The 72,089-nt window shown below is 35.7% G+C and overlaps 2 protein-coding genes across 5 annotated transcripts; both read left to right on the forward strand.

The window, feature by feature from the left end:
• The first annotated feature begins 27,798 nt into the window (after window positions 1-27,798).
• On the forward strand, window positions 27,799-38,243 carry LOC110458611. 3 transcript variants are annotated; one of them, XM_021510389.1, is made up of 8 exons: window positions 27,799-27,964; window positions 29,689-29,877; window positions 32,755-32,957; window positions 33,201-33,322; window positions 33,521-33,628; window positions 33,875-33,911; window positions 34,298-34,854; window positions 35,037-38,243. In XM_021510389.1, exons 2-8 carry the CDS (start codon window positions 29,701-29,703, stop codon window positions 35,321-35,323), a joined length of 1,491 nt encoding a protein of 496 aa, XP_021366064.1. In that variant the 5' UTR covers window positions 27,799-27,964; window positions 29,689-29,700; the 3' UTR covers window positions 35,324-38,243. The 3 variants fall into 3 exon arrangements, with proteins under 3 accessions (XP_021366064.1, XP_021366063.1, XP_021366065.1); XM_021510388.1 differs by having other exon boundaries at window positions 27,827-27,964; window positions 33,512-33,628; XM_021510390.1 differs by having other exon boundaries at window positions 27,828-27,964; window positions 33,512-33,628; window positions 34,298-34,776.
• Window positions 38,244-43,136: 4,893 nt separating this feature from the next.
• LOC110458613 lies at window positions 43,137-48,565 on the forward strand. 2 transcript variants are annotated; one of them, XM_021510395.1, is made up of 7 exons: window positions 43,137-43,210; window positions 43,786-43,979; window positions 44,803-45,049; window positions 45,274-45,350; window positions 46,099-46,218; window positions 47,145-47,195; window positions 47,404-48,565. In XM_021510395.1, exons 3-7 carry the CDS (start codon window positions 44,955-44,957, stop codon window positions 47,745-47,747), a joined length of 687 nt encoding a protein of 228 aa, XP_021366070.1. In that variant the 5' UTR covers window positions 43,137-43,210; window positions 43,786-43,979; window positions 44,803-44,954; the 3' UTR covers window positions 47,748-48,565. The 2 variants fall into 2 exon arrangements, with proteins under 2 accessions (XP_021366070.1, XP_021366069.1); XM_021510394.1 differs by having other exon boundaries at window positions 44,851-45,049.
• The last annotated feature ends 23,524 nt before the right edge of the window (window positions 48,566-72,089 follow it).

Raw genomic sequence — 72,089 nt, forward strand, 5'->3', positions numbered from 1 at the left:
TATGCTAACATTAAACTTATAAATGGAAGTAGTGAATAATGCAGTAGAATTAATTAATTTCATTTTAAGGTACCAACGTTATAATGTTACGCATACAAACGTTATTTTGTTTCATATAAAAAGAGCGCTAGTTTAAAACAAAGCAAAATAAAATCCTATATTGCAAGCATTTCAAGCATTGTTCAATTGAATATTTCGCAAAGGGCATTTCCCATGGAATGATATCTGGTAGTGTGTGACGTGTGTGTGTATTCCCAGTGATGGTGCAGAGTTCCTGCAATAGGGTATCCCAGAGTAATGGGCATCAAAAATGTTAGTTGTGTGTGGACATTGCGACGGCATATCGTGTGAAATGATCCGTCATGACATGTATGTGGCCCATTCGTCTTTTAGATATTTCTTAAGTCAGAAAATCTAGGCACATCATCTCGAGTGGTTCAGGGATCTTTGTGCTGATTACTGGTACTTTTCCTAGAGTTTTTTCCTAAGAACACATTCGCTTTAATTTGTAATCCACATACCATGACATCCCACACCTGTAAACCCTGTCTTTTAGTAGACGTAGTTTTTTATTTATGTTCATCAGGCCCAACTGGTCATTTACAATCTCCATGATAGAGTATGCTAGACACCCAAAGAGAACGAGATCTTCTGACAATTTCTGCTGCAAGTTCCTGGAAGAAATACTTTCTTATAGATGGAATAGTTCATACTTGGTTTGGAGGGAACTTGACGTCATTACATCTGCTGACGTCTGGGGTGCATGGATAAAAATTGGTAATATTGATAGTGTTAAGTAAGCCTATCTCCAGGTCGTTTCCGTTCCTTTAAAAACCCTTACATTGATCTAGTGGTTGATGTAATATTTGAACTAAACAAAAGGAACGCCTGTAGGGAGCACTATAGACCCGTAGTCTCGGGTTTCGTTTAAACCTCATACAAATTCAAAATATTATTAAAAATGGGGACAAAAAAATAAAATACAATTGAAGTGAAAACAACCAAACATTCCAATCATCTAAAATCCATTTACATCAATTATTTCATGTACTAGATCACGTGGCCTGATATATGTACACGGGTGCATCGGCTTTCCAATTTGTTGTCTGACGTCCAACAGTATACCCCCTCATAGTGACATCCACCTGGCATTTCACAAAGAACATAGCTGTTTATTGTGACTTATGGTTCCTACTTGGAATGTTTATGTATAAAGTTTCAATTTTGAAACGGAAATCGCATCGTAAGTTGGCATGTCCTTTCGATCATGTAAGTAAAAATATTTTATTAATTAAATATTACGATGAATGCAATATTTACATGTTTTCGTCCGATCCTAACGCAAGTGGAATTATTCGTAATTCAGTATTTTTACTCGTGCTTGTCATGCTTTTCAAGAATTAATAACTTCTTTAATATGTATTAACATTGGTATTTAGTACACAATAAAGCCTATAGCATAGACATGGGCAGTCTTCAACGAAATCAGAGTTCGGTGACAACCAAAAACATAATCAATGAATAATTCTCTGTTGAGTTAAAAGATGTTTTGTTTGTATCTTTTTCTTGTCTCTCTGTCTGTTCGTTTGTTTGTTTGTTTGTTTGTTTGTTTATTGTTTTAAATGTGCTCTGTATTGATTATGATAATGGCCGACCACCGAAACGAACGGGGAATACCCTTTTCCTGTTTTGTAGGGAACACCCGTCCTGTACACAGCTAACGATACGCACACTTAACGCGTTCAATTAGCCGGTATCTGACATGTAATTCCCTTACTCATTGTTAACTGAAATAGGACAACGCTCGCCACAATGTTAATAATTAATTTATGAATGGAATCCTATCCTAGTTTATGTAAATAGTACAGAAACTTGAAATGCCAACGTTAAAATTTAACCGTTTATTTATTTTTATGAAAAAAATCCTTGTGTGTTTAAACTATTTATCATTGGAATCCCAAATTTGTGTAAGAAATGAACATCTTAATAATTTCCTAGATGCATGCCAGCGAGTTTAGAATCCTTATACACGTTTGATTACTTATGTTATTTAACTCTTCAATGTGTTGTGTTATTATATTATTCAATGTTGTACTTGACACATTTTACACTTTACATTTGTAAAATAGTGTGTTATAGATTCACAGGAAAATTAATCACCTAATTGAAACTTTCAAACGAAACAAACTATCAAATCTACGCTAACAACAACATTTCCATTTTCCAATTTTCCAACTTTTATGACTATTAAAAGTACCCGTAGGATGAGGGTAACATATACAAAAGGTGTCCAAAAATCTTCCTTAAAATTATTGAACCACTCATCACTAGCAAGCTACACATATTTTCATTATAACGTTTGCTACTCATTCTGCTTGCTCACACTGTACACTTTCTCTTATCCTTCGGAAGGGACGTAAAACGGGGCCATGCGTAATGAGTGTCAGCTTGTACTCTGCTGGATTAAACACAGGGTAGGTTACTTGATTGCCACCATAAAGTATAGGAACTACCCTCTGCTCTACTCTCCTACAAACAACTTAACTGTCTCCTTTTTTAATCTTATCATTTATTACATTCGTTTGATTTTTTGAGGGGGGAGGGAGTACTGCTTTTTGGACGAGATTATTTGTTGAGGACGACATTGTCTGCGCAAATTTTGAACACAGTTCTCGCGAACTTGACCATTGATAACATAAACGTTTAAAAAATTCACATTGATAGCCGTTATACTGGCATTTCTAGTGACCCCGTCCGTAATGAAACCCTGCTGTTCTTGTAGGATTTTCACATCTTGCGACATGCCGATAATACAACTTCGTTGATAAATTATGTTTCTTCTTTAATTGGCAACTTTTATCTATCAATTGACTCGGGTACACAGTCGCACTATTTCTAGGTGCCCTACCTATCTGACGAAAGAGTAACGTATTACATGCCATCACTAGTAACTGGTTTTCTGTTTGTATGTTGTGACGTAGAGTTCCTTCATTTTGACTGATTATCTCTGTATTATGTATAATAAAGGGGCAGATGGCATCAAAAATTAGACATATTCCTTAGGCTGCTGTTACTTCCTTGCTTATACATCTATTTTAGAAATATCCAACAAAGCATGTCAATATTGGACAATCCTGTCGTAATTACGTATGATACATGTACCATGTATGGAGTATACAACGGAGAAAACACTAACTGCATTCTACATTCTGCCAGTATCCTGAACATGAATCCTCTACTCGACATAGAAAAATAGAGCTGACCACAATTTAAAAGATCCTCTTATAAACGGGGTAGACACATTGATTGCTAGTTTATACCAGTCAATAGATATTAATTTCATTTTATCTTAGATGCCAACACCTTAATATTTAACTTACATGTACCACACTACCTGAACCATATTTTGATGCATTGTGTTTGAAATGTGCAGCTAATAGATTTGCTTGATGCATGCAAACAAATTAAGATCCCTATTTATGCATATCCGATTGTTATTTCTACATTGTAAAGTATTTCTGTCAAGTTCCAATCCCACTCGTGCTTTTTTTGGCCTCTTCAGAATTGGGGGCTTCCTCTGTGTCTTCTGCTGAGTTCTGCTGGGGGAACAAGGGACCACAAAATTGTTCTGCTGCTCCATAACCTCACTTAGGATCTCTATCGTCTTGTTACTTACTTCTCTACTTCTTTGTCTTCATATGACCTTAGGCCAAAAACAAACAAACTCAAGTTATAAACACTATTTCCACTGTACATCTACATGTGCTTGTTCCATTGTTGCAATATTATGTTGAACAGTATACGTATGTACCGTGTGAAATATATGTACTGGGATCTACGATCACTAGCCTTCTACCACTTGGTCGCGGGTTCGAGGTTACATTGGTCAGTAGCAAGGTACTGGCCGCATGTCGGTGGTTTTCTCCTGACACTCCATTTTCCCCTCCACCACCAAATCCTGTCATGGTCACAGCAGTGTATAGGCCTTAAAACACAAACATACCAAACGATGACTTACTTCTTAAAAGAACGTGTTCTGTGTCACGAAGTTCACACTGACAATACTACAGTGAAGTTTGGTAGGAAACCTGAGTACATTATGGCCCTCATTATTGTTATATCTTTACACACACACAACCACTAGGTCCATTCAGCTGACTTTTAAATGTAGATAACAATGGTGTCGCTCAGGTAAATATATCTAATGCACCTAACTGTCTTGTTTCTTGCGTACATGCTATTCAATGTTTATTGTAGTTATAATTTTGAGTGGGTGTCCTCGGATGTAAAACATAGTAAGAACCATGAATAGTAGCTATTAATGTATAAATGCATTGTAATGATATAATCGAGAGGGCATATTTTATTTTAATTATAAGTATAATATATGAAAACGAAAATAGTACAAGACATTATAAACCTTACTTGTCATCCTCATTTTCAGTTACTTATATTTTTCCTGTAACACGAATGGATTCCAGTCAAATTTTCATAAACAGTGTAATATATACTATAAAACCGTAGTGTAAAAGTAGGAAATTTAATTACCATTTGGATAAAATTTGGGATAATATTTTTTCCACACATGTGTCCGTTTCACACCTTGTATAATATCGCCTTGCGTTTACTATGCTAACATAATAGTTTTGTATGTGTTTGAAGTATTTCATTATAGAATTATTTTTTTTTCGAGACATCACATAATTGAATCTTCAATTTCATCATATCAGTTGTGAACACATTTTTTATACAGTTTTCTATCATCAACAACAAACGGTTAATTCTTCTACACGAGGAATCACTATAACAATCAGATTTTTGTTCAGTCAATTTTGTATCTGTCAGATGTGATAACAACAGACACCACAAATGATAAATTTTTGTCTTACTTAGCTTACATAAATAGAAATTGGTCAGAAATCAGAACGTCCTTGAGAAGATATGGTTGTACTCGGATCTAAATTAAATACAAACTTACCACACCTTCGCGAAGTTCCAAAATGTATTTTTTGCGAATGAAGCCTGTCATCGAACATGTTCCGCTTGGCGTAATATTGTCTGGAAATTTCTACATGTCATTTAATAGACTGACCAAATGTGTCGGTGATCTTTTTTCTTTTATTACCAGTTTTATCATTCACTGTTTATCCAAAACAATGCCAAGTATTAGTGTCTATAACAAAAATTAGGTAAGAGCAAAGCTTCTTTCAAACTAAATTAATATTTTCTTTTTCGGTTTTATGTACAAATATTATCTATCTACGTTTTTCTTTTTTTTAACATTTCTTCTTATTAAAGTGTCATTACTTTTTCTATGTAACGATATGCAGTTTATAACTGCTTGGCTTGAGGATCCCTGGTGTCAAGTCCTGTTACAAAGTGTCCTCTTCTGAAGTTACTTTTAATAGTTTTTATACTTTTTTCCACACACTTAGATTCATATCTTTCCCGATTTTACTCATAAATAAAATAACTGTATTTTCATTGTTCATGTTACTTATGAGAAACATTTCAATTTAGCTTCATTCATTTGAACAAACAATAATCCTTTATCTTTACTTCCTTTACAAACCAAATTATATTAGCATACTATAACTATAATAGCATTGCGTGTATATTTAAACATAATAAATAGTAAGTATTTATTATGTTAACACATAAGGATATTACTTTTGCACTTTGTCAAGTTAACTAGTATTCAACCTTATCTAATTATTTTACCGTATTGTTGATGTTAAAAAACGTTTACATAAAAAGGAATGCTTATCAAAGGTATAGCATCATTCCATATAAAATGCAAATGGGTTTATTTCAATAGGAATTGTGAGGTTAGAACTCTAACACCTTACTTCAAATAGATTAAATGAGAATGCAATGTCTTCCTCCCTAGTCGAGGACTCACACGCGGAGACAGTGACCGATTTAACAATGGCAATATCAGTAGGAGGATTTGTGGCACTCATTGCATATGATATATATCGCCAAAGAAGAAAACTACTTCAGAAATGCATGGGTTAGCTATATTAAAACTACAGTAATGTGTCTTATATACAACCTGTGAATATTGATGTGGTGTTCGAATTTTATTTCGATATAAATATGATAACTTCTATCAGCTTTAGTCAAAAAAGAAATAATTAAATAATGTGTTTTATATAACTATCAAATGTGCATTTCGAAATGATTACGTTCATTTTTGTTTGGTTATTTAGGTACCTCAAATACACCCGATACGGAGGAGAGCAATCCATTGAATACATGTACCATCGAAGTTGAACCAGATTGCCAAGCGCATGAACAGGCTTACTACACCTATTTGGAAAATGATGATGATCCTGACGAAGCAGACAACGAGCAGTTGTTGGACAAAAGTAATATATATATGAATTTAGGATAAATACGCATATATTATTCCATTAGTCATTTTTTTTATATCTGCATCATGTTTTTAATGCTTAATTATATCAATTACTTTTTGTCGTTTCAGGACGGCCGAACCAAAAATGTGTATGTTTTCTATCGAAACTTCTCGCCCCAGACAAAAAGTACAAGGATTTCGCTAAGGAAATGGGTCTTCCTCAGTACAAAACAAAACTCTTAGAAGAAGAACTCAAACAACGTAACCTAAACCCTGAAGACATTTCCTATGAATATACCAGCAGAACACTGCAAAGCATGCCCGCAGTCAGTTACAACGATATATATGATGCCCTTACTGACCTAGGACTAGACGACGAGAGGACAATATTGCGCGAGAAACGACACAAGTTTATCAGATAAGCCGTTACTGCATCTTTACCGCCAAAACCTAGCGTCATAGAAACAATATTTCAGTGAAGATTAAGTAAATGTGAAAAAAACATGATTTAATGTTATAAGTGAAGTTTACAATATGAAGATAAAATTATAGATGTAGCCATATTCAGCTGAACAATATCCTATAATATGAGAATATTTACGTATAGCTATGTTAAGTTTGGGGCTGTTTTTCATTTTATTTTTTTTATTTTTTATTTCATAACTTTTGTTCAGCGTTCAGTTACAATTCTATAAATAAATGAATACCCTTTTTTTTTCTTTTACAATAATTATGAAACAAATTGTTTCAGCTTCATTAATTACTAAGGTTACAATTTGCTGTGTTGCAATTCAAGACGTACATATCAAACACTTTCTAAGGATTATACTTCCAAGAAATTTTAGTAATTCTTACGTTTTCATGGCGATTTCATGTTTCACGATGAACGTAATATGATTTTATATTTATATTTTCAAAAGGTTTTGTGGGCTAATTTACCTGTCTTGACTACATACTTAGAATGAAGGTTTTATGGAGTTAAATACTTGTCTAAATTATAAAACCTTCCCCTTCTGTTTGATTTGGGGCAAATGAAATCAGGACGATGACAGAATGAACCTTTATAAGCATTGTAAATATAACTGAACTATGTGTTCAAGTACAATATATAGCCACGCATATTGAATCAGCTTGTATTTTTCTGATTTTGAATATAAAACGTTCTTATAAGCGAAATAAGTATTGTATACCGAGGACTTAAGCTTATTATATACTTTCGCCCTTCACTAGAATAATCCACATTCGTCCATCGTTAATATCGCCCTTCAAATGTGATTTGAATATGCAGCATGATGTGCTAATTTTCGCTTTTAGGATAAATTTTAAATTCTCATAATAAAAAGCGAAAGTGAAACTGTGGCGACAATTACCCGGTATACAGTGTACACATGAGGTACTACTACTTAATGAAGTCTCTGTTTTGCATGTGGATGTGGTAGTTGTGGTGTGATATAATGACGTTCTATTGTTGGCTGTGTATACAGTTATTGACTACTCTTCTATTGTACTTAAATGGATAGATAAATGTAGACTTGCACATGTTGAGTGTTACCGAAAAGATTGTTATTGAAATGACTTCAAATTAGTAATGATATACGAATATCTAGTAAAGGTAAGTCCCCGCGCAAACATCCGCGGTAAAGGTTTCACTTATTCGGAAAATTTAATCTAAATGTAAACTATATACTCTACCTTAATACATAGCAACACGTTTGGTTAGCCAATTTTGCTTAAATAGTAACGTACGATATTGTAATATGTGCGGTATGCGGTTAATATAGTATCTGTAAGACTTCTTTCACCGCAGAAATATGCTCAGTAAAAGGATGTTATATATGTTGAGTTAGGTATAGAATAAGTACAGTATATATATATTCCCCTGATGAACATCTAAAGAGGAGAAAGCGCTAGGCAAGGCGAAGAAACTCTTGTCTTTTACTTTTATATATATATGCGAAAACGATGGAAAGCATGTAGTTTACGACTTAACGAATAGTTCGACAAATATACAATTATAAAGTATTGTAACACTTAGAAATACAATTGGTTAAACGATGTTATCAATCCTAATGATTTCCGCGGGTTTTCGTTGTGTTTGTAATGCCTTTAATTGAGGTTTTAAGTGTAAAGTCAAACATTGACTTGACTCGAATCGCTTTAGTTTATCAGCCAGTGGTATGACAGGTAAGGTCAATGAAGCAATTTGTGTTATACACGTATAATCATGAATAGACAGTCAGTCTAAAAACCGATGTTGCTCTCAATGAGTACTGCACAAATATATAAATATGTGCGGTTAATATAGTGTGCGAAAAAAACTAAATCCATGACATGGAACCACTTTTGAAAACCGGAATTGCTCACATTGAGTATGGTTCAATAAGGTAATACGTTCGGTGAAGATGTCATGCAGAAATCGCAGTTTGGGACGTGGATATACATGATGCAACGTAGCGTTAGTTTGGACGTGAGAAACGTTCGAAAAACAAATGTAGCTCGTATTGAGTGCCATACAGCATACTAATATGTGTAGTTAATATGTTATGCGAAAATGCGATATTTAGGGCGTAAACATACGTTAAACATAACCGATGTTGCTCATATTGAGTATTTAAAAATCCGATTTTGCTCACATTGAGTACTGTGCGCCAAATCCAAAGGGACGTTTATAATAAACCGATGTTGCTGTAAATAAGGAAATATGTGTGGTTACGATTTTACGATATGAGCGTAATCAAGGCTGTTTTATTCAGCTTCCTATGTGGCTCATGTTGAGTTTTATGAATCAAAGATGTATGTGCGGTTATAGATAACCGGAATATATATCTGAGGTTGTGATATTGTTAATATTGTTACAATTACAGGGTTGACATGTATCTGTTAACCAAATTTTACCCATACCTTGTTGTTATGACATTCTTCTTCTTAAATCTATAACTGATTTTCATATTGTATCATGGACATTTACGATATTTGTATATGTTAAGTAAACTTGCAATAGAACCTTTTAATTGATGATGTCAATGAAGTTAGACTATATATAGACATAACACGTGATTTTCTTAAATATCATATATCTAATAACAAAGCGTTCATGCTAGCACTAAAATTAAAGACTGCTTTAAGTATTTGATTCGCAATTGCATGCTGACATATTGCAAACATGTGTGTAGAGTAACATACACCGTTAGGATGTTCACTTGTTAATGCCAAATGAGTTAAATGTTGACATAATGGACAGAGAGACCACACATGTTTGTATGTTCTATTGTTGCATATCCCTGAGTTCTTTGCAGAGTTATGTTTGACTCGCTGTCGATATAAATTGTTTTAGAATTCAGAGGTTCACTTTAATCCAGTCAAAAATGTATTTGATTTGATTTCATATTTTATTACATTACGATTTCATTTCATTTTTTATTACATTACGTATTTTGTTTTCAATAATCTACATGTTAATAGTTCATACAGCAACTAATTAGATTTTTAATGAGAATCGTATATATTAATATAGAATAACATATATTTGAGAAATTAAAAAACAAATCGAAAATGTTGTAGGGTGAAGTTTGAGAAGAAATGTTTCCGAAATTGTATTTTTTTCAGTTTTATTACCTTTGTATTTGAATTGATATTGTTATCCCAACCGTATACATTTATTCACCTTACATATCAGTTAGAAAGTTCTTTTTTCCTTATTTTATTATATTTGCGTATGAGATAATGCTTTAAGAACAATGAAACCCTTGTAAACAAATAAGATCAAGTGTCCCGAAAGTGTTGGCATCTACTAAATCCATGACCTTGCCATTGGTATCTAGGTCAAATCAGAGATATGTCATGACTCTATATGGAAATCAGATTAGTACCAATGAAACTACGAGGTTAGTTAAAGACCATGATTAAAAACCTCGATAGTCATAAAAGGAAATAGAGCATGATGCTCTTCGATACCCACCCCACTTCGGCATGTAGAAACCATAGTCGGGGATTAAGGAATGTTGCCATCGCAGTCAACATCGTCACGGTTATCCTATAATTGTATTGTAGGCCGTACACGATGATCACATTTACCATCCATTAGCAGTGCATCATTTTATATCAAGCAGATGACGTATAATGTTTTTGTATATAAAATATATCATAAAGAAATTTTATATATCATATGTAATATGCACTGTCTTAAGGATGTAGTAAATGATTTCATGTTAAACAGGATAGCCAAATGTTCCTTGAATAATTTGTTAGTTGTAAATGCAACAAGAGTTTTTTGATAATGGATAATGGCTTGGTTAAGCACAGACAACGATTAAACAATGTTTAGAAAGGTATTTCTGGATGTATAATGCAAAAGTGAATCCGGATGGTAAAAATATTAAATTAACAGGTAGGGTTAACATGAACCAGACGACACAATTCGTAGGGTTTATTTGCTGACGTAATGCTATTGTCGTCGTTACAAATGCACCTTGGACTCTACTCGAAGATTTGTGGTATACTTAGGTTACAGGTTAAGAAAAATTGGGAGAGGAAACCAGACTGCGATAACTTAACAGGCTATAGCGGTCAACGCCCTGTACCATACCCATTTGTGTACATACCTATGAAGAGTTTATGCTAAAGAAAATAAATTGCTTGTCCGGTCACATAAATGTGCTCTCTGAAATAATTGTACTTAATGCTTTTGCAGTAGCTTATCGGAAACGTCGCTCATTCATGATTTACTATTTTTTATATGATTATATATTGAGTTTTTATAGCTTGTACTTCGTACAAACATTTGTACTATTTCCAATGTAAATACGTTATATGCTTATGTCATTAACCAGCTCTTACTCACATTAAAGTACCTTACTACAAAAATAGTTTTCTGATTGTTTTTTCAATTGACTGATATATAAAGATAAGGTCCTGAAATGGCAGGCAGCCATTGGTTAAAGATAAACCAACCAACTCAGCTATTTGTGTCCTAATATAAATCGCTGACAATTCACATAAATTTCCTAAGTGGTATGCTGACGTGAAGGCCAGTGCGGTGTAGTAGATATACCAAAATCTTACATATACTGTATACAAATATTAAAAGCATTTTTGTAATGTTCGTGCTGTAAATCGATGTTGGGCTTCATAGAAAATATATCTGCAACCGATTCGATACTGAAACGTCTGTCGTCAGAGCAAACGAGGAGATCCCTTGAACAGCATAATGTCACCAAAATGTTTGATTCTAACTTTTCTCGCACATTTTTCAAGGCGGGAGGAGAATGTTCAAAATGACGACGGTTAATTTGCAATCATATCAATATGAACGCATTTTCTTCTGATAATGCTTTTAGAGGAACTTGCAGTTGAAATAAAAACCTATAAGATTTGAACTTTATTGTAGGAACATAAAAGGACACTGAACCTGCACAATCACATCGTTATGCTAAAACTTCAATATCGTTACGTTTATGGAGTAATCTACCATCAAACGTTAAAACACAGTTCATAGGATGATTTAACATGAGAGGTCTTGAGTGAAGTTCTCAGTGTTAACCAAACAAAGGTAAGGAAACCAGAGGAATTTACCTCTACCGTTCCTTCAGAATAAGATAATCTGTAGTGCTATTTATTTAAATGAATTTCTGCTAAAGGGGCCGTTAGTATAACATTATAACAGATGCTCTAAGAGAGAGACAAGAAATATCGTTTCCTTTAACATATTTGTCATGTCTTTTTTTAATCTGAGCTACGATTTTATCATTCCGAGCTATGGTATGGTACGTTGACTCCTGTGGGATTTCGTGTTTTGTTATATCAATACACATATTGTTTTTAATAAATTATATACATATATACTAATATATATCTATCACTGTGCAATCTGCGAAAGAAACTATATAACAAATGACATGAGTTCTCCTTCTTCATTACATTTTTGACATTTGTTTTTTTGATTTCTTGCTGATCGAGAGGGGTAGCTTTTCTTCATCAACATAGTGAGGTGAACAGTTTTCATAACCATGCTAAAAGTTTGGTCGGGAAACATTATTGGTTATCCAATGATGACAAAGATTGCTTTATAATTCATTTAGTTTCCTTCTTATATTCCGTCTTTGCGTATTGCAGAGTTATCTTCTCTTGGGAGCAGGTATTGATTGTTACGTCACTGGTTTGTGTGAGAAAATTACGTCGTTTTCTCCAAAATTGATGACGTTACTCTCACAAACAAGTGACGTAACAATCAATACCTGCTCCCAAGGGAAGATAACTCTGCAATATGCAAAGACGAAATAGACGACGTGTTGTTATATTTGCTTAGCAACAAGTACAATGTGGTCTCGTAAACAAATGCACACCAATCGACACTTGTGCCTCTCCATGCGTCTCCAGGCTTGTTTACCTTCACATTTTCAGAATTTTTTGAATGACAGTTGGTTTGATGTCATTGTCATGGCGATTTCCAATATCCGGATACCAATCAATGACAGCAACATGTTTCTATAATTCTTTTAGATTCATATAAACTACAGAGCTATCTTTTTTGACGAAGCAAAATCAAAGCCTTTCCTTATCATAACAAAGTAAATCACTGGATGGTTTGTGTAGATCGGGTGAATTTGATTGGGGGTCTGTCGTTACATGTCTACATATAATGCCAAACCTGAACCGGATGTACATTTTAACAGAAAGAAGAAACAATTAAACATATATCGATAGCATGCAGATGACAACGCACTTTGTATTGTGTTTATTTGATTGCGGCATTATATTGTACCCGTTACTAGTACACATAGGGCAATCCTTTGTTAAATTAGAATTCCTCATATAATTGGGTTACAGGTTAACAGATATTAGAGTAAGAAGCTAAGAGACAATTTTTAGACAGGCTATAGCGGTCATTTCCTTTTTTTGTTCCTCAATGCCATGTTTCTCCATAAATGCGTTCTCATCAATACTAACTGTTAATAACTTCTTATTGATCTGCGTTTATTTACATTTATTTATCATTAAAATATATTACTTTTACCGAAAATTGTACTCAGCATTTATTTAATTTATGTATATTTTGTACGCAGGTATATTGAGTGATATTAACGTTATAGTTATGTTGCTTTGATGGTGATGACCTAACGTGGATCATGGCATTTGAGCTTTATATGATTCTACCTGAATTATGTAGGTTTTTAAGCGACAAAACTATAGCACGGTATTTATATAGATATAGGTATGACTATCCATTGTAATGAGATTCACTCATCCTCGTGGATATGGTTATCCGTGAATTACAAGAATTTAAAGAGGTTTTTACATGTATTACCTACAACCACTTACCACAGACTCCTGCTCGTTTGGTTGACATTTATCTACAAAGTAATAACAATGTTCACATACCTACATTTTCCTGATATGTGTGAGTTTGGTAACACAACAAAGTTTCCTCTTGTTGTATTTTGTGTTCTGAATGACTGTAATGTTCTGTTTGTACAAGTTCTGTTGTTTTCAAATAATTGTATCAAGTATTGAACAACTGTCTATTAAATCGTATTAAACACCTCCGTGTTCATTTGATATTCATTTCATTTCCTGACGGACTGAGAAAGGATTGAATTGCTTTCATTTACACGCTCAGATCGGCAGTTTATGTTAGGAATACAAAGAGTTTTACAGAACGACAACGGGACGGGACATCATTGGTTACCCAACGATGACATGGATTACTATTATACTTCTACCATTTTTGTCTATAGACGATGTGTGATTATAGTTGCTCAGTAAAATTTACAATGGTGTACCTAATTAAATGTACATAAACAGACACCTGTGTCTACTCTTGTGTAACTATCTCTACCTTGATGGAATACCAGAAACTTACACTTTATTTTAATGCTATAATAAATGCAATATCCAATATTTCGAAAACCCTTATATTTCTTTATAAAGGAACAGTATAACATAAGTGCACGGCTGACTCATATCGTTTGATATCCAATTTCTTCGTATACGATATTTCATATCCGTACAGGTACATAGAGCTCCCACACAACCTATGCCAAGGTCGTCACTGACACGATCTATGATAAACAAATTACAACATGAGCTATCAGGAAGAGATAGCATGCCTATTAATTGGTTGGGTTTGGTCAGACGGTCAACCGATGGATCGATTGGTCGACCATACATGGGTACGAGTAATGCAACACCGAACTCGGATGAAATAGAAAGAAGACACAATTTAACATATAGCGATAACTCATAGCGTTAACATAGAGATGGCAATGTATTGTGTATAGTGTTCATTGCTGACGACAATATATTGTACCTGTTACTAGTACATATTAGCCAATCCCCTGTGAAAATGAAAATGAAAATCCCCGGTATAATTCGGCCAAAGGTAGGCAGAACTTAGAGTAAGGAACTGTAATACAATTGTAAAACAGGTTATAGCGGTCAAGATCGTGTACCTGGTAGGTCATTATTCCTCGAAACCCAGATTACCCCTTACAATGTTCCAATTGATACTATCTGTTTTCAAATTTTAGTTGATCTGCGTTTATTCACTTATACATCTATTTGCTATGGTAAAATATTTGTGGATTGTAATCGCTCAGTAAAATGTACAATGTGGGTACATGAAAACATTCACATAAACAGATACCTGTGTCTTCCCATATGAAACCAGATATGCATTATTGGAGTGTTACCTAGTTGTGTCAAAATAATAGTTTTTTTCTCAAATGTCTCCAAACCCCTATATTTTTCCTTTAAGGAACAGCATAACCTGAATCAGATGAAGTTTGTGTTATCTATCAGACTGCAGATCACGTTCTGTCTGACTGATCATACATTGGGATGTTATGATTCACTTGTCATTGTATATAGAAGTGCAAAGACAGTAACGACATACATGTATATTGATCAGTTATCTGTATCTTTCAGATATGGTGTGCATTATCTTTGGGTTTTTTGTATCGATCGATTGTTGCACGGCCGACCCATATCGTTTGATATCTACTTTGTTCATATACGATATTTTATATACGTTCTGGTACATATAGTCCTACACAACGTATGTCAAGGTTGTCAAACACACGATCTATGATAAATTAAATTTCCACATAAGTAATCATGAATAGGTAGCAAGCCTTTTAAAAAATGATACAAGCCGTCAACACATATTCTACAGTTCGCAATATTAAACATGGAACTGTAAATGAGTCAACAGTGTTAACATGTAGATTAAAACGTATTTCGTAATGTGTTTATTTGATGACGTGGTGTTACTATGCCCGTTACTAGTTAGTTCTTTGTTACATGGAAATCATCTGTATAATTCGGTCACAGGTAAAAGGAAATTAAAGTAAGGAACTGTAATGCAACTGTTCATCGGGCTGGATCGGTCAAAATGGAGTACCGGATAATTCATTGTTCCTTGAAAGCAAGTTTACCCCTTGCAATGTTTCAATAAATACTAGCCTTTTTCAATTTGTATTTAATCTGATTTTATTCACTTTTATTTACGGTTATAAAATATTTAGTAGATGACGTATGATTATACTTAATACCAAATTCACATAAACAAGATACCTATGTCCACTCTTTCGTGATATCGATTTCTAATATTTCCAATACTCTATATTTCTTCTAAACTGCAAAATATGTATATCGGATGAAGTTTGTGTTATCATTCAGACCACAGAACAGAAACTCTCTGACTGATTATACAAGAGGGTGTTATGATTCACTTGTCATTGTACATAGAAGTGCACAAATAGTAACGACAAATCAATCAGTAATATTCTTTTTAGATACGGGTGTACATTGTCTATACTTTTTATAGATGATTTGTTGCATAACCGACTCATGTCGTTTGATAACCACTTTCTACGTATACGATATTTATGAACGTGCAATATACGTACAGGTACATAGATTTCCAACACAACTTATATCAAGTTCGTCACTGACACGATCTATGATACTTTTAGATTATCACACGGTTTTCAGGGTTTGTCATGAGAACAATTTTCTCATCACGAGCACGTGGGTAAAATTGAGAGGGCACGGCAAATGGACGCGATATTTTATTCACGTAGAATTGCATTGGCTATTGTGTAGCCAGATAGTATTTTCAGTAACGGGCCATACATAGGTTTTCTATGCTTTTTTTCGACTGACAAGTTCATGTCATCCATGTCTTGGTCGGTTGGTAGGTCGATAGGTCGATCATACACAGCACGGATTATGCCAAATCGAACTCGGATGTAATAGAAAGAATACACACGATTTAACATATAGCGATAACATAAAGATGGCAACGTATCTTGTATATTTACTGACGACATTATAGTGTACGTATAAGCCAGTCCTCTGTCACATGAACATCCCAGGTATTATTCGGCCATAAGTAAGCAGAACTTAGAGTAAAGAACAGTAATGCAATTGCTAAACAGGTTATAGCGCTCAATATCGTGTATCTGGAAGGTCATTGTTCCCTGAAACCATATTTGCTCCTTACGATGTTTTAATATTATTTATATTTACCATTTTAAAAAGTTTGGTTGCGTAACAAATAATACGTATTTAAGTTAGCATTTTGATCCAAGTTACTATGTGCATATTGTTTTAAATGATTAGAACAGTCATCTCCAGGTAGAGTCAGTGGTATCTAAAATTGACGTGATAATTATGATAATGTTGATGTCCACAGGTGAACAATGACAATCATGATTTATATGAATACCAAATGAATTAGGTAGAGATATAAATCTATTTATGATATCTATATGTCGGGCCAGTGAAAAAAGGAAATTAACTTCACCTACTTTCAGATATATGTTTGTCCTTTAATGCTTTAAATGATAAGTATGAAGCATATCTGAGAGGGGGTCGGTTGCTTTCGATCACAAATATCTTCATTCACAGAGAGATAAGTGGATAGTTTTCATTATCACATAAAGGAGCAGTATACTGTAGAAATTGCCCGACTCTGATAAACAATGCACATGTCGAGGAAATGTAAACACAGCGGATTTACCCTACACAACACATGTATACATGTATATATATTTGTAAACTGCATTACATTTACAATACATATAAAGTACTGAGAAGTGTATAAACCTCTTTTTTCTATGTATGTCACTTGTGTGAAAACCATGGTACCACATCAAAACTTACCAAAAAATGCCAAAAATTGCTATTTTTGACCCAAAATTTGACCCCGCAACTAGTAATTTTTTCCCTAAGTTCTGTCTGAAATTAAAGATTACCTACTTAGTTGCAGAATTATCTAGGTTGCAGTAAAGTTATCAAACTTGATTTTTTGCAATTTTGCGTCGTGTGCTGTTGTCAAAATTTTACCTCCTGTAAAGCTAGCTTTTCATGTGTAGGCACCCTTTCGGATTATGGCCAAACTTTTCTTCTTTTTTTTTTTTACAAATGTGAAGCTCACATAGCCCACTTCATCATGCTTATACCAATTTTAGTACAGTTTTATTTTTATATTTTTTTAGATATCATTTTACAGGGATTAGCCATTTAACAAAATATCACCCATGGCCACAACCCTCTACTGTATACTGCTACATACCTAAAAGCTATGGAAACGAGTGATTGTACCACTACTGCACATATAGTATCGACATATGTTATTGAATAATATTTATATTGTTAAATATCAGTGAGCAATGTTTTTATTTTTCTGTTATGGAAATATATCAAATGTTGCACCGCTAGTTCATATCATATGATATGCACTTTCTGAATATACGTGTAGACATAATGAATTGGCACTTATGTCAAGGTCGTTAAAGGCACGATATATGATAAATAAAGTTTCCACAAGAGTAACTATGAAAAGATCGCTGACGTTGAAATAGTTTCATTGACACGATATTAAAAAACTATTTTCTGTAGGTTGACAAGTAAAAATTAAAAAAATGATCCAGAATACGTGAATGAAATTAAAAATAAAATTATTTAACTGCCACCAACTACTTGATTCCAAACCAGGTGTTCCGGAAGAGTGTACTTCCTGCACCACACACAGTAAGTTATGGTGTTATATACATGACCATTTACGTTAGGAAATATGCCATGATGGAGACCGTAACATTCGCCAGTGTAGAGTGAAGGATCTGCAGCAGATAACCTTGGTAAGTGAGCAGGAACTTGGGTCAGAATAAAAGACAGAGAGAATGAGCAGGAACTTACGTCAGAATAAAAGACAGAGAGAATGAGCAGGAACTAAAGTCATAATTAAAGAAAAACAGAATGAGCAGGAACTTAGGTCAGAATAAAAGACAGAGAGAATGAGCAGGAACTTAGGTCAGAATAAAAGACAGAGAGAATGAGCAGGAACTTAAGTCAGAATAAAAGACAGAGAATGAGCAGGAACTCAGGTCAGAATAAAAAATCAGAGAATGAGCAGGAACTAAGGTCAGAATAAAAGTCAGAGAGAATGAGCAGGAACTTAGGTCAGAATAAAAGTCAGAGAGAATGAGCAGGTACAAAGGTCAGATTAAAAGACAGAAAATGAGCAGGAACTTAGGTCAGAATAAAAGTCAGAGAGAATGAGCAGGAACTTAGGTCAGAATAAAAGTCAGAGAGAATGAGCAGGAACTCAGGTCAGAAAAAAAAAATCAGAGAGAATGAGCAGGAACTTAGGTCAGAATAAAAGACAGAGAATGAGCAGGAACTTAGGTCAGAATAAAAGTCAGAGAGAATGAGCAGGAACTAAGGTCAGAATAAAAGACAGAGAGAATGAGAGGGAACTTTGGTCAGAATAAAAGACAGAGAGAATGAGCCGGAACTTAGGTCAGAATAAAAGACAGAGAGAATGAGCAGGAACTAAGGTCAGAATAAAAGACAGAGAGAATGAGAGGGAACTTTGGTCAGAATAAAAGACAGAGAGAATGAGCCGGAACTTAGGTCAGAATAAAAGACAGAGAGAATGAGCAGGAACTCAGGTCAGAATAAAAGTCAGAGAGAATGAGCAGGAACTAAGGTCAGAATAAAAGACAGAGAGAATGAGCAGGAACTCAGGTCAGAATAAAAGACAGAGAGAATGAGCAGGAACTTAAGTCAGAATAAAAGACAGAGAGAATGAGCAGGAACTCAGGTCAGAATAAAAGACAGAGAGAATGAGCAGGAACTTAGGTCAGAATAAAAGACAGAGAGAATGAGAAGGAACTAAGGTCAGAATAAAAGACAGAGAGAATGAGAGGGAACTAAAGTCAGAATAAAAGACAGAGAGAATGAGCAGGAACTAAAGTCATAATTAAAGAAAAACAGAATGAGCAGGAACTAAACGGAATAAAAGAAATAGTGAAATAAAGAAACAATCTGATTGATATATTTTATATCCGGGTACGCATGCAAATACCCAATGACCTAAACGAGATTGCAAGATGATATCATCCTTACCATGTATGCTACAGCCAACGATTATCTGACTGTTAAATATAACCAGCTTAGATTGAATGATCAACAGCAGTAGTTTATTTGACAACAATATACACAATCAATAAAACCCGTATACTTAAAAAAATCAATAAAGGCAACTGTTATTGATTTATCATTATTTAGAGCACCAGTCATTCTTTAGTCAGAAATGTGATGCTCTACTCATTTAAATTCATAATTTAAAATTAAACATAAAAATGAATTATGAAAGTTTTACGATAATGTTCAAGTTTTAATTGGACGCGTCACGCTTCACATGACCTGCCTAGTTCTTAAATGGATGCGTTTACACAAGACTGTATCCAAAAGTTATAAAATATCCTTGTGCAGTTTTCGTTGTTTTTAATATGTATCGATGTTCTTTACAATAAAGAACAACAAGTTGTTTTTATTATTTCAACTGACATATCAGTTATGGTTCCTGTGTTGGTTGTCAACCGTTGGTTTAAAAAGTACCAATCAATTCGCCCAACTCCGTCTTTATCTTACATCCTTCACACAGAGCATGAATTACGTAAGGGGTATGCTGACTTGTAAAGCATGCTATCAGGTTATAGGTACATTGTATGTGCCTACTTGATTAGTCATATCGATACACACACAGGTATATGATATCACGTATGTGTGGACTGGTAAACATAAGATGTTTTTTACTTCCCGATTGGCTTATCTATACGGGGTGAGGGTGGAGGTGTAATTTATCTGTAAGGGCTAGCTACTTCACTCTGGTATGGAGTGTGGCTCAACACATATATCAACTATAGTCGTGGCCACAAATAAGAAATATGCCATTATTAAATAACTTTAAGAAATGTATATATCATGTGTATGGTGGGTTTTTTTCTTTATAATAATCCCTCAACCCCCATCCATGGAGAAAAAAGTTATATATCACTCTCATCTACGACATTGGACCAGGTTAATGTAACATATGTACCACTGTAAAATCCGTTGAAAATTTTTTTATACTGCTCTTCATTCCCTTCAGTTTGGAAGAAGATACTTTTTGGATGACTTGTTGTGGAGGATGGACCAACTCCAGTTACTGTCATGCTACAATCTACGTGCCAATTCATTTCATAGCCGGCCTAACCAATCGGTTTACCTTTAGATGCACTTCCGGGTTAAGGCGCATGAAGTGTATTTCACAATATTCAGAATTGGTGGTTGTTAAACAATGAGATATATAATGACAGTACTCACAGATTTTTTTGTGTGATATTGAACAATTTATGCTTGTAGGGAGTGGTGTGGCTCAACAAATGGTGTTTGAATTGTATTGTGTGGTGTCGCTCAATTAGTGGTGTTTGACTTGTGTGTTAGGATGATGAAACATGGATGTTGTTTGCTCGTGGCGACCGACAATTTCATATATTATTAATCATAAAATACTTTAACTACAGCCTTAGCAACAAATATGCCATAATTAAATAAATTTTGGAAATTTATATGACCTGCTTGTAAGTTTTTTCTTGTAATAAACATATATATAATATTGAGTGGATGAAAACTGGTTTACCTGACACGTTTTTTTATCTATCAAGTTTATAGTACGGCTGGGGGTGCGGGTAAACATTATCTGAATTGGCCAGCTATTTTCTTCTACATGTAACAGCTACCGTAAAACGTCTAAAAAAGCAGAAATCAAGTTAAAGACTCTATACAACTCACCCATAACGATATTAGAAACAAGATTTTCCTTTTTATGGCAGAGGCCCCCTTGTTTGGTTTTGGTTTAGTGTTGGGCATGATTCGGTGGTCAGTCAGTCCTACGGTTGGCTATCTTGCCATTATGAATCCGGTAAAATGATAACCTATGATCGTAGATTTACACATCTATGAAAGGAAATCAGGTCTAAATGCCTGATAGGTAAGCAGGACCTATTCATAAATGACATTTTGGAACAGGCTCCATAATAACAACACAACTGTACCATGTAAACACAAAGATCGAAATTAGCTGTTGCGAAACCAAATTCTTGTCTTTTGTCATATATCCTGGTATTGATAAAACATTAAAAATAATCGTCAAGGAGAGGGACTATTAGAAACTACTTTAAAATGTGTGCTTATCTACTCCTCCTTGGGAACGGAAAAACCGAACTTACTTATGTGGTGACTTTACCTGTTCTCCAAACATAACCAGGCTAAAGAAACATATTTCATTTATAGAAATGCATATTGTATGGACCAACAAAAGCACAACTTTTTAAATTTTGCATTAAATTTCGTTCGTAGATTATAGCTCTTTTATAAAGAATAGATCGTGGTTTAATTGAGTACATAATGTATCATATTGGGGATGTGTATTATTCGACATTTCTGAGTTACAATACATCTGGAGTCGGAGCATTTCCATATAGGAATAGAGACGTACAACACATTCTACAACATGTATTCTATATCAAAGCAGCACTGCGTTGAATCATGTTTTGTGATATCTACGGCACAGTTTGTATATGTAGTTATGTAGAAAGGGTATGCCATAGTACCATCGTGGAATGAACGTATAACACACATAAGTATCACAGATATAAGTATCACACACATAAGTATCACAGACATATGTGAATAAGTATCACAGACATATGTGAATAGGTATCACAGACATAAGTATCACAGACAAAAGTATCACACACATAAGTATCACACACATATGTGAATAAGTATCACAGACATATGTGAATAAGTATCACAGACATAAGTATCACACTCATAAGCATCACACACATAAGTGAGTTCCCCTTTTGGGAATAGATAAAGTATGTCTTAACCGAATTACACTGTACCGCACAGCTGTTTTGCCGTTCTAGGACTCATTGATGATTCCAGGGGACATAACCATTGATAATAATTTGTGAACCGCTTTGAGACGACCTGCGATACTGGTAAATTTCAAATTAAGTAATGAGTTAAGTATCTTTATTACCAACCGTGCTACTACTCAGAGGAGATTATAGCAGCTATCTAGGTAACGGTAAATTGCGGGGACTAAAATAATATCATAATTTCACCTGAGGCTCTGACGAAGAATATCTTACAGTTGTTCATCGTTTTCGAAACTGATGACAAGATAGCTTATTACAGAAAAGCATGTAATGGTTACCTTCTTTTCTTTCACAATCTCACACGAATCTACCGCGCGTCTTATTAGGTTTGAATAATTTAAATAATTTAAACGACAACGTCTTTCTGAAATGCAACCATTATATCGATTTAACAAACACAATACTTTCAGTTGAGTTATTACATTTCTAATAGATAAGGGATAAGGAAGTTTAACGGTGGGTTAGCTACAGGCGCTCTAACAAAGCATTTTGTTTAGGGAATGTTGTTTGCTTTGCATATGAATACTTCTATTTACGTCATAGATCGTTTAAAAATCAGTTACTAAAATCTGATTGACGTCATTACGGTTCAGATAGGGTTACGCCTCTTCAGATAGGTAGATACATCTCCTGTGGTTTACGGTTTGGCTGAATTGCGTTTACTGTACTTACACCTGAAGATGTTTAAATAGCTTACACAGGTGTCAGTTACAAGGTCGCCCCACGTGACCCTATGATACACGTCCAGTAATACTAGTCACTTTGGTTACCATGCTTACACCTTGATCACATAGTCCAGTAAAAAAGTTACATTAGGCCGCCATGTTTAGTGTTAACTAACTTAAAACTATATGTACTAAACTGACATGTAGATCTATTACGTATATTTGTTTATAAATGCAGTATCCATCACACTATAGACAAACGTATAAACATCCTTTTTCCCTTGACAAAAGTTAAGTGAACCGCCTTCACAAAATGGTAGTATTCTGCAATGTTGCGCTTTATAACGTAATATTTTCCCCTCGAAAAAGATACTTTTTTTTCTAAATTAAGGAAACTTCATCGGCAGTAGGTGCAAAATATTGCTCAATGTAATAAGCTCAAACTATAAGTCTTTTAGGCTTCAAATATTTAATATTTTTATTCTTGTGTTTACAAGCACCAATTATGCTCGGGTTAAACGTTTACGAAGGTTTTCATTTACTAAGCAGGGTCCATGTACCTGCTCAACTTTGATACGTAAAAAGAGTCATCAGTAGACGTTAGTAAGAGGACGTAAGATTAAATCTACCGTTACTGTATGCAGGAACGAACAGTCGTGGTAAAGCATCACACTTGTATTCAATTCCTTTTTATATCGAATAAAATATCGGTTAGAAAGTGTGCTGAAATTTACCAATAAAACTTAATTTTAGGTCACAAACAGTGGTCAAATTATATTTCAAAACGGATAACTGCAAGGATAAATGCATGTGTATTGATCAATTACTTTACAGAAAATCAAAAGATCATTTTTAAGTAAACAAATTAATGACTACAGAAACTACCGGACTGATTTATATAAAGTTTTGATACGTTTCTGCCTGCCCATATCGGCCATCGTAAAAACATGTCAAAAATGAAAATATGTCAATGGTCACGCACATTGAATCATACTGATTTTGGAAAGGTATTTGCTTATCATTAAATATGGAAAATTAAATGGGTTGGAATAATTTTTTTATTTTTTTTTTTTTAATATCAAATTCGAACTTTCTTTGTTGATATCGTAATATCACTGCATGGAACAGCCGAAGCAGGCGGGCGATCCTTCTCGCCGATGATAAGGGTCCACACGAAGCCCTCGACTCTAGGAAATAAGGTGGGAGCCCTCAGCGTCCACCTCATTCTCTGCCTTATGAGCTTCTCACCAGAGATCGTCGAACCAGACGACAGATCGAACGCCATTAACTGTAGAACCCAAACTCTCACAATCCATGGGCTCCGAGGAATACAACCAGACATTTGGCAGCAAAGACACAGGCTCGGTTAAAGGAGACATATTGAGCAGACGCTGAAATTATTTCGAATGGGAACGCTTCTTAGCCTAGCACATACCTACCTTGGCCTTGGAGCGTGGCGTGAAAGCAACACCAGACTGCGGTCTAGACACACCTAGCCCCTTGGAGTGCGTAGCGAACAGGGCTGCCTTGGAAGGGTAGCACTGGAGGTCTTGTGTCGCCCGCTAATGCGAACGGGAGGATTGTTTGGGAGGGGGAATCCAACAACACATCGTATCGCTGCTGCGATGGCGAGACCATGAGCGACGGATACCATGCATGGAAAACGTAAGGGGTCGTATCCAAACCGTGGTAAACGATACCAATATCAAATACGATTAAACAGCATCAAGGAGAGGCAGGCTGAAGGTTGGGGGTGTGGAGCTAGGGGTGGGGGTTTAAATGACTTGGAACATTTTTGCCATGAACCTTTAAGACTAATCAGCTGAATAACAGCATTCAAGTTAAACCAGAATCGATATTCATATGCAATTACTTTTGAGTGCTTAAAACACATTTTTACTTTTCCTACAAACCCGGTATAAGATAATTCATTCTGCTTATTATGATTAAGTGCCAAGGCGTAGCATTCATGCATATATGAGCTTGTATTATAAATACGAAATCAATTATATCTTATGGGCACATTTATATATGATCATTAGTGATATTTTTTTTTCAATATTTCTATATAAATTGATAAATTTTCAAATCATTAATGAGGATAAGGGATCAATATGGTCTTTTTTAAATGAATATTTTAACATGGTATTTATTAAATATGGTATATATACATGCAAAAGAGAAAACAAGTTTTTAGGTTGTTTTCGATATATCAGCAATATATCAGTTAGTGCCTGCATTTGTAAACACCAAACGCTATGCTAGTTCTTACAAGAGTTTCAATGACAGATAAACTAAGCTTTATGCATATCAATTTTCAAAAAATACGTATAAGAATGTATTCGTTTGTATTATGGCAGTTTAAGAAAATTCCATTTCGGTAAGGATTAATTAACCGCTAGAACACACAATAATATATCACCAATGAAATGCTATCACAGGTCCTGACTTGAGAGATAAAGATTCACCTCAAATGATACTGGTGGCCTGCATTTCCAAGTCTGACTCAAGGACCGCTTGCCCCTAGTTATCGCACAGATTATGTACTTATTACATAGACTCTACATTACAATATCGTACACACATGTCAAACACAACATTGACGTGATAATGTGTCTATGTTTGCACGTAATAGGTGAATCTCCTTTAATGTCGCGCTAGAGAAAGCATAGATTGAGGGGAAAATCTCTCCTGCTGTCAAGTCTGTAAATCACACTTTTGTGAAGTACACTACCGGAAGGAATCGTGTATATATTGAAGTACGTTATTTTTACCTGTACACTAGCCGAATCATATATAATAAGCATCCCGATAACTCTGATGTAAATAGGATACTGCAAGCATATGTAGGGGCGTTGGCTTTGTCCCCGTTGCTTACTGATACATGTACATGTAACGACTGCGAGGTATTGTATATATCGAGAAGTAAATAACATTATTACAAAAACAAAATGTTTCCTACCACCTTCTTAATCGCCATACTGTATTATATCACAAAACGTTAGCCATTTAAAAGCAGATGTCAAAAATATAAGCTCATAAGGGGGAGGTGAGCTTGGAAAGATCATTGAGGGGAACAGTACACGTGAAGATAGTTGGTTCGATAGTCCAGCCGCGTTTGTCAGTGTTTTATATATATATATATGTATTTCATTGTTTGTGAAGATGCATAAAAAGAAATAAATGTCATTGTTACATCTGTTAACGAGTTAATCTATTTTCAGTTTGTCATGCTTTTTACGATAGATTTCTTTAATTTAAGGGTGGTGTAAAATACGAAATCTGTATTAACTATGATATCGATCTTCAAAGCATACTGTATAATGTTATGAATATCTTCTAGATTTTCATATTTTTTAAAGGTATGAAATTGTATTTAACAAGTCTCACAGTATCACCTTGGTTGGACATATTAACTTGAGAATTGATATTATCTGAAACTGTCCTACCAAATAGCTACATAATCTTAATACAGCAACAGTTGACTGACTTTACATTTAGCTACCACAGCTCAATGCATTCTTCAAATATTTCATATGGTTTCTTTTAATGTAAGAAATGTTTAAATGCCGTTTGAACAGCTAGTTGTACCTAAATATGTAAATTTTGTCGATACGCAATCGACAACGCCCTGAAATGCAGCCTAACAGACAACGACGGCAATACCACAACGCTATTGTTGAATACAGAATATATTATGTCTTTATTTACGTGAAAAGAATATTACAGAACAGATGAGTTTGCCATACTGCACTTTATAAAACCCCGTCAAACGTTTGTTTGGGTTATAACGTCCTCCAAACAGCTAAGGTCAGGACCTGTGATTACAGATGGCTAGGGAGACACCGCCGTTATACAGTAGGTAAGTTAGAATAATCAAAAGCTGAGTAGTTTTCTTTGCTATGTAACTAGTAATCCATGTAAAGTATATGACACAGTGATAATCATGTAGACCATGCACATTTAAATAAAAGCATGTAATAACAGTTCCGGTGAAGATAGGTTAGAGAAAAATCCATTAATACTGTACATGAAGCTAACGTTACCGCACGCATGCCAGGCACTTCCAGGCTTGTGTAGGTAAGGTTAGGACTATGTGTTGGTTTGAGTAGATGTATGTGTATATCGTTTTTGTATATGTGTAGTCTTGTACGTTTGTTAGGTAGGGTGCTATATAATTTTGAACATCCTTAACACATTAAAAACTTCGGTTTTATATCTGCAGACGTCTAAGAGTACATTTCATAGTGTCATATTGCGATCTTTATCCGTCCTTTATAACAAATAACAGGTCCACTGTGACCTAGATATGATATAACACCCACGACTGAGCTACAGTAGGCTCCCTTATCCATACTAGAATGCAAAAAATGAATTTCTCGTTATTTAATTACCATTTGATTCGAAAAAAAAGAGTGTCCGTGTAAAGTTTTCTCTGTTTTACAACTACGATTATGTTTTCAGCTTATGGGAATTCCCTGATCTTTTCGTGTCTAAATTTATCCTAGTGTTGTGATGTTTTTAAGCCAATCAGAAGACAGTATCCTCATTTTCTATCGTGATCAGATGTTCACACAATTAGGTAATACAGAGGGGTCTGCTGTTTGGTAACACGAACACACATTAACTTCGTCAATGATATAATACCGGAAATCATCGATACAGTAAGTATTTACATGTATTAATTAGATATTATGATGTGCTGGTAATCTGTGCACAATTGTCTATCACCATGTAATACATTAATTAAGGCACGAAAAACTTTCAACCTTCCACTTTTCTTCATTTAGAACCATTCAGATAATTATGTTCTCGAAATATTTTGTGTATTTTTTTCCATATATGCTGCAAAATTATTAAATGTTAAAGATGACTAAAATATACCAAGGTTAATATATGGCAAGATAGAGTTGGATAAAAGTATTAGTTACTGAGAAAAAAAGAAAAAATTATACTTTATTCTAATTTCATTCATAATGTACAGATATAGACGTCGATGTAGATTAATTTCTGGACGCTAGCTGCATGTCTTGTTATGCGACTCCTTTATCGTTACTTTTAACACAAATAGTTTGTCACATTTCTATTTTTTAATTCATTTTCATGTTAACGGAATAAACTAGTGCTATAACAGATGATGGATTGTATCTTCGTTTGTTTATGCCTGTGTTAGTAATACCGATAATCTCCAATAGCGCCAGTAACTGTGTACATGTAGTATTTGTAGCAAAACCATGCCATACACATATCCAAATAATTTACTTATACCGTTATCGGGTGTGTCGTCCTAGCGTTCATTGAACCGTGTGTCATGACGTACACTGCCGACAAAGGTGTCTCTAAAAATAGATATGACAAAGCTCGATGATCACATGTTGCTTGGTTCGCTATGTCTGTGTTAGCCTGATCAGCTTACGACAGGTTTTCTGTGAGCGACATTTTGAAATGCTATAATTTAATACAGGAACTAAATCTCCATGTGAACGGTTCTTAATAATCAGTTGAATACACGGTGTGCAAGCATTATAATACTTAGATGTTTAACACCGTTGGTAAATAAAGACATAAAGTTTGTGTAAGCTAACAAATCTTGACATCTAACATTAGTGTATTACCAGGAACTGCTAGCGGTACGAATGTGCGCGAATTAAACCTAGTAAACTTTAAACTGTTTAAAAGACACAGTTCGTGCGACAATTCCAAGATGAAATTATTTTTGTTACCTTTTGTAATTTTATCATGTCCGTCGTAGCGTTGGGAAGCTTCAAGTCCTATTCACCTCAGTAATATAACTATAGGGAAACATATGTTAGGATTATTGCATCATGTTTCCAGTTATCTTTTATTCCCTTCCGGACGTTCTGGAAATATTTGTTCCCAAAAAAATATTTATAGGATGACATCACAACCATCATAGTATCCTAGCAACTGTAATACATAAACATTTGGTTTTATACTGCTACGATACCAGACAATATTACCTATGTTCTCTAACAAGAATTATGTGGTAATCAGTATCAAATATTCCGTATTGATTGGCTTATGAAACGAACCTTCTTATCCTGGTCTGGCACGTGACGTTCCTTCTTATAGCGGTAGTCGGTTATATATAAACATGTACATATTGTAATGTATGGATGAGAATATATTAGTTGTTAGTGTTAGTTTTCAATATGGTATGACTCTGACATCTGGAGAAGAATTACTGTAGCTTTTGCCATTCGTAAACGATCCTTGTAAATTTTGATTGCAATATATTGATATAAAGACAGAGGTTTCGAGTGTTTTTTAAGGCAACTTATATAATTTAAATAATTTAATAATTTTGATTGTGTGGATGGGTATAAATCAGAAACCGTGTTAACGCTTTCTCGTTTTCTTTATGCAGAACAAGCTGAAGATGGATATCAAAGGGACCATCGTCCTACTAAATGTTCTCGCCCTCGCCCTCGCCCTCGCCGACAATCCCGTTTACCGAAAGTTTCCCTGTTTGATGGCGAGGAATCGTTACTATCATAAACAACTAAATAGCTGCCGGCCCTGTGACAGATGCCTGCCTGGGGAAGGGATAGACTCGGTGAGTTAATATTATACAATTATGGACTTTTGTGCTGGTGAATATGATGTGATATGAACCTGAAAGAGTGATATTAACTGAGGCGAAGCCAAGGTCAATATCACTCTTTCAGGTTCATATCACATCATATTTACCAGCACAAAAGACCATAACTGTTTTATTATATGCTTCAACAATAAAATAAAACAAAACAAAACTCAAGGTTCTGATTTCTGTACGCGAGACTCCTTGTATAATTTAGCCAGGTTTGAATTCAACAGTTCATCATCGTAGCTTTCGAAGACATCGTCTACATTCTTTTTCTTAAGATAAGCATGGAGGACATGCACTGCGTGTTCAATGGCCTTTTTTATGTTAACATCATCTTTATCCTTGAATAGTTTTGGTTATTTTCTGATGTAACAGAGGAGAAACTTTCACCAGCAGCCATCTTCTAATGTCGTCTGACAGATCGCGTTCCAGTCTAACTGCGCATGCGCTACGACAGATTCCGGGGTATTTCCATATAGGCTATATTTAGAAATCGATATTCACCGGATAACCAGTCTACATGAGTTTTTGAGGACTGGTCACGTGTAAATGATCCGACCAATGTGATTGCGAGAAATTTTCATGCATTTAATAACGTGTCTTATGCTTAGATAGCAGGGTTATTGATTGTGGTCGATAACATGAATATGATTTCAGTTTCGATATGATGGCGACATATCTTATATCAATTATTAGTTCTGTATAGTCATTTATATTTAATAAAGTGTGTTAATTCACAATTATAATATTTAAGGTACATCGTACAGATTATATTCGGGATTTGGGCTACTAGTTGGGTACCAGGCCATGATGCTCAGAGATTGCTTAACTTTAACCAGTGGTTGGTGAAAAATTCACATTACTGCATTTTTAATATATTTTTATTTTGTTGAATTCATATTTTCAATATTCTCTAACCACTGGTTAACTTTAACCAACCTTTGAGCAACTGGGGAATGATTTCTATCCGACTCACACAGAAAGAAAAGAACTTTTACTTTCTCAAACAAAATAAATCGTTTGAAGTGTGTCGCTATCATGTATAGTGTAAATAACTAAATGTTATCAAAACGACCTACAATAAATTATCAAGGGTTTTGCAGATTTCAAAAATTAATACGGCAATGCCTCATTGTATTATCTAGTATTATAATATTATATCTTATATATATTAGATTAGGTTATTTTTTCTATTACAGAAATTTTCGGTTTTTTTTTAGGTCACCTGAGACAAAGTCTCAAGTGACCTATTGCGATCGCCTTTTGTCCGTCGTCGTCCGTCGTCCGTAGTCCGTCGTGCGTCCGTAAACATTTACATTTTCGACTTCTTCTCCAAAACCCCTGCCCCCAGGGGCCTGAGGGGCGGGGCCAAAAAGGGTCAAATTGACTAAAATTTCAAAAATCTTCTTCTCCAAAACCCCTGAACCAATTTCAATGAAATTTTACAGGGACCTTCCATGGACAATGGTCAACAAATTTGGTGGCCGGTTTAGTCCCAAGCCCCCAGGGGCCTGAGGGACGGGGCTAAAAGGGGTCAAGTTGACTAAAATTTCAAAATCTTCTTCTTAAGACCCAGATATGGTACAATCAAATACTCTTCATATATGGAAGGGTCTTAAGGTGCTTTACAAAAATTGTGAATTTCTTGACCCTGGGGTCTCACGTTTCCCCTTGGGGAGGGGGTAAACTTTACTATAGTTTATATAGGGAAATCACATTTTGGACCAACATTTGTTTAATTTCCATTGGAAGTAATTCAATTTGGGTTAGCATTATCAGTATTAGGTAGCAGTTTGATAGTATGCACATATGAGCCCTGACTGACCCCCAGGGGCTGATGGGTTGGGCCAAAAAGGGTTGAATTGACTGAAATTTCAAAAGTCTTCTCCTCAAGACCCAGATTTGGTAGAATCAAATACTCTTCATAGATGGAAGGGTCTTAAGGTGCTTTACCAAAATTGTGAATTTGTTGACCCTGGGGTCTCAAGTTAACCCCCTCCCCGGGGGTTAACTTACAATAGTTTATATAGGGAAATCACATTTTGAACCAACATTTGTTTAATTTACATTGGAAGTAATTCAATTTGGGTTAGCAATATCAGTATTAGGTAGCAGTTTGATAACAAGCACATATAAGCCCTGACTGACCCCCAGGGGCTGATGGGTGGGGCCAAAAAGGGTTGAATTTACTGAAATTTCCAAAATCTTCTTTTCAAGTCCCAGATACGGTAGAATCAAATACTCTTCATAGATGGAAGGGTTTTAAGGTTTATGACCCTAGGGTCTCACGTTTACCCCCTGGGGAAGGAGGGGGAGGCAAAATTTATTATGGTTTATAATGGCAAATGATACTTTGAATATTACATGTTAATAACTTGATACGAATTATAACCTTGAGTTGACAGTTTGTTACTTTGAAAATTTTGAGCCAGCCCTACCCCCAAGGACTGTAGGGTGGGGCTCAAAGTTTCAAATACTGATATCTGTATGCTAGATATTGAATAAGGTGGTTTTATTGTTTTTTGTCACTTTGAATAATATTTCCATTCATGTTAAAAACAAAATCAACTCTCTGTATAAATATATCAGGTGACCGTTAAGGCCCATGGGCCTCTTGTTTGTGTAGGGAACCATAAAAATAGCTCCTGTCATAACCAAAAAAGTAGAATAATATCGTTAGTGTTATGGTACTAATATCAATCCATATCAAATATAATTCCAAATAGTGATCCGCAGTTCATCACAGGCCTCGTCACAATAAGTCGGAATGCAATTTGTTAACATCGGTTGACCATGCATTCAAGAAGATAGAAGACATGTTGATATTATTGTGTGATACCTTTTCAGACAGCACAAGTGGAGGTTCATGAAAAATTTGGTGCTTTGAAGTGCAGGTCATGCCTACAGTGTGAACCAGGGACGTATAATACCCGACGTGCATTCAAATGTAAGTCGTGCAGAGATTGTGCTGCTTCCGGTCGGACTGTGAAGACTGCGTGCGCACCAAATAGGAATGCGGTCTGCGGTAAACGCATCAAAGTCAAAACAACGTAAGATACTGTCCACTACCTGTTATAACTACTTTATATGATCAATATGTGGGATTTCTTATCGCCATCTCATTAATCATTGTTTCATTTATTTTATCCGTGTGTTTACATTTAGAGTAACGCTTTATTATATAAGGTATAGGTCTATAATATACATATGATACCTAATATCCAACGAGGAGTTCTATGCTTTTTTATATATAAACCAGACATTTAAATGACATTCAACTTTTTTCACTTCAGCATCACATCAGAGCAAGTTAGTATCCTGCCGACAGAGCAAGTTAGTATCCTGCCGACACACCATCCTCCGTCTAGAGACCGTCAACCTGACCGTATAGTGAAAACAGATTACCGAAATGACCGTACGTATCGGCCAAGCCAACTGTGAAAGTTAAAAAATAACTTCTTTGTTAATTCATCTATTTATTTTATCAAATTATTTGTTTAATCAATGAAGTTAAAAATGATATTCATCTATATATATTTTTGCATTTTTAGCTGTGTATTACATATTCAATAGAAAACTTACAGATTATAACATTTTGTTTCAGAACACACAGTCCATACACATATCAACATATCTGCATTGGCAGTAGCTCTCGTCGGCATAGTGGTGATTATAATCATCGCGGTCCTTGGCGTAGCATTTTACAGGACATGTTATGGAGGTGAGTACTTGTACATCCTATCCGAGGTAATGGATTTTAATGTAGTGCTCATGTGACATTTTGGAAAACATGTTTCTGGTCACCTGAACTATTGTTACCTGCCTTTTGAATAGATCATATCAACGCATAATATTCGAAATGAATTCCATCATCATAGCGATAAAGTATATATAATTGATAACGAAAATATAGTTCCGAGCATCCGAAACAGTATGACTTTCATTAAATTGTATTTTCTGTTTATAGGTAATCGTGGCTGTTCATTGGGTCAAACAAATACTGTGTAAGTAGCTTTTTGATTAACAGTTACAAATGCATGTTAATGTACACTAACAATCGGTTATCATCATCATCATCATCATCATCATCATCATCATCATCAACATGGTATTTGTTGACAGCTCTCTCGTTTGGTTTTAAGTTTTTTTGCGTGAATTATATTTTTATGGATTTGGAAAAACACATCTTTAGTTTCAGAGCTTATTATGTTATCTCTTGATTCTGTTAGTTGGATATTGTCTTTTTGTGTTGACTCGATGGCTATATTGTCTATGTGTTTTAATTTGATTAATTATATTGTCTGTATGTGTTGTCTCATTAGAGTATGTTTTGCCTGTGTGTTGACTGGATGATGTATGATATTTTCTATTTTATTTTTTTCCTTGACAGAGATGACTCTCAGCCTATTGTGACACGATCAGGCTCGGGCCACAACACAACCAGTGTTGTGTCAGAAATGCAACCTCAAACACCACGACCAAAACGTGTGGCTGACGGCATCAACAACAACGTATATACCACAATCGAACATGAAGTTGGTGACAAAAATGCCTGTGGTATTCCGTATGCAGAGTATAGATACACACAACACCCTTTTGACCAAAACAGTGGCACCAGGTACTCAACCGATAGCAGAGCACATGGTTATTATACTGCAATCAGACAAGAGGAACATTCTTCTACACGAAATACGGAACATAGCAATGTGCTGTCTTCTGACGTCGAGGAAGATGCTGTTCCGTCAATTATGGTGTTTAACGAAACGTCCGCAACGACTGGCAGAGTAAATGCAGTTCGGTACACCGCAACACCTATGCCATCAAACACCACAGGAACTACTCCATCAAACAATCTTCCTACCAACAATGGTATGTACCATGATCAAGCTGCGCCTGCCCTTTACCACGATAGCAAATCAACAAGCGAAAAAGTATCCGCCGATGAAGGTGAAACAATATTATTATTAACAATATAATATTTCAGATTTAACATAATATTCTCTCCTGAACTAATTCATTCATTGCACGTAATGCATAATCATTAGTCGATCTTTTGTACGAATGTATGAATTAGATCATACTCTTTTTAAAACTTGTTCCTACATTTTCCCTTTTTCATTATTTTGAAGGAAAGCGAAAAACTGATCGCAAAGATCTAGAGAAGTTTGTTTGCGATGTATCAAAGTACATTGGAACTCACGAAACCTATCAGATCCTAGGCAGACATCTGAATGTATCGACAACCGATATAGATATAATCAAAGAGGAACATGAGCCACTTACTGAACGTGGATACAGAACATTGCGAAAATGGATGGAGTGCCAACCGGAAGCTGGAATTGATGATCTCAAAAAGGGTATTTCTGACATTGGTAGAAAAGACATATTGGACAAAGTACGAAGTAGGTCGTATTAAAGTCCTCATAATACATGTTTAATGTGTTATGAACTACAAAACTGCCGTCTTGGAGGTTTATAATATCATCACTTTGGAGCTATACATACAGAACCTCTGATGATTTTTGCATCAGTATGCTGTAATATTCGTCTTCCTTCGATGTCAATGTGTGAATCGATATTTTTTCAATTAAAATTAAGATTTGTCTTTTTGGTAACAATTTGGAAATAACTTTCATCATATTATAATAACCATGATTGTTGAACGGGATGAACGCGCGTATGGGGAAACTAATATAAGAGGAAACCGGTAACCAGGATAAAACACACCTGATGGAACATTTTCCCCATACCCGTTCTAGCCCCATTTATGGGGATGTCGAGGGCACTACCGATTTGGTACCCGATCAATTAAGGGCTTGTCTTATTGAACGTTTGTCCTCACTGGCATTTTTATCATTTTGTATCATTACAATGTATATGATATATGACATGGTTGAGAAAACGTAACTCTATTATTTATGAAATAATCGTCCCGGTGCTTTAAGGTACATTGGATAACATCTATATCCATTAAAATCGCATACACCGCTACTAGTCGTTATCACCTGAGATACTGGAATAATTATGTTTTATGAGGAAATGAGGATTTCATTATAATGAAATGCCACATTTCCTTATTTTCAAATATTTTATCTGTCGAACAGCTAAAATTATTTTTGAAGTATATGATAAAATTGTCAAAAAAATTATGAAATGAAATTTGGGGTTTGATCTGTGGGCTTGTTTTGACGATTCTAATGAAAACATGAACTCTTTTGTATTTGTTATCAAGATATAGCTAATTAGAATCTCAATAATTACACTCCCTACAGAGTGTATGGGAAATTTGAGTCACGCCGGAAACAATGTTCTGCCGAATAACAATATGAATGTTATATGTTTATATTTTGGTAAACCATTCTGATACAGATGTTTCCATTTACATTTTATATAATGTTATATATTTCAACGTGTTGTTTAGTTATTGCAGGTCAGTAACACAATATGTTACGTGTATAAGCATGTACAAACCTAACTCCTATCCCTTGTAAAGGCTGCATATATGGTTTCGATGATAGTTTTAACTTTGATAACAAATGTATAAACTGTACATGTACATTTTGTAGGTTGTGTTAGTACTGTCATAGCAAATTAACGCATTTGTGTCACGAATGTCTATATTTTTGTGTGTGTTGTTATGAGTGACGGATATAACAGATGTTTAACGTATGGGTGAAGAGAGTATTATATATTTATAAAAAAAAAAAACACATTTCAACAACGAGTCTATAGTACTTGATGAAAGTACTAAAGACTCGTTGTTGAGATTTTTTCTTTTTATAATATTCTTCGTCCGTAAGGATCATTTTCCTGCATTTATGAAATTATGATATATATATGTAATAGATGATAAATGAAAAACCTCTTGGGAATGAAAATACATAATAACATAATAGGTATCCAAGATCTACCGCTAGGGCTTGTTCAGGCAGACTAAAAGGCAGAAAGGCCTAGCAGTAAATCTTGGATTTTTTTTTGTTATCCGTGTATAAACATTCTTATTTATTGCATGCGTGTAACGTAAGTGGGTTGTGTTATTACTGTGATAGAAACTTACCGGAGGTGTGTAAAGTATGTGTGTATTTTCGTGTGTGTTGTTATGCGTGACTGCGATAACAAATGTACAGGTAGGGTGAAACAAGGAGGGTATTGAATGGTTTCCCGTTGAACACCATACATATTGCACGATTATGGCAGAATACCGATATGTTTCACGAGGGCGAATCATTTATGAAAATATCGGTATATTCCGCGATACATGTGAAAGGTATAAGGTATTCAACGGAAAAAAACATAAAATTTTCTATGTATTACATGTTTTTAAGGAAACACGACGCAAATATACTGCATCAAAAAAAAGCGCAGGTATAAAGAAGCGTATTATTGCCTGCCAAGTTTCAATAACAACAAGGCAGAGAGCCATTTTAAATTGGCTATACCGTCGCTTCTCTTCAACTCGAAACTGAAAATCTACGCAGTGCATACAAAATACTGTTTTGACTGGACAATAATAAAAAGAATAACTTCTCATGTGAAGAAATAACATTTCGAATATATTTACTGCAGTCAAAACATAAGTTTCTATTAAATGGATAATTTCCAATATTTCACCTGTGGAAATGTAATAAATGTCATCCTCATAAGTTATTTCTTGACAAAGAATCATTCATCATTCATATTTTATCAGCTGTGTTCATATATACTCACCGTTGAGTATACAAGGAATTAGGCATTGTTAATTACCATAGTAATTATGTCAATAAAATAGTACTTTAAGTAGAAACTATGAAGAATTGTTCCAAACACCTTTTAAAATAAACACCAATACGAGAAAACAGCTATGGTAACACATTCTTCTTATACGGGTATGACTCGATTCTACTTTACATGTGAACTAAAAATGATGTAATTAATATTTCTTGCTAGTATATATCAGTAACAATACTGCGACCACCGCGTTATAAAATGTTAAACATATTTCTTCATATTCGTACGTATGTCATTTGCCAATGCCATCTACAAAACATGTTGTACGCTGTGTGTTACAGATTGAGCTCTTAATTGTTGATAGTGTAACGTACTGCTGACTTTCGGTTCATTATAGCAGCTGTATTGACTGGAAAATATCAGTTTAAACGCCCCTTTGATGGCATGACATCGTACGTATTGCTATGTTTCATAATTCATCATTACTTAACAAGTCATCAATAGCATCCTTTCATAGATTTAATACATATCATCTTGTTAAATTTCGTTGTTAATGATTATTTCATTATTTCCCATTTTTGTACTTTTGTTACACGTTCATTTTAACTGGTTGAGAAAAATAAAATCAATTAAAGTTTGGTTTGTGTTTTTTATTATCTGCTTGAATATAATTATGCTCTCGCACAATCTTGTCTACTATGTAGATGGTGATAAAATATACATATAGGCATCATTAACGTCACATGTACCAAGTTATACTGCCGGAATTCCAATTATAATCACCCAATAACTATCTTGAATTCGTAGATTGACTGCAAGATGAAGATAAGACAGGTTTATATTAGGGTTGCCAAACGGGACTAATTGTAGTAACTCTAACTCGAAATTTCATCCGACCGAGTAACCAACAAATATGCAATTGCGCATGTGCAATTCAAAACGTATTACATATCAACTATCACCATAGTTCACCCATGTTTTATCTCGTACTCATCTTAATAAATCTGAATTCACATTTACAATTATGTTATAAACACTTAAAGTGATTTTGGAATTTCATATATCAAGACGTTTGGTTTTGAGGTAATTTTGATTTGATATGGTCTTTGCTGCCTGTACAATGGTGAAGATGTAAATGAACATGACAAAATTGACGGAACGAATCAAATTGACTGGTCAGCCCATCAACAACACATGTTATCACAGTGCACAAGTCCATGCTATTTTTACATATGTATATTTGCATTAAGTTTTATTTGCGCTGTATTTTTTATTAAAAGTGATTATAATGTCGTTCAGATGCAAGTTGTGTAAAAGTTTCTGCAGCAGACACATGATGACATTTATGTATATGGTATTTAAATGAATTAAAGCATGGGTGTTGTGAAATAAACTGAAAGAGCAACATGCAATGTATATATCCTGTGTATCATTTAAATCTGAGGTCCAACCTATATACCATAACCTAGTTGCCTTATTTCCATATTCATTATATCCATCTATTGACACAGAAATGTGATACTTAAGCATAATGTATGCATTTTTGTATACTTTATGAACTTGGTATAAAACACTACGTGCTCTGTAAAAGGTGCCTCACCCAGAAATACAATAGTACATCAACAAGTAAAATACACCAACAATACTGTAGTCGACCTGTGTTTAGTTTAAAAGGGTCAAACACTAACATGTGAATGTTGTCTTCCCTTAACGAGGGGACGAAATATATGCATATGATGCAATATCACAAGTGAAACCCTACAAAACATTTCCTAAGACAATTACCTTTTGACGTGTTCATACAAATAAAGTATTTTTAAATGTCTCCCTCACTTGTCTGGCAAATTGACACCTAAATAACGATGACTTGAAATTTTGACAAACGCGCTTATGACGTAAACAATATATGACCGTCTCTGATAAAAATAGATCTCGCTTTTGTTAGTCGTCACGAGTGTAGATTGTATGATAACAGCTCTACACTGATTTACATGTTCACTGAATACACCATGGACAAATACACTACAGCGTCAACACACGGGGACCTAGCATCTGGTTAACTGAGCGAGGGCATTATTTTATTTTTGACATAATGGAAATGACATTTGATAACAGGAATATATTTGACCATAGTTGGAAGTTTACCATGTATATTATCTTTAGTTTAAATCTTTAGTTTAAATCTTTAATCAGCTATTTCTGCAAATCCCGGAAACATTTTGACATGATAATGTCATATCTATAAAGAGTTCAAGCATTACAAATGTATTACACAAATGTTCTTTGTTGGAGGATTTAAGCTAACAGATCAAGCTACTACATGCATTGTTATTTCCACTAGATGTCTTTTTTCAAAATAAAAAAATAAAAAATGTTAAGAAGTATTCAAAATATCTGTAGCGTCTCCGTTATATTAAGCATGAACTATGGTGGTTTCAAATGCCATTTGATTTCATCTAATTGAACGTAACGCAATTTGAAGGTAAGATTTGATCTAATTTTACAAAAAGAAATCTACCAAATAACAGGAGAAATATACAGGCTCTTTAGACATTTTGTTTTATGTTTTGCACTTGTTTGTAGGCGATCCACTTTTTTACACTAACATAGGACATTCAGCTGTTGAAGAATGTTAGAAATTGAAGATATTCTCAAAAGGATTACAAAACACAAACAAAAGCCTTATGTAAGGAGGCATTTAAACAAGCGAACACATGACACCTATCAATGGTGTGTTAGGGTTTTATTTTTTAACGTTCATTGAGTATTTATTACAAAGCTTTTTACACCATATTTTAATGAAGAACACACTACCTTCCGAGAATCTGTCTCTTGATAGGAAACTTGATATTGTTATTACATCATACACGTATATTTTAGTCTGTTTAATTTAGTTATATTGTTCACGCACAACTAACCCTCTTCTATACATTCTGTCAATCACGCGATCACCTACTTACCTACTAACCTACATATGTCTGACAAATAGTGACCTACTTACCTACTAACCTACATTGTGATACCTAGTAACAAATAATGATGCAAACAAAACTGACACGGTACATAACAGTCAAACACCTGCCTCTGTTTGAATGACTTACACGATTATTCTTAATACAATATCTACCTACTATTTTCACATGATTAAACACAACACAGCACCATCATCATACATAACTCAGACGTTTATTCCATAACCACATTTCTTCGATATTTTTTATGTTGTTGTCGATTGTCATTTTTCACATTATTGATCCATTTTAATATGTCATACAGCCATGTCATAAACATGGTAAGTGTAAAAATAAAACCAGAAGAAACATATTCCTACACCACTACAGGTACTACTTCTATTTACTATACCACATGATACATTTACTGTTAAATACATTCGAAGTGTTGATTTTAAAACTGTTCATTATCAAAACAAAAGGAAAATTCTGGAACTACTTTACACATCATCATCATCATCATCATCATCATCATCACATATAGACAATGACAATCATCAGTATCGCCACTTATACATAATGACAATCATCATCATCATCATCATCAGCAGCAGCAGCAGCAGCAGCAGCAGCAGCAGAAGCATCAACATCATCACATATAGACAATGACAATCAGCAGTATCGCCACTTATACACAATGGCAATCATCATCATCATCATCACATATACACAATGACAATCATCAGTATTGCCACTTATACACAATGACAATCATCATCACTACTTATATACAATGACAATCATCATAATCATCATCACATATAGACAATGACAATCATCAGTAATGCCATCATCATCATCATCATCACCGTCGTCGTCGTCGTCGTGGTCGGCGTCGTCATCATCATCATCATCATCAGCATCATCATCATCATCATCATCATCACATATAGACAATGACAATCATCAGTAATGCCATCATCATCATCATCATCACCGGCATCGTCGTCGTCCTGGTCGGCGTCGTCATCATCATCATCATCAGCAGCATCATCATCATCATCATCATCATCACATATACACAATGACAATCATCAGTATCGCCACTTATACACAATGGCAATCATCATCATCACATATACACAATGACAATCATCAGTATTGCCACTTATACACAATGACAATCATCATCATCACTACTTATACACAATGACAATCATCATTATCACAACATATACACTATAAAGATATGTTCTTTATCAAACCTTCCATTTGTTATGGTACTGCGAGTCGGAGATACGCCTTAAGTATACAAATCAACATGGCATTGAGTTATTTGCTCATCTTACAAAACGTACTTGTCGGCGATTGAGCAGGGATCGCCTTCAGTCATCCTTGAACGGTTGTCTTTTAGCAACTTCTTTTTCACAAACAAAAAGATAATAATCTATAAAGTAATGGTATTTGTTGGGTGACATGCTTGGATGTAAATGCATATCATTTTGGGGCTATTGACTATGACTACACGGATGACTTTTGACTATCTCTAGGTCCAAGGTCAAATATCTATTTCATGATTGGGTTCTGGATATCAAAAATAACTATGATCATAATTTTCCCCCGACGCGCCATCCTCTTCATTTTAATTCATGGACATTAACAAACCGTTCATGCCACAGCGGTCAAATGTGTTAAATGTTAAACATCTTACTTTGATATTGTATGATATTTGCTGTAATAAAGCCTACTGTATTTAGAGGCTGTCAAGTACGTTCCAGTGTTTTAGGATGATTTTACTTTCAATACCTTTATACGATGTCTTCTGAACAAAAATTAGACTTACGTTCGCGATATTTAGCTTGTGCTTTGCAGGATTGAAAGGTTAAAAAGTTTTATTAAAATGGATACAGCATGATTGGCCTCTTGTATTTACACACAAATGAACGTTTTGTAGTTTTTAATAGACGATCTTCATTTGTGTATTTGAATTAGCATTAAATAAACAAGTCAATTCATGATTAAAATGTCCACGAGTGATCGCTGTCTGTATTACGGTCAAAGTTTGTCTTTGCACTGTCAGCTTTAAAATACTTCCTCGTATTTCGAAACATGGTCATTTTATTGCATCATACAGGTAAATATCAGTTTATTTCATACAAGGTCTTCTATATCCTGTTGAAATTAGCGCGGAGACTCATGTAAATCGCTAGCCAGTGGTATACAGACACAGTGAATTCGAAGTGCCCTAACGCAAACACTAGATCTACCCTGTCAAGATCTCTGATATTCCAAATAGACTGTAAATCTCAATGTACATGCACTGGCTATTTGGTTCGGCCTACACTACCCTAAATTTAGTACATTTCATCCTTAGTTTACATGAAATTTATGTTTGAAATGTATGTCTGTCTATATTTAAATGGCTTTACAAGGCAATACCTGTGCCCAATCAAATTGTTAATTACAACAATAATGCATTTTGAAATAGGAAATACAGACACAAAATAAACCTGTTTTATAACAGTAAACTGAAACTTGGAATTGTTCCCAATGGAAATTCCTGGTACTATATATAACCAAATAGATTAAACTATTGCTTCTGATCGGATATTGTTGTAGACATACCCTGACTTTCATCAAAAAGGGTAAGTTTTTATTCAACAATTTAAGTTTATCTGCCACGTTTCAGTTGATGCGATGTCTTGCTGAGATTAAAGGGGACAATATACTTCAAACAAAATGTGGTATGACGCACTTCAATATTCACAAATCTTCTGAAGATCCGGGGGAGATGTTGTTGTTGTTGTTGTTGTTGTTGTTACGATATTTGTTAAGTTTGCTATATATTTTGGATGTTCTAATATCAATGTAAAATAACAAAGTTAAATAACGAAGTACTGGGGCAAAACAAGGTGACATTTGAATATATTACTAGGTTATTCAAAGAAATACTGTGGTATTTTTATTAAACAATTGGAAAGGTAGGTGGATTACTACAGTAAAACACTGATTGTATTAGTGATATCAAACAAGGGAATATTGAATGCAGAACTGGGGTTAAACAATGGAAAATATGAAGACACTGCTTGGTTAAACATTGAACGAATTAGTGAGGTAAAATATAGAACGTATCAATACGGTAAATAAGGCCAATGTGAATTCCAGTTTTACTTGCCAGAGATGTAAATGACCTTAAACATTTGCGTTATATACCTAACAGACACACAGAGAATGAATCGTTTTTCGCCAGTCCTGTGGGGTTTGTTGATACTTCAACTACAGGCCGGTATTCAGGAGAAGAGTACGGGATCACGATTCTGTGACTTTAACCAACATAAGTACTTCAATCACCAAGTACCAAGATGTAAGCAATGTGACAAGTGTCAAATTGGTTTGGGACTGGTCCCAATTACGGTAAGTTAAACTCCCATAATAGTATCTATAACTTCACCATGTAATGCTCGTTCAAAACGTAACTATTTGTGATGGATTGTACACAGCAATTGCACTCGTAAGGTCAGATATTTGTATTGTGGTTTGGGGCTATAAAACTATAAAATGTTTATTTGGAAAGAATAATGCCAGGGGAATGCTATAATACCCAAGTAGAGCACAAGGTTACGCTTCTGGTTATGTCTTTTCTGTTTATGAAGTACATTGCTTGTTCATAAGCGTTTCCAAAAAGGACAACTATATCTCTGTCTCTAAACTTCTTAACAAACCTCTCACATCTAACTTACTCTATGTCGTTCTGTACATTTTCCCAGGTCTCAGTCTCAAAAATGAGTACGACTCTCGATTCTTAACGAATCCAGTACCATTACTCTGTGGATCCACGACCACCGCTATCTGAGTCAAAGACCTGCACAACTAATCCCCTGGTCTAAGAATACAGCTAACTCCCTGTCCAATACTTCCACTTCACTCTCTAGAGTTGCCAGTTTCAGACCTTTTTATAAGGCCCCAAAAATAAACCACTCGCTCACTAATGTTAGGGACACTACGTATATTTATATGTTCTATTAAATTGCTTAAGATAGAATAGATAGTCCTGATGGCCCCCTAGTTATAGACTCTAGACCGTAATGATCTAGAAAAGACACGTTTGTAAACAAATTTATAATAGAAATGATAATATCACAGAAGATATATAAGATATATAAGACAGTCATTCTGTATAACTAAATATTTGTAGACCTTAAGATTCCAATTCTATCGCAAATTCACTCTTTTTCAGAATCAAGTCAATCGTTATATGTTGTAACTGTATGTGATGACGTTACAGGATGAGGCGATCAGATTAGACCCCATCCATGGAGCGATAAGCTGCCAAAGGTGTGTGGAGTGTGTAGCGGGTAAAGATTTCAGTAACAATACATCCTATCAGCCATGCAAACTATTAAAAACTGTACATCTCTAGGCATGGAGGAGAGAGAGCCATGTACCCCCTCATCTTACACCAAGTGTACACCACCACTTGAAAGGTAAGAAATACGGCAGAACGAGAAAGATGTCGTGTACCTAATATCAGCAAGCAAACTCGTTCAATGTATTCAACTTCTACTTCACAAATAATTGTTTCCAAATATGGTTGTTTCCAAGCGCAGCTTTTTCTGCTTAGAAAACGTTAAGTCTAGGTAAACATTCAATGTTTGAAAAGTTTTCACTTCAGATTCTGAACCATAAATAAAGATCATTTTCTTTGCAGTCAAACTTATGTTCCAAGCAGTACCGTCAATAAACAAAGTCTTGGAAGTGACGAAACAAAGAAACACGAGGCAAATAGTAAGTGGCGTTACAAGAGTTTTAGCTTTATCGGTATTGACGAAATTTAACTTCAAAACGGAGACACAGTACTTTATGTGGTATAGTTTATCGGTCATTTAATCTCGACTACTACACCTTATTAGTGTTTAGAGTCCTTAACATGAGTCTCGCTCTGAATTAACAAACCAAATGCTCATTCAATAGAAAACTCAAAATTAGTTCTGACCTGAGGTTAATAAACACATTCAAGCCTTTATAATTGTTCTCTATATAAAAGATTAGTTAGGTTTTTTGTAGTTATTCAGATTTGACCGAACCTCTTACAGTACCTGCCTACAACTTGTATTCCTAAAATGTAATAAACTATAAAAACAAAAACGCTCAGCATACATTTCGTGTCTACATCATTGTCTTTTTAAACGAGCAGTTAATTTTTCGAGTGCAAAATTTGTCATATAATGTTTCGTTTTAATTTCAACATCAGAAACAGCGTATCGCTATTAAATGTCAAATAATAACATTCAAACGTTGAGTAAGTGGTCATATTATGGCAATTTAAGACGGATGTATGTTGAAGCGCTTAGATCCTCGCTCGGAGACAAAATTAAACACATGCCACACGTTCTTTGGTAGAGTGTTGCACGTACACTGTTTGTTGAAATAAAGAGTATGCACACACAAACAACTATATAGCGTATGTACTGTCCCGAAAAGAATGTTCTTATAACAAAGTTCAACAGTTAACTTTTTGTTTTTCTTATTTCAGTGAAGTGGGCTAAAGCATCAGTGATTGTGCTGATTTTTCTGGGGGTATCTACATTTTGGGTTTCATGTTGGTATCATTTGTACCAACGAAAGGTCCGGCTACTCAGACAAGTTTTAAAAGGTATGCACACACCTCAATAATTGAATTTATTGAATAGGGCATGCATGTCAATATTTTGAAAACTTTGGCTAAATAGTTTCTGTTTTCCCTGCATTTCAATAAGTTTGTGTGTCTCTGATAATATCTCTTTTACGGAACTTTTGATACTCCATTGAAAACAGTGTAGCTAATATGAGGTTGTCAAATTTCGGAGCAATCTGCTACTTTATCTAGACACAGCAAAAACACAGAACACTTACATTACATAAAATAGTCTGCGTCTTTCTGTATCTCGATAATGAAGCAGATTGCTCCGGAAATTTGACAACCTCATACTGTTCATACTGTTTTAATTACTTCCTTGTATCGTATATACCAATTCAAGTAATTCGTAATCTGCAAACATACGTTTGCAAGGATCCAGTGTTTTGTTGGGAAGACACCGTTAATATTACTTCTTTGACCTATATATAAATATCTATATATAGAAAAAATAGATCTAACGACCGACTGAAAACTTAACTGCGTTCACCCTTCACAGGGCTTTTCATGTTTATTTCAAACGAACAACTTCGTGAAGTCACATTTACATGTCATCACACTTCAATAGTAACGTGACGTCACGAAGTACACAAGATTGGTGGACAAACTAGCGCAAACTTTTACTGTGGGCTGTTGAGACTTGGTTTTAATATTTTGATCAATTGGTCTTCTTTCTTTTCTCTTAGAGTGTAATACTTTTTTACGTGACGTCACGTTACTATTGTAGTGTGATGACATGTAATTACAACGTCACGAAGTTGTTCTTTTGAAATAAACCTGAAGCAGCTAGTTTTCCAGTCGGTCGTTAGATCTTATTTTTGCTATATTTACTTACTTCACATGGACATTTAATCCTTTTTGATTATATATATGTATATATATATTGTACATCTTTGACATTTCAGCAACCAAGAAACACAAGCCTATCGGAAACCGAACGTCTCATCCCTTGGCAGGTAGAGTTTCGATTTTACTGATAAAGATAATATTAAACGTCATGAGTTTGTTTTAAACATAAGACTACAGAAGTATCACATGTTGCCATCATGCATTTAAAAATGAAAATAAAATGCATACGTTTAATTAATAGAAAAGAAAGAAATCATACATTGTCAATATGATACTTTTGATATTGAGATTGTTTATTTTTTTTATTAAACAAAGTTCAACAGTCATTAGTGTCACAAGATGGTCCCCTGAACGAAAGGGACCTTTGTACTCCTGCTACTCTTCTAGTTAAAGACGAAGACTATTTTCAACTAGGATTACGACTTAGGATTGCTTCACATGACATAGACATTATAAATGCAGATTGCCAAGGTAATGCAAAAAAGAAATCGTTTGAGGTCCTGAACAAGTGGAGGAAGATGCTCGGCAAGGATGCAACTCGTGGTTTGTTTTATGGTGCGTTGCGTCATATAAAACGTGCTGATGTAATTACCGAAATGGAGAAAGAACGAAAGAAAGACAATGACGAGGGTGATCACACTGAGGAGTCGCCTTGTTAACATAGGGTGATAGCAAGGGTGATCACACTGAGGTTTCACCGTGTTAACATAGAGTGATGACAAGGGTGATCACACTGAGGTTTCACCGTGTTAACATAGAGTGATGACGAGGGTGATCACACTGGGGAGTCGACTTGTTAACGTAGGGTGATGACGAGGGTGATCACTTCAATTTCAATTTCAACAAATTTTATTGACAATATAAGCAATAGTCATTAGGATCAGACATCGGGCATAGCCTATCTAAGTCCTCTCCTTAAAGTGACAACAGGTGGTAAGAAACACAGACATATATTTGTACATTGATATGATGTTTGGGATAAGGGGAAGTAACTCCTTGATGTAAACAGACTTGTTCAGTATTCTTGAGATATAGTAACCCTTTCACTAGGGATATTTAATTTGAGATATTTACTAGACTATTATCTTCAGTGAATAATATCAAGTATTAGACAATGAGTTACTGGTATTCATATAAGGAAAACTGTTGAGTATAAATATTTGGTGATATTGGATTTATTCCCCCAACAGATACAGGCCATACAGTCCATATGTATAACACACTAGCCATCACACACTGTTAAGGATCAAAAGCCAATTTCAGCAAATAGATATATAATTTGTAAGACGGGCTACACCAACTCCTGCAAGTAATATAGTAATTCTTTAATTAAATTGAAAGGAGTTACTTCATATCTTGATGTAAGCTTAAAGAAGAAGAAGAAGAAGAAGAAGAAGAAGAAGAAGAAGAAAACAGAAAACAAAACAGAAAGGGTGATCACAATGGGGAGGCACATTGTTTTAAAACATATGGTGATGACGAGGGTGATTACACTGGAATTTCACTGTGTTAACAGAGAGTGATGACGAGGGTGATCACACTGTATGGTCGCCTTGTTAATATTGGGTGATAACTAGGTTGATCACACTGAGGAGTCACCTTGTTGACATAGGGCTATGACGTGTGTGATCCCACTGAGAAGTCACCTTGTTAATTTAGGGCGATAACGAGGTTGATCAGACTTTAATTTCACCTTGTTAACATAGAATGATGACGAGGATGATCACACTGAGGATTCACCTGTTTAATATTGGGTGATAACTAGGGTGATCAGACTGGGGAGTCACCTTGTTAATTTGGTGATGACGAGGGTGATCATATTAAGAAATCACCTTGTTAACATATGGTGATGACGAGGGTGATCACACTGAGGAATCACCTTATTAACATAGAATGATGACGAGGATGATCACACTGATGATTCACCTGTTTAATATTGGTTGATAACGAGGGTGATCACACTGAGGAATCACCTTGTTAATATTTGGTGATAACGAGGGTGATCCGCTGAGGAGTCACCTTATTAACATAGAGTGATGACGAGGGTGATCACACTTTGGAGTCATCTTGTTAACATAGGTCAATGGCGAGGGTGATCACACTGAGGAGCCACCTTGTTAACATAGAGCGATGACGAGGGTGATTACACTTTGGAGTCATCTTGTTAACATAGAGTAAAGACGAGGGTTATCAGACTGGAACTTCGCCGTGTTAACATAGAGTGATGACGAGGTTGATCACACTTTGGAGTCATCTTGTTAACATAGAGTGATGACGAGGGTGATCACACTGAAAAGTCACTTTGTTTACATAGGTCGATGACGAGGGTTATCTGGGGAGTCACCTTGTTTACATAGGGTATAAACGAGGATGATAACACAGGGGAATCCTTTTGTTAATATTGAGGTATAACGAGATTGATCCGTTGAGGAGTCACCTTTTTAACATAGGTAGCAGTATACAGTAGAAATGGCCCGACTCTGATAAACAAGGCACATGTCGAGGAAATGTAAACACAGCGGATTTACCCTACACAACACATGTATACATGTTTATATATTTGTAAACTGCATTACATTTACAATACATATAAAGTACTGAGAAGTGTATAAACCTCTTTTTTCTATGTATGTCACTTGTGTGAAAACCATGGTTACCACATCAAAAATTACCAAAAAATGCCAAAAATTGCTATTTTTAACCCAAAATTTGACCCCCGCAACTAGTAATTTTTTTCCTAAGCTCTGTCTGAAATTAAAGATTACCTACCTGGTTGCAGAATTATCTGGGTCCCAGTAAAGTTGTAAAACTTGATTTTTTGCAATTTTGCGTCGTGTGCTGTTGTCAAAATTTTACCTCCTGTAAAGCTAGCTTTTCATGTGTACGCACCCTTTCGGATTATGGCCAAAATTTTATTCTCGAACCAAAAAAATCTTCTTTCTTTTTTACAAATGTGAAGCTCACATAGCCCACTTCATCATGCTTATACCAATTTTAGTACAGTTTTATTTTTATAATTTTTTTACATATCATTATACAGGGGTTAGCCATTTAACAAAAATATCACCCATGGCCACAACCCTCTACTGTATACTGCTACCATAGGGTGCTGACGAGAGTGATCACACTGAGTAGTCATCTTGTTAGCATAGGGCAATGACAAGTAGATCACACTGAGGAATCACCTTGTTAACATATGGTGAAGACAATGGTGATCAAACTAGAATTTCACCTTGTTATCATAGAATGATGACTAGTGACATCACACTAAAGAGTCACCTTGTTAATATTTGGTGATGACAATGGTGATAACACTGAGGAGTCACCTTGTTAATATTGGGTGATAACGAGGGTGATCACACTGAGGAATCACCTTGTTAATATTTGGTGATAACGAGGTTGATTCGCTGAGGAGTCACCTTATTAACATAGAGTGATGACGAGGGCAATCACACTGGGGTGTCACCTTGTTTACATAGAGTGATGACGAGGGCAATCACACTGGGGGGTCACCTTGTTTACATAGAGTGATGACGAGGGCAATCACACTGGGGTATCACCTTGTTTACATAGAGTGATGACGAGGGCAATCACGCTGGGGTGTCACCTTGTTTACATAGAGTGATGACGAGGGCAATCACACTGGGGTGTCACCTTGTTTACATAGGGCGATGACGAGGGTGATCACACTAGGGAGTCTCATCATTTTTGTCCTGCCCTCAAAAAATGTTGGAAGTTCCAGATAATTTTAGCTTTTCCATATCATTCACTAGATGTTCTTGAATGATGGAGTCTCTTTAATTATTATGGGTAATTAGGTGATCGTGACAGGTAAATGTTTCTAAAATATCTCCAGAGGTGATTCCATAGTTGGAGGCATTATTCAGGAAGTTTAAATATATTTTATGAAACAGACGTTTTTTACCAAGTGTATAATTCGAAAATGTGAAATCCTAGAAAACGTTCCGGGAGGAGAATGAAATAAAACTTACTGATGAGGACACATAGTTTGTCTATGAACAGCCTATGTTTTAAATCATAGAATTCTAAAGAATGGTGAATCAACTTTTACAAAGGCTTGAATATTCAAATAAAAAAAAATCTTATCATTGAAGAAAAGCCAAATTTCCCTATGGTTGTTGCTATTGCTGAGATTGTTCACGAGTGGATTAGTAATATCAATAATGTCATGAGTTGCATCCCTGCAAGTTCAAAGAATGCCTAACAGAGTCGAAACCTTTTAGTCTTTTTTAAGAATGATAATGGTGGTAGAGTACACATGTTTTCTAAAACAATATGTACTCTTTATTTGTGTTGTTTACGAGAAAGATTCAAACGTCCGAAGGTTACAGACCCCTTGGTGAGTACTATCTCAGCCAGAACTTGGAAGCAATTTTGTCAGTCTTATTATGTGTTAATATTCGTCTTATGATATTGAAGAATTACATTAATGTGTTGCTCATAATTCCATTTGAAAATGATTCGTAAATTTGACAATAAGGTATGTCCTCTGTGTAAAAATGAGATTGAGACTCGTCAACGCCAGTTTATAAATTGTTCAAAACTCACTGAAAGTATGTGAAGTGTTGAGAGTTTAATTGTAAAACGTAGTGGCTATTGACACTCGGGCTACATAAGCCTATAATGTATGCCGGGTGACGGATGGTTATTCAGTGTAGATATTAACATGTACTGATGTATCTTTGCGAACACATGTAGTTATTATTTGTTTCAGAGTAAAATGATCGGCTCATTGGAGTTGTTCGCCTATACATGAATGATATTTCAAATAATTCTTTTGATCAACATTTCACTGATTAATGAAAGATTAATTAGTTCTTATCCTGAAATTGTCAATATGTCATAAATCCCATTTGTCTTTGTTCGTGTTGATATGTGATATGCTATAAGAATTGAGTTGTGTTAACTAAATGTTTTGAACATAATATGATGATATGTACTGTATATCTACTGTGTGGAACCTCAGGGGCCCCAACCCTGCAACCCTATGGCTGTGATAATGAATGAGACACATTGAAAACGAGTAATATCATATCAACATGACGTCCAGGGTGGGAATCTCGGTCTGGCCCGCTGAAGTGTTACACCGAGAACAATGTTGTTGAGTGTATCTTGTTTATTCCAGCTTTATCACTTCTCATAATAGTCCCACAAGGCATGGTTTTCTTTTCAGGTTTTAATGATTTATCAATGTCACGTTTCCCATGTGTAATTATACAATGATGTATCAATTTTACGTTTCCCATGTGTAATTATACAATGTATATCAATGTCACGTTTCCCATGTGTAATTAGACAATGTATATCAATGTCACGTTTCCCATGTGTAATTTTACAATGTAAATCAATGTCACGTTTCCCATGTGTAATTAGACAATGTATATCAATGTCACGTTTCCCATTTGTAATTAGACAATGTATATCAATGTCACGTTTCCAATGTGTAATTATACAATGTATATCAATATCTCGTTTCCCATGTGTAATTATATCAATGTCACGTTTCCCATGTGTAATTTTACAATGTATACCAATGTCACGTTTCCCATGTGTAATTTTACAATGGATATCAATGTCACGTTTCCCATGAGTAATTATACAATGTATATCAATGTCACGTTTCCCATGTGTAAGTATACAGTGTATATCAATGTCACGTTTCCCATGTGTAATTTTACAATGTATATCAATGTCACGTTTCCCATGTGTAATTATATAATGTATATCAATATCACGTTTCCCATGTGTAATTATACAATGTTTATCAATGTCACGTTTCCCATGTGTAATTCTACAATGATGTATCAATGTCAAGTTTCCCATGTGTAATTATACAATGTATATCAATGTAATGTTTCCCATGTGTAACTATACAATGTATATCAATGTAATGTTTCCCATGTGTAACTATACAATGTATATCAATGTAATGTTTCCCATGTGTTATTATACAATGTATATCAATGTCACGTTTCCCATGTGTAATTATGCAATGTATATCAATGTCACGTTTCCCATTAGTAATTATACAATGTATATCAATGTCACGTTTCCCATGTGTAATTCTACAATGATGTATCAATGTCACGTTTCCCATGTTTAATTATACAATGTATATCAATGTAATGTTTCCCATGTGTAATTTTACAATGTATATCAATGTCACGTTTCCAATGTGTAATTATACAATGCATATCAATATCACGTTTCCCATGTGTAATTATACAATTTTTATCAATGTCACGTTTCCCATGTGTAATTATATAACGAATATCAATATCACGTTTCACATGTGTAATTATACAATGTATATCAATATCACGTTTCACATGTGTAATTATATAATGTATATCAATATCACGTTTCCCATGTGTAATTATACAATGTATATCAATTGTCGAGATTCCCATGAGTAATTATAGAATATTTATCAATGTCACGTTTCCCATGTGTAATTATACAATGTATATCAATGTCACGTTTCCCATGAGTAATTATACAATGTTTATCAATGTCATGTTTCCCAAGTGTAATTATACAATGTTGTATAAATGTCACGTTTCCCATGTGTAATTATTCAATGTATATCAATGTAATGTTTCCCATGTGTAATTTTACAATGTAAATCAATGTCACGTTTCCCATGTGTAAGTATACAGTGTATATCAATGTCACGTTTCCCATGAGTAATTATACAATGTATATCAATGTCACGTTTCTCATGTGTAATTATACAATGTTTATCAATGACACGTTTCCCATGTGTAATTATACAATGTTTATCAATGTCACGTTTCCCAAGTGTAATTATACAATGTTGTATCAATGTCACGTTTCCCATGTGTAATTATACAATGTATATCAATGTCACGTTTCCCATGTGTAGTTATACAATGTTTATCAATGTCACGTTTCCCAAGTGTAATTATACAATGTTTATCAATGTCACGTTTCCCATGTGTAATTATACAATGTTTATCAATGTCATGTTTCCCAAGTGTAATTATACAATGTTGTATCAATGTCACGTTTCCCATGTGTAGTTATACAATGTTTATCAATGTCACGTTTCCCATGTGTAATTATATAATGTATATCAATATCACGTTTCCCATGTGTAATTATATAATATATATCAATATCACGTTTCACATGTGTAATTATACAATGTATATCAATGTCACGTTTCCCATGAGTAATTATACAATGTATATCAATGTCACGTTTCCCATTTGTAGTTATATAATGATGTATCAATGTCACGTTTCCCATGTGTAATTATACAATGATGTATCAATGTCACGTTTCTCATGTATAATTATTCAATGATGTATCAATGTCACGTTTCCCATGTGTAATTATACAATGTTGATCAATGTCACGTTTCCCATGTGTAATAATACAATGTATATCAATGTCACGTTTCCCATGTGTAGTTATACAATGTTTATCAATGTCACGTTTCCCATGTGTAATTATACAATGTTGATCAATGTCACGTTTCCCATGTGTAATAATACAATGTATATCAATGTCACGTTTCCCATGTGTAGTTATACAATGTTTATCAATGTCACGTTTCCCATGTTTAATTATACAATGATGTATCAATGTCACGTTTCCCATGTGTAATTATACTATGATGTATCAATATCACGTTTCCCATGTGTAATTATACAATGTTTATCAATGTCACGTTTCCTAGGTGTAATTATACAATGTATATCAATGTCACGTTTCCCATGTGTAATTATACAATGATGTATCAATGTCACGTTTCCCATGTGTATGTTATATATGTCTGCGCATTACCGTCACTGATTAGTCTAACTTTTGAAGAAAACTTGTGGTAAAATTATCTCTATTTGTTATTAATATTTCTAGAGATGATTCCATAGATGGCAGCATAATATTTAACGAAATAGCATTCTATCAATTACTCTATACCTCGCAGACATATAGACATATGTCGGCTAAATTGTTCATGACAGTTTCTGTTTAATATTAGTTTTATTTTCAAAATTTAATGATGGAGTGTATTTGAAAGCAATGTTTTGTGCATTTATTATCACTGATAGTCTAACTCTCCTGTCCCTGATTTATGTTTGTGTTGGATTAAAAAGTCAAAACTGTCTTGACATTGTGTTCGTTTATAAGACAACAGAAGACAGTAATTCATACTTATTTTGATAAGCTGATGCTCTCATAAACGATTTGGCAAAACTGTGTAGAGCAGTCGTTTTCTATACGGTTCAGCAGGTCACTTACAATATGGTTAGATCAGCCTTAATTTTAACCCCTAATATGGTCATATTTCTTACCCTAATTAAAAATTGGATTGGGTCTGACCATCGCAGTCAACGTTCCGGAGATCCGAGTTAGAACAGATTTGTAGCTGCCTCCCGGGATGGCGACAACCTCATCCCCGGGTTATCCGACGACAGGTAGGATATCACATTGTCTTCATGTAATAAGAAGTTTGTAAAACTGTTTATTAGTTAACGTTTGGTTGCGTTCTATTTAATATATAGTATGCCGTCCGATAAAGAATTGATATGCGCAATTTGAATATATTGAACTTGTTCATTAGTTATTTAAAAAAGTATATAGCGACGTTAATAAGTACGATAATTAGGTGCTAATGCTGATGTTTTTATGAAAATAGTTGACTTGCAATTTGATATACAAATATCTTTTGTGAGCCAACGAAATGTTACGAAATTACATCTTTCACTAGGTGGGAAGAGGCACCGGTCTCCAGCAAAGATAGATGTGACCAAGCTAAACCACTAAAATCATATTAGAAAATGCCCCAGTAATATATAGTTATCTATACAATCAAAGGCTACGAGACCTAGTGTGATCAGTGAACTTTTAATGTTGTGCCACTTTATAACATTTTGTTGTGTTAATAATATTAAAAGAAAAGTGCTTTAATGTTTACATGCAGCTGACTTATTTATAAAAAGAAAACAATAAATGTCTGTTCAAAATAGTTACCTGCTTTTTTTGGTTTCACAAAGCCACAACCATTATGGCATGAAGCTTATCCACAGCTTCAGTACTTTGAGGAAAATTAGCTCCGTATGACCTTGGTATTGATATATTTTTGATAATGTGTCAACTTGCAGCAGTGAAATTGAGTCGCAAAAGAGATCGGTGTTTTATTATGCCGTTGAAGAATTTGTATGAAGATATTAACGCCTTATTTGGGGCTTAACTAGCGTTGTTAAGTTTAGTGTATCTAAGTTACGTATCTGAATCGCGATGTTTAATTTTGATATATTGATATGACTTAATAGGTGATGAAATTCGTTGTGACTCTACTATCTTTTTAAGAGGGGTGGGGGTTTGTTGAACTTTAAGGTAAAGCTTATGTACTTCTCGTTCAAAATCTTCTGTTGGATGTAAATAGAGGATATCTAAAAGTGCCTTCAGTAATACCATATATATATCTCACGAGTGTGGCTAATATTTTGATATATGCCACGAGTGCGCAGATATCAAATATTAGCCATAGGAGTGAAATATATTTGGCTTATTATTTTCTTTACGAAGAGGCTCGGAATGCAAAAGCTGCACGACCCTTCTCTCTTATTTCGAATTTCAAAACAGTGCAGCTGATCGCCGATCAATGTGTAACTATGATCATATGAAAGCCAGTAAAATTCCCTTCCGAAAGGTACAAAATTTTACTAGATTACTTTTAAATGAATTTTTATCAGCACATTTTTTCTAAATGTCTTCTTCTGAGTCATTATATAATGTTATCACATGACAATATGGTCTCAATAAACAAGTTAGGAATTAGCTATTGATTCCCTGAAATGCTGCCCATAAAGCGGAGATGCAATTTAATTTTCTACGTTGTTTTTTTCATGTTTCGTGTATTTTTCATGTTTCAGTACATTTCACTTAACTTCAGGCGGAGCGACGCGATTTCTTTTTTTGTTCCTAATGTGGTTTTAATATAGATTTTCAGTGAAAATAATGATGTCAAGTTTAAGACCGAAAACATTTTTTTTAGTGCCAGTCGAATACAACATATACCCAGACCTGCCCCTTAATGAATGTCACTGCACTTTGAATATATGCTGTAAGAATAAAGACACGTACTTTATAGTGTGAGGTGTTTTTAAAATTCCCGCCGAACCGGATGTGGCGCCGAACACTTGACCTAAAACTGTAAACAAAAGGGAACAAGGAAGAAACTAGATTCAAGACATGTCCTCATGTTGATAAGTGGATTTGTGTTCATGATAAGTTGACCATGACATATGGCTGGGTCTGACCATCGCAGTCAACGTTCCGGAGATCCGATTTAGAACAGATTTGTAGCTGCCTCCTGGAATGGCGACAACCTCATCCCCGGGTTCTCCGACGACGGGTAGGATATCACATTGTCTTCATGTAATAAGAAGTTTGTAAAACTGTTTATTAATTAACGTTCAGTTGCGTTCTATTAAAAGCAAATAGTATGCCGTCCGATAAAGCCTGCGGGTAAGTTTCAACTCTGGTCAGCAAGTGTAAATATTAGCATTAAAAAGACCTAGGCTAACCCATCACAACATTCACTAGTTTTGTGTTCCAAGGGAGGTAACTACAATGTCCTCTTGCCATATTTTGAGCATGGGTTCAGTTTGTTTTGCCCAGTCATTGATTTGGTAATAAGGTTCAAATGTGACATCAGGGATGAGTGAGTATAAGGTCTGTCCACCATTTCAGTCATTTAGGACCAAAATGATGTTTAAACGTATGGCGAACACACAAAAAACTCGTGTGTCTTAAAATAATCATGCGTAGACATTTTTTTAAAAAGGAAGGGAGTAAAATAACAAAATAGGTAAAATGATGACTTAAATCACGCATTTAGATTAAATTTGCTATTCAAGTGCGTTATAAAATCTGAGTAAAGCTTGAAATGGAAAGAGGTGATGCATAGATACCGTATCACAAAATATAAACTAGACGGATACCTTTCATACAGTTTAATATCCCCAAAGCCTACGGAAGTGAAAATGGTTTCCTCCTCCCTGCGATCTTCTGCCTTGTTAGACAAGTAGCTGTTCATTTTGTATGGCGGATCGAATACTGAGTGTTGAAGCTATATATGGCAATTTCGGACTGTGAGTTTGCCTAATAATATCTATTTTTTTATAAATCGATAAAGACAAAAACTTCAAATTGATATCACTTTAACTCAGATTTGATATTCTACAAAAATCATATGGCTTGATATTAAACATTTATAAATTAACATCAAATGAAGTTATTTTGACTATTTTAAGTAAGTTATCATTTCATTGTCTTTAGCTATCGTAAATACAGCGCTTTTTAACGTGGAAAAACTGAAAAGTAGAAAAACGGCCTGTAATTCATACTTTTTTTCGATAAATCGGGTTCCGGAGATAAAGATTGTCAACTACATTTATAAAGTGTTCGAATAGCATGGATCATCACATCAAATCAGAGTCTCAGGTGTTAAAGAATATTCTTATCATAAAATAATGGACACCATCTAGGAACTTTCGTTCATTCTTTAACGTCCTTACATTGTTTGGTTGTTACTGTAAGTGTGAATGTAATTTACGGTTATGAAGTATGATTGCGAACACAGGGACCTGATAATTCGTTACAGCTGTATTTTGACCTAAACTAAGGTGTTCAGAATAGTTTTACAAGTTATTTTAAGTCCAAATATAGCGGTAACAAATTCACAGGCCCCTGTGATTGTAAGTCTGCATTCAGTGTATGGCTGTGAAGCACTCTGTAATCTTTAGTGTATTGCCATGTTATACAGCCGGACCGGACCCTAATGACTGGCGACAAGACCCTGTCGTCCGGATTGCCGTCCCCATAGGCATCGTCGTCTTTACCCTCCTCGTCATCATCTTCTGCTTCGTGGGCATGCGCAAGTACCTCCGGAGTCGACGACGTAAGTTCAAAATATAGATAAATATTAAGGATACCTGCCCGGCTGAAGGTAAAACACTACATAGAGGATCCTATTGCAACTTTTCCTTTACAGAATTAACGTTTTGAATAAAACGATATCAGTACTGTATCCATTTGTTCTCGGTGTAAAAAGTCGACCCCACCTATTCCTCTTATCGTAAATAACATTTCAAGCTGACGTATAAAAAAGGTTGACCTATTGGAAAATGGATACTTTTCCTTTCACAAACCTCCTATATGAACGTAGACTGCATTCTTCTTCTGCAGACATGGTCAATGTTCGAAAAACGCACGCCATTTTGATGTTTACATGTTTTACTCAATCATACAATCACCTTTTTGCATATTCGTGAGATTGTCGTCAGTCTTGCAAGCTCGCGTATTGTGTAATTTACTAATTTGGCTGATAATTTCTCGAATAAAGGGGAAATAACATAACTTCTGCATACGCACTGTGTTTGTCTTATGCTTCAAGAAAACGCACATGTCACAAATTTATCTCAATTTCCCCAGATTTTCAGTGAAAACTGCTTGATTTCATGACTGCCACAACGAAACAAAGCTCGTGAACCTTAAACAGGTTGTGTAAGTGAATTAGCACCCGTAGTGCGAGGTTGACGTCAACCTCATGAATGTGCAAAAATTACTGTATGACTATGACTGGAAAAGATATATTCGTTCGGTTTAGTTTTTTTGTTCTATTGAAATATTTCTCTTGTATTCCATTTCTTGTTTTTTGCAGAATACGAGTATGAAATGAATATGGTCAGCCCAAGGTCAAGAAGACAATATACACGAGACGAAAACCTGTTGTTATGAGTGCTGGCCGGACACAGGTGTTATGGTTAACTGCAATGATGAGTGCAATCGCCTTGTTCTCCCTGTGTTGTAAATCGCCAGTCCATGTGTTGTAAATCGTTTGTTCCTGTTTCATTTTCTCTTAGGGGCTAATCTTCGGAATGAGTTTCAAATGTTTGGTCTAAATGGTATACCCAAGTTCATTTTGAACACAAAAAGTAATTGAAAACATATTTTGCGAGCCTTCAAAAACGTCAGTTTCAGAAAATATATAGACATTTCGTCCCAATGACACTTTTAATACTGCAGGCAGTCAGGGGGGGGGCGAGTCCTATGTCTAACCATTCCCCCCTTGATTATGTGTAAATATACCGATGACTCAGTTGGTACCCCTTCGTCATTGTACAAAGGACATCAATTCATTTTCCCTCTTTATCCAGTTGGTGTTTTTGATTTTTTCCTCTGTTTCCAGTTGTCCTCCCTTTCAACTTTTAAGCATCTTAGGGGTGTTTTCAGTCTATGCTATTGTTTTGTATTTTAGCGTGTTCTGTGAAGGCTGGTTTATTTATTGTTTCCCCGGTGTGTTCCTTGTATTTGTAACAGGTCAGTAAGTCCTTCATCAACCTGTATTTCGGATTAACTGATACTTGTTTGATGATTTGTGATCTCATGGGTGGTCTGATGTGATGTTTGGACAAGACTCTCTCGAACATGCTCCACTAGGTGGCGGAATGGGTTAACATATCACCTGTCCCTCTGAATGACTGCAGTATTCGAGCGTTATCTGGACGAAATGCTTCGACAATATTCTGACAGATGATTCTACTCAATCGGCACATATTGGCTTAGGAAGCTGTGAAACTGAGACACTGGTCATTTTATCTCTTTGCTTGATAAAGGAAGCAGACGTTTCGGAAAGCTGGTAAAGTCAGTTTCCTATTACTGTTTGTGTTCAAACTAAGCCTAGCATCGCTAGGGGTAATATTCAGCCCGAGGCTTTGCGAAAGCCCAGACATTTAAGAATATTACAACGCGGGTTAGGATTTTTCTATTCCAAAAGTTAGGAATGCTTACATCTCTCCAACCTCAGGTGACATTGGTGATTTCACGAAATGCAAACGTCATGACAAGGGGATCCCCTCATCTTTACCCAAGTTAAGATTAAAGACTGGTTCATGCCAATTGGTGAAGGATAGGGGAATTCCACTCCAGTAGTTTTCAAATTGGATAAAAACCCTGGCTTTTGCCGCGGGTTTTTCACCAATTTGATTTTTTTCTTATCTATTGTAATTTTAAAGTATTACCCTGGTTTACTATATTTTTCCAGATATTTCCAAATATGCCTTTGGTGGACGGTATCTAAAACATGCACAATATTTATTGTTGCATTCGCGATATCACAGTTGATTTTACCAGTACACAGGTAAGAGGTGGGAGAGAAAGGGTCGGTCAATTCTTCCCTTGGATGTAGACTTTGGATACAACCTGGCGAAGCTGAGTGGTTTGACCCAATTCTACACCCTCTGGTAGAATTGCACTATACCTACATGTACATATCATATCTACCTATGATAAGACTATTATTAATTGCTGTTATATTTGTATATATTAACTGTTACGTCATACATGGGTTAGATATTGTTTTGCCTGTTCACTTACTTTCACAATGGGTTGATGATTCCGTTTTATGTGTGCCAGACAACTCACCTGTAAAGTCCTCAGTGACTAAACTTGTATAGTTCTGAGTATAAACGTGTCTGGTCATAACCATGAGAAGTGTGCCTGTTGACGGTCATTTAGGACCTGCAGTCACGTGCATGAGTCCTTATGAAGCGGTCTCTTTTTTATCTGTTTACACACTGATGCAAAAATATAACCAACTGGTCCCCAGCGCTGTCAGTTAAATGGACAAGTGCAATAAAACAGTAATGTGTTTGTATAGAATGTGAATGTTCAAGAAAACTTCAACAAAACCCGTGATCTGACGAGTTAACTATGCATTAGTAGTTGGTGTAAGGGCGTTCAAGTATAAAACACTTCACCAACAAACATTTTTAAGGATTTAATCTAAAGTGCACGTGGAATAAAAATGTGGTATAATGCACTGTATTTGTATTGCAATGGTTCTTAGTGGAGTTTTAAGTGAGTGAAATTAAAAGAGGATATGGGAGCGAGTGAATAAGAGTTAGCTCCCATCGTAAACGAAAATCTTCATGATTTTTCAGAAAGTGATGTATAATAAAAGTCAGTGATCTGCGGTCTCCTGTCGTGTTTCATACTTCAAAATACATGAACAGAATTTTGTAATTCTACTTCATATCTACTTGAGCTTGAGTATCAACTGTCCTAGCTTTAGACAGCTTGATGTCAAAATACATGTGTCTCTGCTACAGAGAATGTCTTGTTTAATTTTATTGGTATTGAGCGTAACTGTTTAAACTATATGCATTCGCCCAGTGTGTCTCGCCATCGTACCGTAGTTATACTGTGACTGGCACCGTACGGTATTCATACTGTGACTGGCACCGTACCGTATTTATACTGTGACTGGCACCGTACCGTATATATATATTACCGGTACCGTACATATACCGTGACTGGTACCTGTGTTTGTACTATAATTTGTAGCATACCGTATTTCTACTGTGACTAGTACCTACTGTATTCATACAATGGCTGGTACAGTGACGTATATACTGTTACTAGTACCATATTTATACTGGGACTGGTAGAGTACCGTACCGTATATATACTGTGACTTGTACCTGTGTTTGTACTTTAACTGGTAGCATACAATATGTCTACTGTAACTAGTACCGTACCGTAGGTACCGTTGGTACCGTACTGAAACTATATTGTGAATAGTAACATACCGTATTTCTATCGTGACTGGTACCTTCTGTATTCATTCAATGGCTGGTACAGTACCGTATGTATACTGTGACTAGTACCATATTTATACTGGGCCTGGTAAAGTACCGTATTTATACTGTGACTGGTACTTACGGTATTTATACAATGACGAGTACCGTACCATAATTATACTGTGACTAGTTCTGTATTTAGACTGGGACAGTACCGTATCTATACTGTTACTGGTACAGTGCTGTTGTAATACTGTGACTAGTACCATATTTATATTGTGACTGGTACAGTACCGTGTTTACACTGTGACGGGTACCGTACCGTATTTATACTGTGACTAGTACCGTACCGTATGTATACTGTGACTGGTACATTACCGTATTTACAGTGTGACTGGTACATTACCGTATTTACACTGTGACTGATACCGTACCGTATTTAGACTTTGATTGGTACAGTACCGTATTTATTCTGTGACTGGTATAGTACCGTGTTTACAATGTGACTGGTACCGTACTGTATGTATACTGTGACTAGTACCGTACCGTATTTATACTGTGACTGGTAAATTACCGTATTTACACTGTGACTGGTACCATACCGTATTTAGACTATGATTGGTACAGTACCGTATTTATTCTGTGACTGGTATAGTACCGTATTTTTACTGTGACTGGTATAGTACCGTATGTATACTGTGACTAGTACCGTACCGTATGTATACTGTGACTGGTACCGTACCGTGTTTACACTGTGACTGGTACCGTACCGTATTTAGACTATGATTGGTACAGTAACGTATTTATACTGTGACTGGTACCGTACCGTATTTTTACTGTGACTGGTACAGTACCGTATGTATACTGTGACTGGTATAGTACCGTATTTTTACTCTGACTGATACAGTACCGTATGTATACTGTGACTAGTACCGTACCGTATGTATACTGTGACTGGCACCGTACCGTATTTATACTATGACTTGTACCGTACCGTATTTATATTGTGACTGGGACCGTACCGTATCTGGTACAGTACCGTATGTATCCTGTGACTGGTACAGTACCGTGTTTACGCTGTGACTGGTACCGTACCTTGTTTACAATGTGACTGGTACCGTACCGGATGTATACTGTGACTGGGACTGGATACTGTGACTAGTACCATACCGTATGTATACTGTGACCGGTACAGTACCGTGTTTACGCTGTGACTGGTACCGTACCATATTTATACTGTGACTGGTCCCGTACCGTATTTATACTATGCTTGGTATAGTAACGTTTTTATACTGTGACTGGTACTGTATACTGTGACTAGTACCGTGCCGTATTTATACTGTGACTCGCACCGTCCCGTATTTATACTGTGACTTTTATCGTACCGTATTTTTACTGTGACTAGTACCGTACCGTATGTACACTGTGACTGGTACCGTTCCGTATGTATACTGTGACTTTAGACTGGGACAGTACCGTATGTATACTATGGCTGGCACCGTACCTTATTTATACCGTTACTGGTACGGTACCGTATTTATACTGTACCGTATTTATTCTGTGATTAGTACCGTACCGTATGTACACTGTGACTGGTACCGTTCCGTATGTATACTGTGACTAGTACTGTACCGTATTTATACCGTGACTGGTACAGTACCGTGTTTACGCTGTGACTGGTACCGTACCATATTTATACTGTGACTGGTGCCGTACCGTATTTATACTATGAATGGTACCGTACCGTATTCATACTATGACTGGCAACGTACCGTATTTATACCGTAACTGGGACCGAACCGTATTTATACTATGACTGGTCCCGTACCGTATTTATACTATGACTTGTACCGTACCGTATGTATACCGTGACTGGTACAGTACCGTCTTTACACTGTGACTGGTACCGTTCCGTATGTATACTGTGACTGGCACCGGACGGTATTTATACTGTGACTGGCAACGTAGCGTATGTATACTGTGACTGGGACATTACCGAATTTATACTGTGACTAGTACCGTCCCGTATTTATACTGTGACTTTTATCGTACCGTATTTTTACTGTGACTGGTAACGTACCGTATTTTTACTGTGACTAGTACCGTACCGGATTTATACCGTTACTGGTACGGTACCGTATTTATACTGTGTCTGGTTCCGTACCGTATTTATACCGTAACTGGGACCGAACCGTATTTATACTATGACTTGTACCGTACCGAACCTTATTTGTACTATGACTGGTACCGTACAGTATTTATACTGTGACTGGGACCGTACCGGATTTATACTGTGACTGGCAACGTAGCGTATGTATACTGTGACTGGAACCGTACCGTATTTATACCATGACTGGTGCCGTTCCGTATTTATACTGTGCCTAGAACCGAACCGTATTTATACTATGACTGGTACCGTACCGTATGTATACTATGACTGGCACCGTACCTTATTTATACCGTTACTGGTACAACACCGTATTCATAATGTGACTGGTACATTACCATATTTATACTATGACTGGTACCGTACCGTACCTTATTTGTACTATGACTGGTACCGTACCGTATTTATATTGTGACTGGGACCGTACCGTATTTATACTGTGACTAGCACCGTACCGTATTTATACTGTGACTAGCACCGTACCGTATTCATACTGTGACTGGCACCGTACCGAATTCAGACTGTGACTGGCACCGTACCCTATTCATATTGTGACTGGCACCCGACCGAATTTATATTGTTACTTTGGTTGGTTGTTCCATCCATGCGGGTTTCATCTCACTGACTTTTACCGTAATAGTACTGTGAATGGCACCGTTAATAGAAGTGAATGATACTGTAATTGTACTTTCATTTGTACCATAATCATACCGTGATTGGTACCACACTTATACTGTGACCGGCTGTAATAACTTACTTCCAGAAGCAATTAATAATCTAAGGTAACTCTATATAGGATAGGATCACGTTAGTGCCTGTTATGGTCAATAATGTACAGCGCAATGATCGCCTGTCCGGGGAGATGGTTTCCTGAAGTGGCTAAAATGAATTATTCACCTTATCACGGAAACAAAAACGCCCCACATCATCGGCTTTCACAAAGCTTCAGAAATATACACTGACCAAGAAACTAACTATAGGCACCAATTTTAACGTACTGGTAAACGCCTATGGTTTGGTTTGACCAATTGACCGACTGACCAGTAGGTTAGGGGATCCGAAACTCCCGTATACGTTGCATCATAAATGATTTGGTGTCTTTCAACACGCATATTAATTGGTCATTAAGAAAATTTTAGAAGATAAATTAATCAGGCTACAATCAAATAAAGTAAACGTATTTACAAATTGTAACTACCTTTATTGTTTCAACCTAAATAGCCGTGTCATCAAGTAACGACATAGATGTAAAAATGAGTAAGCAGGACTGGCGTTCTATCAAGAGAAGTCAATTAAAACGTCACTACTCAAATCAGGAAGGATGGCTTTGTCGACCCATCGCACCGATCTGTAGTAGATAAGACATTGCATATAATTATATACTCTACAATTTATATAGCATACAGATGAAAAATGTCGGACGTCCTGTTGAGCAGATATAATCAGCGTCCATGTCTGTCAAAAATGTGTATCTCTGTATGTGAAACATAACATGATAGAAAAAGATATATAGAAACTTTACATATTAATTCGATCAAAAGGAATTAAACAAAGGGATTATTGGATCTTCATTTGATTTGATTGCACAAAATCCAACCATAAAGTTTTGAACCATCATGCTTTCAATGTGAGAAGATCTTTTTAAGGAAAAGTCGATTGCACTGATAGGTGTATTAAATTATATTGATTTTACTGTACCCATACCTACCGTTACAGGTCTGTCTCACTGCCCCGGAATGTGTTAAACCACCCCGGGGGTATGTTTACGGGTCTGTCTCACTGCCCCGGGATAGGTTTAACCACCCCGGGGGTATGTTTACGGGTCTGTCTCACTGCCTCGGGATAGGTTTAACCACCCTGGGGGTATGTTTACGGGTCTGTCTCACTGCCTCGGGATATGTTTAACCCCCGGAGGTATGTTTACGGATCTGTCTCACTGCCCCGGGATAAGTTTAACCACCCAGGGGGTATGTTTACGGGTCTGTCTCACTGTCCCGGGATAGGTTTAACCTCCCCGGGGGTATGTTTACGGGTCTGTCTCACTGCCCCGGGGTAGGTTTAACCTCCCCGGGGATATGTTTTAGGGTCTATCTCACTGCCCCGGGATGTGTTTAACCGCCCCGGGGGTATGTTTACGGGTCTGTCTCACTGCCCCGGTATGTGTTTAACCGGCCCGGGGGTATATTTACGGGTCTGTCTCACTGCCCCGGAATGTGTTAAACCATCCCGGGGATATGTTTACGGGTCTGTCTCACTCCCCCGGAATGTGTTTAACCACCCCGGGGGTATGTTTACGGATCGGTCTCACTGCCCCGGTATATGTTAAACCACCCCGGGGGTATGTTTACGGGTCTGTCTCACTGCCCCGGGATGTGTTTAACCACCCCGGGGGTATGTTTACGGGTCTGTCTCACTGCCCCGGAATGTGTTAAACCACCCCGGGGGTATGTTAACGGGTCTGTCTCACTCCCCCGGGATGTGTTTAACCACCCCGGGGGAATGTTTACGTGTCTGTCTCACTGCCCCGGTATATGTTTAACCACCTCGGGGGTATGTTTACGGGTCTGTCTCACTGCCTCGGGATATGTTTAACCACCCCGGGGGTATGTTTACAGTTTATTTTACAGGTTGTTTACTGCCGAATCATGTAACCGCGTCACTGTATCGATGTTTGATGCCATCTTCTATGTATTATGTATGTTATTATCTCTGTAATCATTTTCTGTCTCACTCTATCTATCGAAAGTAGCATGAAGATTATATATCCGCGTGTTCTCCTTCTCATCACTCAATAAAAAAACGGTAAACAAAGTTGAGCATGCGCATTAACGATTATCTACGTCATTGAAATTGTTTTGAGACAAAACAGGACCGATGGGATATTAAGTGGAATTGTTACTTATTTTTCTCTACCAGACTGAGATTATTACCTAACCGGAGAGGAAAATGCACGACCAGATCAGAATTCGAATCCAGGACCCTCCAAACTCTAGACGGACGCTCTACTAATTGAGCTTCATGCACATGGTCGCCCCGGCAATCGCCAAAGACGAGTTCAGCTATATTCCCCCTCCTTTTCTTAGAAAGTCGCCCCTAACACAGCTCTATTTACAACCCAGGTTCGGGGTTGCCCTTGTTAAGCATACAATCAGTACTTTAATGGTTGGTCAAAGAGAAAAAGTGGCACGGCCAGACCGGGAATCGAACCCGGGACCTCCAAACGGACTCTCTGAAACGAATTGTCGACCCAGTACAGCTCCGCTACACTTGCATGTGAAATGTTACTTGTTTTACTTAACCAATGTATTAGAATGCGAGTTGCCTAATAACCCGGAGTATTATTTGTAACCATTTGACTTAAACGTTAAGACTTTACTTATTACAAGCTATATACATAATACTGCACTTGCAGCTGTAACCTGTAGTCATCAAGGACAACCTCAACTGGGAAAATGATGATCCATCCGAAAATACGTACCGCTTGGCCCTACATCAATAACTAAGCCATCTGAAAAATCAATTATCTTTTTTTTCAAAATGTAAAAATTGTTCACTTTCCAATGAAGATGTGTTATGATATTTAGCTACTCGTTTTCAGTCCACATATTTTATTTGTGAACATTTGGTTAGCATTGATGTCAAGTGAATATATATTATCGTCCACGTGATATAGTCGCACGTGTATTAAAGACAGCATTGATGGTTTATGGTGTAAAAGTAGTCCAGAACAGAGTTTACTGTACACATATATATATATATCTAAACACATGCTAATACAAGTGTATGCTTTAGGCGATCATGTTGTCTGTATGTGCAAGGAAGTTTTTTTCATGGAATAGAGGGGGTAGGTTTCAAGTTAATACGAATAACATCTTCATATCTATTATTCCATGACGAAACATTGCTGCCCTGTAATTGAATTGCTAAGGATGCCTCCGTTTTCTCATTTCTACTGCCCGGCTTTCTCTTCATCTCACTGACAGATCTTGGAGAAACACTTCAACACCCGGAATTATCTCCGGCGAAATCTCTCACTCCACCAGAGATTTGGCAATTCCTCGACGAAAAAATATAGAATTTCATATTTACACCATTTCAGAAAACCGTTGTATATAATAGACACACGGCTTATTTTCAATTATACTTTTTTTGAGATTTTATCAATTAATAACATCATATTGTCTTCAGGCTCACTGACTGCTGTGTTGTCCCTGGCAGCACGAGTTTAACGTTTAACTTAAAGTTTAAATCTAGTAATATCGCGAACGACAAAAATGAAAAAAACATGGAAATTGTTTTAGAATGGATCTAAATAAAAGTACAATAAACTGCTGGGCTATTGGATAAATAAATTTACAAATTAGATTCATCGAGAGAGAAAAGGGACAACACAACAAATCAGATAAGGAACATGGCATACGTTTCTGTACGCCCACATAGTTAAACAACTATACACAAACAATGAGCAAGACATAGCTTCATTGTACGTCTTGTTGTATGAACCACATGCTGCATTTCTTACGTGTCACGAACATACCCTAGCCAAAACAAGTATAATTGTAGGGGGAGGGAGAAAAACAAAACTCAAACTTCAGTATTCGGTGTGCTCTTTTTTAATTCTATGAAAAAAGGAAATATTCCAGATGCAGTATGCACAATATTTTCATAAATCTAGATAAAACTCGAACAATCCCCAATACCACAATTTCATTTGCGTAGTCATCCATGTTCGTAATTTGTCTAGTGTTGACCAATGATACGTACCGATGTCAAAGGTCAAAGACTAAGAAAATGTCTCTAGCCGCCGCTTTGTGTAAACATTCGTGTTATAACACTGCTACCTCACAGCAACGTTTATCAGTGATAAGCAAACGAAGGTGTGTGATAGTGACCACAGTGGTTCTAACGAACCGCTGTAACATTTGTTATTAACGAAAAAAAATATCGACAATTATTATTGTTTAATTAACCTTGCTTTTTTCACGTATTTATTTTTTATCACCGTATTTGACTGTATATATGTGTTTTACAGTTGTTCCTGGTGCGCTTGANATTGCATATTCTATGAAACTGCTGGACATTTGAAATAAAGTCAGTTTACTTGAATATTGTTATTCCTAGTATTTATTTGTGTGGAGTGTTGTGTATCTTTACTTACCTCATTAACTATTTGTCAAGTATGGTATTAAGGATGTATGCTACCTTACACATTATACCTGTCATTTGTGTAAGAGTTATCTTCCTTAAAGATATAAACCATCTCACACATTACACCTCTGATTTTGAAAGAGTAATCTCCCTTACGGATGCTACTTTAAACATTGTATCTGTGATTTGTGTAAGCCATCTCCCTATCATTAGATGGTGGGATGTTCAAATCGCCCTTTGTCAATCTAGAATTCGTGGGGCAGTCGCCAGGTACTGGCTGGAGGTCGGTGCTTTTTCTCCTAGAACTCAGGCTGACCTCCACCACCAAAACCTGGCACGTCCTTGAATGACCATAGCTGCTGATAGGACGTAAAACAACACAAACAAACCAAATCCTGTGAAACTCTACGTAACACCCAGTAGGTCAAGCTTTGAGACGACGATACTTATTGGTAGACAGTATTGGACTGAAGAAAAGGGCTACATTTGAAACCTTTTGGTATTTTACATGTTTGTCCAGAATTTAGGAAAATATTGTTTTGTCATATAAGAGACGCTTAATTAATAATCAACTGTTTCTCGGAAATCCTTTAAAACGTATTAGCTGAATTATTGGAGGATAAAAAATGATATGTTCACTAACTCTCGGAGGATCGTTCCCCTACAGGTATATTATCGAGGTCTCGTCTCTCTGGGACGGGAGTTTTTCCTGATAAAATCACACAGTGGACTGGGATGATATCAGTAAACACATCTACCAGACCAGGAAGTTATACCCCAGTAACGTGTGGGATATCTCTCCCTCCGATAGTTACCTCTGCTCACTCCCATGGAGATATTAAATACATTACATCATAAAATGTAAGCTCTTCTCAGATGTACATGTGTTTATACCAAACTACATGTAACTAGGTGAAGAGACATGAGATAATGTTTACCAGAATCAAATAGACCGTTTTGGTTCGACAGAAACTAAAAAATTAACGTATCATTTAACTCGAATATTTTCGTCTGTTTTTCCTTCTAACCTATTGACACCTCAAAAGACCAGGTGAGTGATTTATTGTATTAAATTAAGTGTGATGACTAATGTTAAATTGCTTTTAAGTGTCTCATAAGTCAGTAATGACTGGATGTTAAGATGGTTTTACCTGATTTGTGAAATGTATCTGTTTTATGTAGGCATTAACATGTGACACTATAATAATAACTAGGGAAATTCATACAGAGAACGAATATAGCCATACCTGTGTTCTACCTAGCACGTCAGTATACATTATAAATTCCCAATGTTCATACATGTATATAACATCGGTGTAACAGAGGGTGTTCGATGACACTTGAGTTAATTGCATCAGTAGTAGTGCCACTCTCATTAGCCAAATACAAGACTTCACTAACCCGATGTCGGTAAACGTTTCGCCGCTTACCTCACAAGCACAACACTTAAAGCATCCTTTTGTATGTAAAGACACGTATCACCCTAACGTTACAAAACAACACTTAAAACAGCCCTTTATATGAAGACACGTTTCACCCTTAGCCTTACCAACACAAGACTTAAAACATCCCTATGCCCGTTGACGAGTCATCCCTTTTCGTTTCCTACGTCTCACAAATCTAGATTGGCACCAGGAATAGTTCTTGTATGATATTACTGTTAGGATTCTTGTTAGAAAAATGGCACATAATGAACTATTTTACCCATTCATGTATGTAGCATTGTGAGGTTAAAATTGCTAATATTCATTAATATTAATTATATTAATATTCATCGTCGATATCCGAATCGTCATCATCGGATGAAAAATACGAAACAGCGGGTAGATCCGGCGCTGCTGACTGTGAATAAGAGTGATCCCGTCGTGAGAAATCGAAGTTGAGTGGTTTTACGGTCAAACTAAGGACGTTCACATTACCAACATGTCTTTTGTACTCAACTTCCGGTGTCCCTGGAACCGACAGGGGTTTGTACAACTTGGACTCTTTTTTCGTCCCCTTCATCCTTAGGTTGTAATAATCCGCCTGTTCACCGCCATCCACACATT

This window comes from Mizuhopecten yessoensis, unplaced genomic scaffold (assembly GCF_002113885.1).
Source record: "Mizuhopecten yessoensis strain PY_sf001 unplaced genomic scaffold, ASM211388v2 scaffold9653, whole genome shotgun sequence".
In the NCBI taxonomy this organism is placed as follows: Eukaryota; Metazoa; Mollusca; class Bivalvia; order Pectinida; family Pectinidae; genus Mizuhopecten; species Mizuhopecten yessoensis.

What these genes read in the sequence shown, in the direction of transcription:
- LOC110458611 (XM_021510388.1), top strand. Translation starts at nt 29,701, where the DNA reads ATGGATATCAAAGGGACCATCGTCCTACTAAATGTTCTCGCCCTCGCC. An exon ending in CGCATCAAAGTCAAAACAAC is followed by an intron (nt 32,958 to 33,200) that starts GTAAGATACTGT and finishes TTTTCACTTCAG; the next exon opens with CATCACATCAGAGCAAGTTA. An exon ending in AAAAGTATCCGCCGATGAAG is followed by an intron (nt 34,855 to 35,036) that starts GTGAAACAATAT and finishes ATTATTTTGAAG; the next exon opens with GAAAGCGAAAAACTGATCGC.
- LOC110458613 (XM_021510395.1), top strand. Translation starts at nt 44,955, where the DNA reads ATGCAAACTATTAAAAACTGTACATCTCTAGGCATGGAGGAGAGAGAG. An exon ending in AAAGAAACACGAGGCAAATA is followed by an intron (nt 45,351 to 46,098) that starts GTAAGTGGCGTT and finishes TTCTTATTTCAG; the next exon opens with TGAAGTGGGCTAAAGCATCA. An exon ending in AACGTCTCATCCCTTGGCAG is followed by an intron (nt 47,196 to 47,403) that starts GTAGAGTTTCGA and finishes TATTAAACAAAG; the next exon opens with TTCAACAGTCATTAGTGTCA.